The following is a 72089-nucleotide window of genomic DNA, read 5'->3' on the forward strand; positions in this document are numbered from 1 at the left end:
CTGTGGGAGAGAGGGGAAACGATCCTGCGAGTCAAACTTGACCAGAATTTTGAAAATTGTTTTGAAAATACTCACCTCCATTTTTTAAAATAGCGGGAAAATCCATAGGATGGGGTTCGACCTGTCGGTACGAGGTTCGACCGTTCCTGCCGCCTTTAACAGGGGTAATCAAACCAAGGATCAAATGTGTGCTTGACTTAGTTAATTCATCAAAATCATGTTCTATCCTAAATGCACAGAGAATTCAGGCATGTGCTATGAAATTTTATGAAATGAAAGTTGGAAAACATAATGTATGCTTAAAAAAAATGCTTTAGAGTTGGAAAATGTTTCTAAGGCAAAAGATGAAAATCGATTTCTCAAAAAAACTCTAATAAAGGATTTGAAATCTCAAGAAAGTTATAAAGATTTGGGAAAATCATGAATGGAAGAAAATCCTGGGAAAGTAGAAATAATTCTTGAGAAAACACTTGAAGAGGAACTATTTGTCAGGGGAAATTCAAACTTTGAAAACTTTCTTTGGAAAATGATTGGAAATTTATGGAAAAAACTCTTTGGAGAAGGAAAATCAAAACTCAGGAAATTGAAATTCTGAGAATCTTAGCCTTGAAGTATTGAAAAATCGATTTTGATTCTTGAGAATGATGAGAAACTCCTTTTGGAAATGAATCTTAAGAAAAGAACATTTTTCAGGGAAAATCGTGAAAAACTGGACTTGGAAAAATCCAACTTTGAAAATTTTCAGAGTCTCTTGAGTAATCGATTTCCATAGAATCATTTTTTTTTGAGAAAAAGTATAAGGAATGCATGTAATTTCATGATGCAAATGATATGAATGAATGAATGTCTTTTTATGAAAACATCTTTTCAAGAAAATATGCAATTTTAAAATTAAACTAAGGTAAGATTACCATATATTCCGACTATGGCGGTAAATATGCTTGTAACTTACTTAGTTAATTCTAAAATATTTTGTAAAAATCAAATATATGTAATGAATTTTGGAAGATAGCCTAAGATTGTAGGCTCAGTGTGACTAGTAGAAAGATGTTGAATCTGGGTCTCGTCCATATTCCGACTAGGGTCATAAATATGGAATCCACCAAGTTCATCAACTCCCTAAGAGTTGGTGCACATGCCATTCGTGTACATCCATAGTGATTTTGAAAATATAATGCATGAATCACATAATCATGATATTACAGAAATTCAAACTATATGATATGCATCCTAATCTAAGCAGAAAAGTAAAGCTCTTATTTCAAAATTTCATTAAATTATTACATCACTAAATAAAATAAAAGGAAAAGGAAAAATTGCAGATTCCAGCTCCTTCCTTTGAATGTCTCTGCCAAACTTGAAATGGGGTTAGCTCAAATATGTGGGTTTTTCTAAGATTTTCCAATAATATCCTGAGATTATTGGACTTAGTTGGATATAAACCCTATTTTCACATTTCCTTGATATTTGAAATGACGCGAATGCAAGAAAATCTAGTAATAAATAGTTTGAAATTCAGAATTGTGGTCCAAAATTGCCCAAAGTCGATTTTCTCAATGATTTGATTTTCTTGAGAATCCATTTTCCAATGAACTTCCTGACTTTCTCAAGATTCTCAAATCCATTTCCTCAGAAAAGCAATCTAAATCTCATAATCAAATTTCCAAAGTTCAAGTTTTTCTGAGAATTCATTTTCCAATGCAAATTTCTGATTTCTAATGAATTTTAATGATTTTCGCAGGAATTCCAATTTCAAGCACTTTCCCAAGCGTTTTCCAAACACATTTCAATTTTCCAAAGCAAACACCATAATTTTCAAAACTTGCATCTTTTTCAAAATTTCATAGCACAAGCCTGATTCTTTGTGTATTCTAGAAAAATAGAGCATGATTTAGATAATTTAACTTAGTCAAAGCACACATTTGATCCTTGGTTCAATTATCCCAGATAAAGGCGCCAGGAACTGTTGAACCTCGTACCAACAGGCGGATCCCATTCCACGGATTTTTCTCACAAATTTTCAAAACGGAGGCGAGTAATTTTCAAAATCAATTTTCAAAACTTTGGTCGAGTTTGACTCGCAAAATGGTTTCTTCTCACTCTCGCAGAGGGAGCGAGCAAAAATTTTACGATGATAACTAGTTTGGCGACCGTGATGGGACCTGTCTTCGTCTGATCAATTGTGTGCTTGACTTAGTTCAATTTTCTGAATCATGTTCTATGAATTGTCAGCTATTGTTTTTTGATATCATGTGAACCTAGGAGCCTAGACTTGAACCCAGCTGACATGAACTGCATGTAGACTAGGCATGGTTTGGTAGGACCATATTGAGGAGAATTATTCATGCTCACTTAGACTTAGGTCTGAAATACAACACTCCTTAATCTAGGAATTGTATGAAAACAATGCTTGCTTCTTTAAAAATGTTCAAAATCTCTATCTCTTTAGGTTTTAGAGCCCTCCGTTTGCCTGCATGTGCTCATGTTTTCAAAAAGCACCCCACCTATCTCTACCCAGTCTTCACGTTGTTGGGCTCTCTTCCAGAACCATAGTTCGGGATAGAGCCAGTCGACTTAATTTGATCCAGAGTCTTAGAGACTCAAATCAGGCTTTGATACGTGTCCCGAACTCTCGGATTTTTGTCAGACATCAAAAAAATCAGAAAAATCAGATAAAATCATATTAAATACTATGCTCAATCTCGAGTTCAGGGAATTTTTGGATAAAAAATCAGATCTCATATGCAGAAGATCTTGATTTTACAAGTTGAAACCAAATATTCAGAATGTTTCCTGGGTCATAAAAACTGACTTGGCATTTTGAACTTCAAACGCAATAAATGAATTCAAATGATTCCGATTTTTTTGCAGATTATTAGGGACAACTATGGGCGCGTAATATAATTTTTTTGGCATTTTTAGAGAAAAATAAAAACATGAAATAACGAGTGGACTGACTGCTAAAAATAGAGCATTACAGAAACTAAACAGAATTGAAATAAATGCTAAAAAAATCTAACTAATTCCTAAAATATGCTAAATTAACGAAATAAATTACGAATTAAATCTATATAATGCATGAATGCTGGAAAATCATCAAGGAAGCATGATCCTACTTAATATATGTCATTTTATGGAAATGGTCTAATCCATCATTCGGACGAACCCTTTCTTCAAAACAAAAATTCAATATGCAATTCGAGACAAGGGCATTATTTCAATAGAACCACTTAGAATATAAACTCACCTTGTGTTCTTTTGCTGTTTTGAAACTCCAGAGATGGGTGGCTACAGGATGACTCCTTGAGAATAGCCTCCAGATGCAAAAGGCTCAGATGAGCCCAAAAGGGGTGTGGACTTCAAAGAAGGAAAAGGGGACTTGAGATTAAGACTTAGGTTGGAGTTCAGATCCAAAGAGAAGCCTCCTCTGGACTGGGCGTGGGCTAGGGATTTGTAGACTGCTGAAGAAATTTTGAAATTCAAACAGGAGGTCATCTGGACCCTCCATGTGGCGCCATCTCAGGGTATGCCATTTTGGAATTTTGGAATAAAAATGCAAATTTTGTAGATATGACACCTCAGCAGAATTTGAAAATATTCAAAAATAAAGTTTACTTAATTCTCTCTGCAGAAGCTTTCCATATGGCGCCACCTCAAAGGATGCTACCTTGGAGTTTTCCTTTATTTGAAATTCAAAGTCTTGTTTTCCTGGAAGAATGAGAGACTGCCATGTGGCCGCCACCTCAGGGTGGCTCCACACTGACATGTGTCAGAAGGAAAGAACAGAGGAAGCATATGACGCCACCTTAGTCTGGAGTTTGAATATTTGAATTCTTGCTTTTTCTGAAGGGAGCAGAGAGAGACATGTGTCACTTGCTTTTTCTAAGGAAAGCAGAGAGAGACATGTATTACTTGCTTTTTCTGAGGAAAGCAGAGAGAGACATGTGTCATTTGCTTCTTCTGAGGAAAGCAGAGAAAGACATGTGTCACTTGCTTTTTCTAAGGAAAGCAGAGAGAGACATGTGTCACTTGTTTTTTTTGAGGAAAGCAGAGAGATACACGTGTCAGTTGCAGAAGAAAACACCTCAGATGGCGCCACCTCAGGGAAGGCACAATTCTACTTTTTCTGGAGAAAGGAGAGATGGACACGTGGTGACTCAGGGTGACCCCAGAGTGCCATGTGGCAAGGGAGAGAGAAATAAAGGTGGTGGACATGTGACGCTACTTTAGGGAAGTTCCACAGTGACACGTGGCATCAAATAAGAAAAAGTGACTGAAGACATGTGGCGCCACCTTGAAGAGGCCCCACACTGACACATGTCAGAAGATAAAAAGAGGAAGATGTGGGGAGGACAAGTGGTGATTAATGGAGGTGCAGGGAGGGAGACACGTGGTCTCACCTCAGGGTGGGGACACACTGACACATGGCAAAGAAATGAAAGGTGAGAGAAAATGACATGTGGCACCACCTCTGGGTGAATCCCACACTAACACATGGCAGAGGATGGAAGGAGAGAGAAATAAAGTGCCAAATGGCTTCACTTCAGAGACAAGGCTCTTATATTTTTGGGTTTTTCGAAATTCAAGTTTTACAAAAGGAAGGCCTATGTGGCACCACCTTAGAGTGGACCCCACATCGCTTCTTTATTGAAATAAAAGTGAGAAAGTAAAACCTCTTTTTTTGGAATCTTCATAAAAATTTAGACTAACTGGCAAATAAGAAATACTTGGACTAATTGCGGAAATTTTGAAAAGAGGTGGCCCCTGTAGGGCGATTTTGTAAAAGATATGATATTTGAAATTGCTGACAAAAGGGCAAAATCTGAGATAAAATTGTTAAGTACAAAGCTAAAATCCATATTGAAAACTATCAAGATCGTTTTCCTGAGAAAATCTTTTGAAATTCAGAGTTCTGGGGGTAAAATGGGAAGAATTGACAATTTTGAAGACCCAAGGTTTGAAATCAATTTTGAAAAGGTTAAAACTCGAGTCTGGATTAAGAGTTTTGAAATTGAGAGTTCTGGATCTCAAAATGACATGATGTGCAGTGCAGTGATGATATGAAATGCTCATGCGATGATATCCAAAGACATGTCTTATGAAATGCAATCATGAACCAGGATTTGGAGATTCCTGTCTTCTGTCAGGAATAAAACTTTGAACATCTGAGCTAAAATAGAGAAATTTTGAGAGTTGCAGATGAAATTTAGACTTTTGCAAGTTTCAGGCTTAGAAAATGACCATTTTTCCCTCCGACGATCTCAGGGGATGAATTGTGATGTTTGGTGGAAATGTCGGGGAGGTGAGTGAAAAATTGGGGTGTTTACAGATGCCCCTATTTGCTACTAAGTCGGCTTGTGGCCGAGTGTAGGGGCAAAGAAAAATACACCAAATTTAGGCTATATATAAAAAATGCCCCAGTTAGAAGGATCTGACTGAGTATAGAGATATTAGTCTGGTGAAGATGGTAGATATGAAATGGAGAACGAAGATGAATGTATTTGCTCTATGGCGGTGAAGTTCAGGTTTTTCCCTTAACCTGGATGGGACAGAAAATGCTTCGCTTGGAAAAAAGCTCAGGTTTGACCCTTAATTTGATTGGGGAATGAAATACCTCATCAAAGTGAGGCTCAGGTTTATACCCTTAACCTGATCGAACGGAAAATGAAATACCTCATCAGAGTGAGGCTCAGGTTTATACCCTTAACCTGATCGGGCGGAAAATGAAATATCTCATCAGAGTGAGACTCAGGTTTATACCCTTAACCTGATCGGGCGAAAATAAAATACCTCATCAGAGTGAGGCTCAGGTTTATACCCTTAACCTGATTGGGCGGAAAATGAAATACCTCATCAAAGGAGGCTCAGGTTTGTACCCTTAACCTGATTGGGCAGAAAAGAAATACCTCATCAAATGAGGCTCAGGTTTATACCCTTAACCTGATCGGGCGAAAAATGAAATACCTCATCAAAGGAGGCTCAGGTTTGTACCCTTATCCTGATCAGGCAGAAAATGAATGGAATCCTCAAAGGAAGAGACCATGATGGAACCTTCGGAGTTTGCACAATAAATCCGACAGGGTTTTTGCAAAAGGAAGTAAAATGGGGTCCCTAAAGCTTGAAAAGGGATGATCATGGGCGTCTCTTTTCTGAGACTAAAATCAGCTTTTGAATTTGCCTTTTGCGAAAAAATGATTGGTGGTTCGACCTCGAACTGAAATAGGACTGTCTATGGTGGGACAGTGGGGACACAGGAAAGTGTGCGACTCTGAGAGCCCAGGTGCTCAAATTATAAAAAGAAGGGAAGGAATCTTGAAAACTCCTTTAATCAAGTCCTACAGAGGGATTGAAAATTGGTGTCAGAATATATCAAAAACAGACATCAAACTCTCACTCCACGCTCGTATAGCTAAAAAATATTGTCAAAATATTGAGAATTCTGTTGTTGATTCAAAGTATTTGAAAATGATGCACATTGTTGCAAAAATGTTCCTTCTTTTCTACCTGAAGTATTACCGCCCAATGAGATTGACTTCATAGAATCAAGATTTGGAATTCAAATTGTTTGCGATTGACCTTCTTCAAAGAAGCTATCAATTTCCTTGATATGAGTAGGAAAGAGAGAATTTAATATTATGAAAGTGATTGATGAAAGAATATTGATAATAGAATTTCACAAATTTAAAGAAGATTCTTGATAGATTTGGCAGTTTGATATCCTGGGAGCTTATCTCATGATAATTTTTTTGCACTCTTTTGAGCTTTCTTGGGCTTCGGGGGAGTTTATTACATCATCCTTCATTATGTTAGATGTCCTGACTTTTTCTCTATTTTTTTCCCTCTCTTTCTCTTTTTTGGAAAGGTACGTCACAAACTCTTTCAACTTTGAGATGTTTCGATCGTTCTTTGCCTCAGGGGTTATGTGGATGATATTGGCTCATAGGTTGGAGATCTTTGGATGATAGCGGAAATTAAATATCTTTTAGGGATTGTCGGGAGGTTCATCACAACTGCCTTCAACTCGACAGTGCTTTGGACTTTCCCTGGAAGGATCTGTCACAAACTCCGTCATTTTGGAGATGTTTCAAATCTTCTTTGGCCTCGGGGGTCTACTCGCCTAGTTCGTCTTCATCTTGATGACAATTGAGAGATCCCTTTTGCAGATATTTAATTACAGCTTAGGTGATTTTGAGGAGACAAGGGCTTGGGTGAATTCTCTCTTTTTATGGTGCTCAGGATATTTTCACTCCCTCATTTTTACAATAATGGTCTTTAAAGATGTGCCATAACTGTGATCAATATCAATCACTCATGGCTTTACAATAACATTGAATTTTCTTTTGCTGGCAATATCGAGGATTTATCCTTCATCCTTTTGGTTGGCCAATAGAAAGAATTTGAATTTCAGATCCTTTTTTTTCACAAAAGCTTTGCTCTTTTGGAAGTAATGCTGAAGGTATTTTGAGGCAAAGATTAGTGTAATAAAGATTTTGAAATCAACAAGTAATTGATTGACAAATTGGCAAGATGTTCTTGAAATACTTAGTGAAAGAGAGCATTTGAAATCCTGCTTAACGCATCCGTGACGAAAATTATTCTCTCATTTCCCCAAAGGAGGTGACTATCAGTTCACTGGGAACAATATCAGTTCAATTAAGAACGACCATCTTTGGGAATAATATTAGTTCAATTAAGAACGATCATCGGTTCGCTTGGAACTATATCAGTTCAATTAAGAACGATCATCAGCTTGCTAAGAACTATATCAGTTCAATTAAGAACGATCATTGGTTCGCTGGGAACAATATCAGTTCAATGAAGAATGACTATCAGTTCCTGGGGAACACTGTCAGTTTAATGAAGAACGACTATCAGTTTACTTGAAACACTATCAGTTCAATTAAGAACGACTATCAGTTCACTTGGAACACTATCAGTTCAATGAAGAACAACTATCAGTTCACTTGGAACACTATCAGTTCAATAAAGAACGACTATCAGTTCACTTGGAACATTGTCAGTTCAATGAAGAACGACTATCAGTTCACTTGAAACACTGTCAGTTCAATGAAGAACGACTATCAGTTCACTTGGAACACTATCAGTTCAATGAAGAACGACTATCAGTTCACTTGGAACACTATCAGTTCAATGAAGAACGACTATCAGTTCACTTGGAACACTATCAGCTCAATGAAGAACGACTATCAGTTCAATGAAGAACGACTATCAGTTCACTTGGAACACTATCAGTTCAATGAAGAACGACTATCAGTTCACTTGGAACACTATCAGTTCACTTGAAACACTATCAGTTTAATAAAGAACGACTATCAGTTCACTTGGAACACTATCAGTTCAATGAAGAACGACTATCAGTTCACTTGGAACACTATCAGTTCAATGAAGAACGGGGACCATTATAGAGAGTTGGATCGCTTCTATGAATGGTTTCAGGATTATCCCCTTATCCTAAACGAGGAAATGGAAATTGGATGACCTGACGATCGAAATTGAGAATTTGGTAATTTGAAAATTGGAAATTGGGTGACCCGGAGGTCGAAATTAAAGAATTGAATGACCCGAGATACGAAATTGAAGAATTGAATGATCTGAAGATTTAAATTGGAAATTGGTGGACAAAAGGTCAAATTAGAGAAATTGACTGACCCTGAAGATCGAGGTGACTTGGATCAACAAAGGAGAATAAAGAGTTCGAGTCAGAGCTCGAACAAAGTAAAGAGTTCATGAGTCGGAACTCGAAATGACAAAGGAAAATAAGGAGCTCGAGTTAGAGATTGAACAAAGTAAAGAGATCCCGAGTCGAAACTCGGATCAACAAAGAAGAATAAATAGCTCAAGTCAGAGCTCGAATATAGTGAAGAGATCACGAGTCAGAACCCAGATTAACAAAGGAGAATAAAGAGCGTGGGTCAGAGCTCGAATAAAGTAAAGAGATCACGAGTCAGAACCCGGATCAACAAAGGAGAATGTAGAGCTCAGGTCAGAGCTCAAATAAAGTAAAGAGATCTTGAGTCGGAACCCGGATCAACAAAGGAAAGATAATTTGAGAAAAAGACCCGAGTCGGAACTAGGATCTTCAAAGGAAAAATAATTTAAAGAAAAACCCGAGTCGGAACTCGGATCTTCAAAAGAAAAATAATGTAAAGGAAAACCCGAGTCAGAACTCGGATCTTCAAAGCAAAAATAATTTGAAGGAAAGCCCGAGTCGGAACTCGGATCTTCAAAAAAAAAAATAATAATTTGAAGGAAAACCCGAGTCAGAACTCGGATCTTCAAAGGAAAAATAATTTGAAGGAAAACCCGAATCGGAACTCGGATCTTCAAAGGAAAAATAATTTAAAGGAAAACCCGAGTCGGAACTCGGATCTTCAAAGGAAAAATAATTTGAAGGAAAACCCGAGTCAGAACTCGGATCTTTAAAAGAAAAATAATTTAAAGGAAAACCCGAGTCGGAACTCAGATCTTCAAAAAAATAATTTAAAGGAAAACCCGAGTCGGAACTCGGATCTTCAAAGGAAAAATAATTTAAAGGAAAACCCGAGTCGGAACTCGGATCTTCAAAGGAAAAATAATTTAAAGAAAAACCCGAGTCGAAACTCGGATCTTCAAAAAAAATAATTTGAAGGAAAACTCTAGTCGAAACTCGGATCTTCAAAGAAAAAATAATTTGAAGGAAAACCGAGTCAGAACTCGGATCTTCAAAGGAAAAAAAATTTAAAGGAAAACCCGAGTCGGAACTCGGATCTTCAAAAAAATAATTTGAAGGAAAACCTGAGTCGAAACTCGGATCTTCAAAGGAAAAATATAAACCAACTTAAAAGCTGGATTTTGAAAAGAAAGAAATCTGAGTCGGAACTCGAATTTCTAAAAGAAAAATGGACCAACCTGAGAGTTGGGTTTGAAATAAAAAGAAGTCTAAATCAGAATTCAGAGGAGAACTCGATTAGAGGATCAAAACTTGCAAATCGCCAGTGCGGAGACTGGATTTTGGAAAGAGGATTATATCTAAAGAATTTTGAGAAAAAATAGACAGAGATTGCAAACTGAAGTTAGGGATTGATGATTAGGATGAGAAATCATTCATAGTCTCTGGATTTATCCCTTATCCTGAATGGGAAGTGAATAGAAATTGAAGAATTTTGGGGAAATCATGGAAAATGATTCAGGTTTATCCCTTCACCTGAAGGAGAATTTTGATGCAAATTGAATACGAATGAATAAGAATGAGTGCAAATTGATGCAAATGAATGCAAAATTAATGCAAGTGGGTGCATATACATGCAAAATGAGAGATTGGTTTATCCTGTCTGCATACAGGATGTTTTGAGGTAAAGATAAATTTTTAAAAAAATGCCCCAGTGTAACTAGGGAGAAAAATGTTGAATAAAAGAAGGATAATTGATGAATAAAGCGACAAGCTTCTTGACTGATAGACGTCCTCAAGATCATTCCTCACAAGAGAGACATTGTGAAAAGGAAGGAGAAACAAATAAGATGGCGCCAAGCTATTGGAAAATTTGATGATTTTATTGATGCTTTAAAATCAAGGAAAGAGAATGGAATTACATTATTCTTTTGAAAAAGCAAGATGAGAAATGGAAAAGTGTCGACATTGTCATCTTCTGGAATGATTATGGAAAAAGCTTAGTCAGGATGACTAGTCCTCCTTTTCATCTTCAACGAGGAGCTTCTTGTCAATGCAGTCTTGAACAATGTTCTTAAGGACGAAGCAGTTTTCCATATCATGCCCTACTGCTCGATGAAACTTGCAAAACTGTTATTTGAATCTGCCCATAATTGCTGGGGGATCAACGACTTTAGGTAACCGGACAATGTCTTTCGTAAGCATATACTCCAAGATACTCTCGAGTGTCTGATCCAGAGGGGTGAATTCTCGATCAATGCTCTTGTCCTTGTGCTTTGATTTTTCTTGATCTTTCTCCTTATGCTGAGGACTGGATTGGAGAGGTTTATCATTGTTGACATCCTTCTCCTTTTGTCTTTTGAATATCTCTAAACTGTTACCATGATTATTCTTGTTGCCTTTGCTATTATTGAAAGATTTGGCCAAAAAAGTGAAGTGGGCCTTCTTTTTGGCATTTTGACTGTTTCTTGCAATGGTAATGCCTTCATAGACCCCATTCTCTATTCCCATCTTGAGTCATTCGGCTCGTTCAATGAGTTCAATGAAAGACTTTGAGGGTGAGGTAGAGATGAGACTCCTCAAAGGCTGTGAAAAGTTGTTCAAGATAATTTGGAGTGCATGCTTCTCTGAAATTGAGCTCCTCATTTTATTGCAGGTCTCTCTCCATCTGCGAATAAAGTCCCTTGCTTTTTCACTATCTCCCTGCTTCAGATTACAGAGGTGATTTAACGTTGGCAGCGCTTCAGTGTTGAACAGAAATCACTCAATGAATAGGTTGACCACTTTATCGAACTCTCATAGTTTGATTGGATTGATATGCTCGGAGTACCACTTGGTGGCGGGGCCATCCAGGCTACGAGGAAAACAGAGAAATAGGGCCCTATTGTCTTTCTTGAATTTAGAGCACTCGACGAAGAACAAGGCGAGGTGGGCTTTGGGATCACCAGAACCGTCGAATTTGATGAACTTACGGGGAAGATTCTTCAGATTTTCATCCCCTTCTAAACCGTCGTAAAAATCCTCATTGGTAAAGACTTTCTTGCCCTTGCAGCGGCTTGCAGATCTTTTACCACTCTAGCCATTTCCTTGAACTGTGCTTGAAATGGATCTGTCACTGCTTGAACTTTTGGCTTGTGAGTAACTTTCTGGACAACCTCGCAATCTTCATTAGTATCACCTGCTGATTCTTCTGAAGTGTCTTCTGATTGAACATATTTCTTAGAAGACTTGGTGGACTTTTTAGTTGCATGATCTTTGAGTTTCTGGCTAAAGGGATTCTTCTCTGAACTAGTGTTAGCTTGCTTGCTCATCATTTTCTTTATCATCTTCTGGAATATGGTGTACATCTTAGGATCTATGCCATCATCTTCTTGCTGCTGACCTTGACTTTTGATGGATCGGGGTGAATCCATTTCTCCTTTCGAGGCTGAGGAGTAAATAATGCGCTGAGATGATGTTTTTCTTCCGGACCTTGTCTCAACCATCAAATGTTGTGGATGCTCTCTTTTCTCTTTCTTTCTCTGCAGGACTCTGCAGAGCAAATACAACATCATATTTTGAGGATTTTTATTTTTTATTTTTGGAAGGAAATATTAAGGAAGATATGGTAGACCATTGGAAGATTATCCCATTACTAGGGATTGAGTCGCCGTAAAAAATCCCGACAATTGTGTTGTCATTCTTTGTAAGAGAGATAAACAACGAAAAATGTGCCTTGTTACCTAGCGAGGTCGTCAACCATGAGGAAAATACCATTTTTTGAAGGAAAGAGATATCTCTTTGGAAAAATAATCCACAAACAAATTTAGACTAAGGAGACGACAAGAGGGAAGGTGGATAAACAATTTCCCTTGTAATAATCAAGGTATGTGCGAGGAAAATAAGGTGAAGTAACAAATGGACAAAAGGATTGAGAATCCAAGAAAACAATGAGAGAAAAACATATGAATTTAGAAAATTGCAGGCAGGATAAAAATGAAGCTGGAAATTTGAGGTCCAGTAGAATGGAGAAATGGAAAATCACCTGGAGTTTTGAGAAAATGGGATAATTTAGAAAATCGTTCAGGGTTTGGATAAAACAAGAGAAATATTTTGTGAAAATGGAAAAATGAGGATATTGGAAAAATGGTCTAATAGTTTAGAAAAAAATGGGAAATATGAGGAATTGAGGAAATAAGGTGCATACAATCACATCCTGCACAAACACTTATGCACATACAACACTCCCTAAAAGGCTGACCCTAGATGCATCATTTTGAAAAGCAGCTGTAGGACCCTAATCCTAACTCTAGGTTCAGATCATCTTTGTCCAATCCAGTTATGCAGATATACTCGAGTTGAGACCCGAAGTACGTGACATAAAATTTTAACTCCGGTTCTAAGGTAAGTTTTTTCAACATCCTTGACCGCCTACCGATATACTTCAGACTGTGGCCCTTAGTACGTGGTAGGGGGGTGTCAACTTAGATAAGTGGCCCAGTTGTGAGGCTCTGTTCCGAACTAGGGTTCTGGAAGAGAACCCATCAACATGGAGACCGGGTAAAGATAGGTAGGGTGGTTTGGAAAAAATGATCACATGCAAGAAATAAAAGGCTCTAAGTCCTAGAGAGATAGATTTTTGAAAACTTTTGAAGAAGCATACATTGTTTGCATTCAGATCCTAAATTGAGGAGAGTTGTGTTTAGACCTAAGTCTATGTGAGCATGAAAATATCTCCTCAATATGGTCCTACCAAACCATGCCTAAGCTATATGCAATCAATGTCAGCTAGGTCAGAATCTAGGCTCCTAGGTTCGCATGATATCAGAAAGCAAAAGAGCTGATGTTTTGAGTACACAGTTTCAATAATTGAACTAAGTTAAGCACACTTTTGATCAGAAAAGGACAGGTCCCATCACGGTCACCAAACCTATTATCGTCGCAAAATTTTTCCCTTCCCTGCGGGAGAGAGGGGAAACGATCCTGCGAGTCAAACTTGACCAGAATTTTGAAAATTGTTTTGAAAATACTCACCTCCATTTTTTAAAATAGCGGGAAAATCCATAGGATGGGGTTCGACCTGTCGGTACGAGGTTCGACCGTTCCTGCCGCCTTTAACAGGGGTAATCAAACCAAGGATCAAATGTGTGCTTGACTTAGTTAATTCATCAAAATCATGTTCTATCCTAAATGCACAGAGAATTCAGGCATGTGCTATGAAATTTTATGAAATGAAAGTTGGAAAACATAATGTATGCTTAAAAAAAATGCTTTAGAGTTGGAAAATGTTTCTAAGGCAAAAGATGAAAATCGATTTCTCAAAAAAACTCTAATAAAGGATTTGAAATCTCAAGAAAGTTATAAAGATTTGGGAAAATCATGAATGGAAGAAAATCCTGGGAAAGTAGAAATAATTCTTGAGAAAACACTTGAAGAGGAACTATTTGTCAGGGGAAATTCAAACTTTGAAAACTTTCTTTGGAAAATGATTGGAAATTTATGGAAAAAACTCTTTGGAGAAGGAAAATCAAAACTCAAGAAATTAAAATTCTGAGAATCTTAGCCTTGAAGTATTGGAAAATCGATTTTGATTCTTGAGAATGATGAGAAACTCCTTTTGGAAATGAATCTTAAGAAAAGAACATTTTTCAGGGAAAATCGTGAAAAACTGGACTTGGAAAAATCCAACTTTGAAAATTTTCAGAGTCTCTTGAGTAATCGATTTCCTTAGAATCATTTTTTTTTGAGAAAAAGTATAAGGAATGCATGTAATTTCATGATGCAAATGATATGAATGAATGAATGTCTTTTTATGAAAACATCTTTTCAAGAAAATATGCAATTTTAAAATTAAACTAAGGTAAGATTACCATATATTCCGACTATGGCGGTAAATATGCTTGTAACTTACTTAGTTAATTCTAAAATATTTTGTAAAAATCAAATATATGTAGTGAATTTTGGAAGATAGCCTAAGATTGTAGGTTCAGTGTGACTAGTAGAAAGATGTTGAATCTGGGTCTCGTCCATATTCCGACTAGGGTCGTAAATATGGAATCCACCAAGTTCATCAACTCCCTAAGAGTTGGTGCACATGCCATTCGTGTACATCCATAGTGATTTTGAAAATATAATGCATGAATCACATAATCATGATATTACAGAAATTCAAACTATATGATATGCATCCTAATCTAAGCAGAAAAGTAAAGCTCTTATTCCAAAATTTCATTAAATTATTACATCACTAAATAAAATAAAAGGAAAAGGAAAAATTGCAGATTCCAGCTCCTTCCTTTGAATGTCTCTGCCAAACTTGAAATGGGGTTAGCTCAAATATGTGGGTTTTTTCAAGATTTTCCAATAATATCCTGAGATTATTGGACTTAGTTGGATATAAACCCTATTTTCACATTTCCTTGATATTTAAAATGATGCGAATGCAAGAAAATCTAGTAATAAATAGTTTGAAATTTAGAATTGTCAAAATGACCACAATACCCCTAATATTAATGTTATACCTTTAAAATCAGGATTTTTTGAAGGAATTTAAGTAAAATTTGAGATTTTGAAATTTGAATTGAACCAAATGATGATAAAATGCATGATGAGACATGATGATTTGCTGCTAAACATATTAGCACTGTAAAATCAGAATTGGTGTTTGAAACTTGGCCAAAATAATGAATTTTGCTTGTTTTTCGCCAGAATCAGGGTCCAGCGGGGACCTCGATTTGATGATACAGCTAAACCAATCATAAAACGCTTTTAAAATCATTCCAAATTTGATAGAGAGCACCCCTCTACTCTTAGAAACAGTATAGAATGATAAAATTTATGAAATGACATGGCCTAGATGCAAAATTTCAAAGAAAACCCTAAAATAAGCATTTAACGTAATAATGCAAAATTCCACCATAGAAATATCTGATATTTTGCAGGATGCTAAAGGACATAAAAATGAACATCTTTGGCTTTTACAGCTTTGGGATTTGACCTACAGTGAGTTCGGTAGCAGAGATTTGGTTCTGACGGGACTAAAATCAACATGATCTGATATGAAAATAAATAGAAAATAATAACTGACCATCAAAATTTCCGAACATTAAATTGGAAACTACTGACATGTATATGAACAACTTTCATTTGTATGGATTTGGTATTTGATTAACTTGCTGATAGATAAAAATATGACATTATACGCATAAACAAGAAAAACAGATGTAAGTACCAAAACAGGAGACTAAAATAAAAAATACTAAACTGGCATGAATACTATCCTAAAAATTGCCCAATTTCAGAATCAAATAGAGAACACTTATAACATAAAGTTCACTTTTTACAGATCTGAATTTAGAGCTATATTTAGAGAGAACCAGTCCACTTAATTTGATCCAGAGACTCAAATCAGGCTCTAACACTTGTCCCGAACTCTCGGATTTTTGTCAGATATCAAAAAAATCATAAAAAATGGATAAAATCATATTAAATACTAGCGCAATCTCGAGTTCAGGGTATTTTTCTGATCGAAAATCAGATCTTATCTGAGGGAGATCTAGATTTTACAAGTTGAAACCAAATATTCAGAATGTTTCCCGGGTCATAAAAACCGACTTGGCATTTTGAACTTCGAATGCAGTAAATGAATTCAAATGATTCTGATTTTTTTGCAGATTATCAGGGACAACTTTGGGCACGTAATATAATTTTTTGGCATTTTTAGAGAAAAATAAAAACATGAAATAATGAGTGGACTGACTGCTAAAAACAGAGCATTACAGAAACTAAACAGAATTGAAATAAATGCTAAAAAAAATCTAACTAATTCCTAAAATATGCTAAATTAACAAAATAAAATAAGAATTAAATCTAATTAATGCATGAATGCTGAAAAATCATCAAGGAATCATGATCCTACGTAATATATGTCATTTTATGGGAATGGTCAAATCCATCATTCGGACGAACCCTTTCTTCAAAACGAAAATTCAATATGCAATTTGAGACAAGGGCATTATTTCAATAGAACCACTTAGAATATAAACTCACTTTGTGTTCTTTTGCTGTTTTGAAACTCCAGAGACAGGCGGCTACGGAATGACTCCTTGAGAATAGCCTCCAGATGCAAAAGGCTCAGATAAGCCCAAAGGGGGCGTGGACTTCAGGGAAGGAAAAGGGGCCTTGAGATTAAGACTTAGGTTGGAGTTTAGATCCAAAGAGAAGCCTCCTTTAGACTGGGCGTGGGCTAGGGATTTGTAGACTGCTGAAGGAATTTTGAAATTCAAACAAGAGGTCATCTGGACCCTCCATGTGGCACCATTTCAGGGTATGCCATTTTGGATTTTTGGAATAAAAATGCAAATTTTGTAGATATGACACCTCAGCAGAATTTGAAAATATTCAAAAATAAAGTTTGCTTAATTCTCTCTGCAGGAGCTTCCTATATGGCGCCACCTCAGAGGATGCTACCTTGGAGTTTTCATTTATTTGAAATTCAAAGTCTTGTTTTCCTGGAAGAATGAGAGACTGCCATGTGGCGCCACCTCAGGGTGGCTCCACACTGACATGTGTCAGAAGGAAAGAACTTAGGAAACATATGGCGCCACCTCAGTCTGGAGTTTGAATATTTGAATTCTTGATTTTTCTGAAGGGAGCAGAGAGAGACATGTGTCAGTTGCTTTTTCTGAGGAAAGTAGAGAGAAACATGTGTCACTTGCTTTTTCTGAGGAAAGCAGAGAGAGACATATGTCATTCGCTTTTTCTGAGGAAAGCAGAGAGCGACATGTGTCACTTGATTTTTCTAAGGAAAGCAGAGAGATACACGTGTCAGCTGCAAGAGAAAACACCTTAGATGGCGCCACCTCAGGGGGGGGGGACAATTCTACTTTTTCTGGAGAAAGGAGAGATGAACATGTGGCGACTCAGGGTGACCCCAGAGTGCCATGTGGCAAGGGAGAGAGAAATAAAGGTGGTGGACATGTGGTGCTACTTTAGGGAAGCTCCACATTGACATGTGGCATGAAATAAGGAAAGGTGACTGAAGACATGTGGCGCCACCTTGAAGATGCCCCACACTGACACATGTCAGAAGATAAAAAGAGGAAGATGTGGAGAGGACAAGTGGCGATTAATGGAGGTGCAGGGAGGGAGACACGTGGTGTCACCTCAGGGTGGGGACACACTGACACATGGCAAAGAAATAGAAGGTGAGAGAAAATGACATGTGGTGCCACCTCTGGGTGAATCCCACACTGACACATGGCAGAGGATGGAAGGAGAGAGAAATAAAATGCCAAATGGCTTCACTTCAGAGACAAGGCTCTTATATTTTTGGGTTTTTCGAAATTCAAGTTTTACAAAAGGAAGGCCTATGTGGCGCCACCTCAGAGTGGACCCCACATCGCTTCTTTATTGAAATAAAAGTGAGAAAGTAAAACCTCTTTTTTTGGAATTTTCATAAAAACTTAGACTAACTGGCAAATAAGAAATACTTGGCCTAATTGCGGAAATTTTGAAAAGAGGTGGCCCCTGTAGGGCGATTTTGTAAAAGATATGATATTTGAAATTGCTGACAAAAGGGCAAAATCTGAGATAAAATTGTTAAGTTCAAAGCTAAAATCCATATTGAAAACTATCCAGATCGTTTTCCTGAGAAAATCTTTTGAAATTCAGAGTCCTCGGGGTAAAATGGGAAGAATTGACAATTTTGAAGACCCAGGGTTTGAAATCAATTTTGAAAAGGTTAAAACTCGAGTCTGGATTGAGAGTTTTGAAATTGAGAGTTCTAGATCTCGAAATGACATGCTGTGCAGTGTAGTGATGATATGAAATGCTCATGCGATGATATGCAAAGTCATGTCTTATGAAATGCAATCCTGAACCAGGATTTGGAGATTTCTGTCTCCTGTCAGGAATAAAACTTTGAACATCTGAGCTAAAATAGAGAAATTTTGAGAGTTGCAGATGAAATTTGGACTTTTGCAAGTTCTAGGCTTAGAAAATGACCATTTTGCCCTCCAACGATCTCAGAGAATGAATTGTGATGTTTGGTGGAAATGTCGGAGAGGTGAGTGAAAATTTGGGGTGTTTACATGATCTTAGCAAGCCAGAGACAATACCAATCACATTGGTAGGAATCCATTATGCAACAAACACACCAGAAGAGCCAAAGTGAACTGTACGTGTAATTCAAATCTTTCAGTTTAGTTCTGTTAATTTGCTTAAATAATTGGATCTATTGCTATAACACTAAAAAAAAATTCATGTTGTGCATGGTAGCTCGCTGTTGGCTGCATTTACCTTCTGCGGATCTGCCTCAGAAAACCTCTGTGGCAGTAACTTTTATGTAGTTTCATGTTGGCTAATCCATGAAAATACAATTGATCTTGGTTGCTTTTTTTTTTTTAAATCTGGGCTCATTCCAGAACAATCGAACTTTTTGAGTTGAACCAGGCCATTTTCTTTGTTCATACAGGTACTTCTTGACGTGAACAACTGAAATACGTGGGAGACAATGCCTACTAGCAAAAGTCTCAAAATTTGATCTCACAAGGGATATTTTGTGAAATTGTCATCTCATTAAGGATAGTTCTCATTCATCTTGCCAAATTAAAATTTTTACAATTTAGACAAGTGTTAGCACAACTTGGGATTTGGAATATCCACCTGCTGCAAATGGTACTATTCATAATTATCATAGCATTAGCCTATCCCCTGCAGCACTTTCAACAATGACAGCTCAATGTTTGTATACTCAGCTGAATTTAAGAGGATCACATCTCCTCTCGAATATCAAGTTAGATGTATTGCTGTATTTCTTAACAAATAGGGAGTCTTGATTGGTTCGACTGAAGGAAGGGCTCGACATTCACCACCTGTTACAGCAGGTCCACCATCACTTCCTCATTGGCGCGTGCCCAAGTACTTGTATCAGCCACAACAGCTGCTCTAGCAGCTATATCAACATGATATAAGGTACAAAAGGTTCTGGAAGGTAAGCCTTAATCCTACTTACCTTTGGGTTGTGTGGACTCAAGCAACTGAAAGTCATAAAGAATGACAGTAGATCAAAACCCTGCTGCTATGCAATTAGCAGAATTCAGATGTAACCATTAATCAAGGCATGGTCATTGTTGGTTTATCACAGCATGGGACAAAACATTCAATTAAATTTGAATCTTTAGCAAAAGAGATGGGTTTATCCGATCTGAGAGAGGTTAACCGAGAATGGATACTTCTATATAATACTAGAGGTTTAATTTTTCAAGAGCTGATGCAAAAGTCTGGAGCTTGACTTCGACCTCCCTCTTTCTCTTAATGCATCCTATACTCATGGTTATCATTTTCCACTAGTTTATATATATATACATTACAAAACCATCCATATAGATGTTTTTTTTTTATTCTCTCACAGCATGTTCACTTCAAACCATCATACAACACACTGCTATAGTATGTGCAATACTTTTCACTGTTTGCACCCACTCACTATGTGCCTTATTCATTATATGGTACTTCTCCACACAACATTCTTCATTCGATGTTCCCATCTGCTAGCATATGCACTTCATTAGTGCACAATATTCTTCTTTGCTGAAACACCTCCAACACCATTGTCATCTATACCTTCACAGTGCCTCCTGCACTTGTTACAACAGCCACATTCTGCACCCTTCACAACAACAACCACATTTCTACTCAATGCACATGCTCTCCTCGGTACAGCATGTTGGTGCCCATTCCATTTTAGTCACCGTCTCAGCATTCGTACACCCATTTGCACAGTCACCTGCAAATTGTACTATTCATTCCCCATCTTCATTTTCCTATCCAACACCTCCAATATCCCCCTGCTATTCCACCCTACTTATCACCATACCGTACATGTTAGCACCCTCAAACTTCCATTATTCAGTCCCCTCTGCTGTATCACCTGTTACTCATAATCGGGCACTTCATTACTGCATCCACAGTAGTAGCACCCGGTCTAGTCCCATCTTCAAATTCCTCTCTGCTGCAACGCATATGCCCCTGCTACAATCCACACGTCAGCACCAACCTTCACCCTGCTATGAGCTCTCCACAGTAGCTCATAGCTGTCGTAGCTCACGGCACCCTCTGCTATTTAGGCTCAATACGCACCTGTCCTTTCCCCACTGTAACTTACAATACCTACTCCACTTTCACACTAGTATACCACTACTGCTGCACATCTTCCCTGCTATCTTACCAGGTCAGCACCCACTCCCTACACTTGTGTAGCCACTGTATTTTCCTGCATTCCAGCCACCCTCACTAGGTAGTATCTAGCGTTCTCATAACACAGCATCCACCTTGCACACCCTGTACACTGTCACCAATCATGGTTAGCTGTTATCCTTCTTGTTGAATATCATTTACAATCCACCTCTTTGTTCCTTAGGCCACCATATCTGTGCACTTAGAATAGACATTTTAGGTAGATATAGCACCCATTTCATCATTAATATAAGCATGATGCTTAGGCAATATATAAATGATCTTATATCAAGCATATATTTATGCTTAGACAAACGTCTATGGACTTTTCATTTTAGACTAAGGCATTATATATACCTTCTCTCATATTGATCATCATTAGCTTAGGATGTCATATATATAGTCATGTATATAAATTATCTCATTAGCATATACATGTATACCTCATCATTGATATAAGCACAACAATTTGCACAGATATTCCTCATTAGAATGGACATGATCTCGTTTTCAAGGTGGCATTTTATCTTCATTTGTATATTGCCTTTTGCTAACTCTTTTTTGCAGAAAAGATGCAGAAATGTTAAAATTCCTTTTCTAGATTAAGAATCTTATGAGTTTAACTTCAGTTCAGTTGTAATAGCTAGATACTAATGAGAATCTTTATATTTCTAGCTTTTAGATAGAATGAATGAGCATTGTAAATATCATGAATTGCTCATTTTCATATCATTTTACCTTTTATTTCAAAAATTCACAGATGAAAACACGAATGGCACGTGCACCATTCTAATAAGAGGTGATTAAATCCTAAGTTGACGATTTGCATCAATGGCCATAGTCAGGATGTGAACAAAACTTATGATTTTCATTTTTTATGGGATAACATTGGATCCACACTGGATCTCTTCTTAAAAATCATCATATTTTCTAAATATTTTCTTCCTTTATCAGAGTTTAACTCAAAATATATATCAATGGCCATAGTCAGGATATATTGAGAGTTAATTTCATTTGAAACTCTATAAAGGCACCAAAAATGTGTTTTATTCTTTACTGGAATTTAAATATGATTACTATATAATACATTCAATGACCATAGTCAGGGATGTATTATATCTTCAATCTTATTTCAATTGATTTAAAGAATGAAATATGCTTTTCCAAAATCTAATTTCAAAATTTTCAATTCATTTCATCATTTAGGATAGAATTACATCAGATTTTCAAAATTTCTTTTTCAAAATCCAAGTGATCTTGAATATCTTCTTCATTTTTCAAACCAATCTTCAAATTTCTATTCATCTTTCCATCTCACTTCAAAATTAAAAAATTCAATTTCAAAGTCCCATTTGACTTTGAAAAATCAAATTCACTCCTATATTCCAAATTCAAAGTTTAATTCAATTTTGAAAATTCAAATGCATTCCCATTCTCAAGATTTGATTTTGAATTCAACTCAATATCCCATATCAAATTTCAAAAGTTCAATTAAAATTTGAAATTCTCGATTCATCTTCTGATTCAAACTCAAGCTTTAAATCAAAGTTTATCCTTTATTTTTCAAAATCTTCAAAGTTCTACCCCAAGATTGAGCCTTGATTCTCAATTTAAAATCAAGGTTTTGAGATTGATTCTGAGTCTCAAAACCCGATTTTTCCTAAGTTTAAAATCCCACTTTTAAATTCAAATCTGGATTTCCAAAATCCAGATCCATCTTTAAAGTCCCATTTGGATTTTTCAAAATTCAATCTCATTTTGGATTCCAGACTTCGGATCCAATTCCATTTAAGATTCCAGATTCTGGATTCAATTCCATCTTGGATCCCAGACTTCGGATCCAATTCCATTTAGGATTTTGGATTCAACTCTATCTTAGATTTCAGACTTCAGATCTAGTTCCATCTAGGATTCCAGATTTCAGATCAAATTCCATCTAGCATTCCAGAATTCAAATCCAGTTCATTTTCAAATCCTACTCTCAAAAGATCATTTTTTTTATCTATTTCTCAAGTCTAAAATTCAAATTCAATTCCTGTTTTAGGTCTTGAATTCAAAATTTCCTTCTCAAAATCGATTCTTAAAAATCAATCCAAATTCAAAGTCCATTATGACTTTGAAAAATTCATTTCTATTTCAAAATTTCAATTCTAAAATCCCTTTCTCTTCATTTGAAGACTTATCTTTCCAAATTTTGATCATTCCGAGATTTAGAATTTCAAGTCGCTTCTTCTAGATCTATTTCAAATTCTGAGTTAGATTCAAAATCTAACTTTTTTCAATCAATTTCAACCCTTTGAATCATTTCTTCACTTCACTATCACATTTATTTCATAATCACTTGGAAAATCTCAAAATTTTCTCAAAAGCATATATTTCTGTATTTGCATTGCACAAGCATAATTTTTGTGCATTTTAGATTTAGAATAAATACTTAGATTATATTAAGGCAAAGAAAAAAGGCATAAATTCGATTCTTGGTTTGATTACCTCTGGTAAAGGGGCTAGGAACGGTTGAACCTCGTACCGACGAGCGAATCCCGTCTCTCCTTTTCCCACAAATATTTCAAAAACAGAGGCGAGTAATCTTTTAAATCTTTTCAAAATTAAGGTCAAGTGAGACCTTTGCAAAAGAGTTCCTCTCACTCTTCTTTCTTTTCTCTCCTCTCTTCTTTTTCTGCCTTTTATTTCCCCTTCACAAAGAAAAATGGAAGGAAGAGAGAGAAACTAAGAGGAAAATTTTTGCGATGATCACAAAAGTTGGCGACCATGATGGGACATTGTCTCCGTCAGATCGAATTTGTGCCTTTCGCTTTGCTTTGATAATTTTTAAGTCTTTATTCTTCAAATGTCAGCTTCATTTCTATGCAAACCTTAGGAGCCTAGACTCTGTCCTAGCTGACATAATGCATATAGGATCTAAGTATGGTTTGGTAGGACCATATTGAGGAGATTTTTCCATGTTCACTTAGACTTAGGTCTGAAATACAACTCTCCTCAATTCTAGGGATTGAATGCAAACAATATATGCGAGTGTATGCTTCTCTTCATTTAAAATCCTATCTCTTTAGGACTTGCATTTGAGCTTTCTGGTTTTTATTGCATGTTGAGCATGTTTTTCGAAAACATCCCTACATATATTGTCTCGGTCTTCATGTTGCTGGGCTATCTCACTGAACCATAGTTCGGGAGAGAGCCTCACAACTGGACCACTTATTTGGGTTAGCGCCCCCCTACCATGTACCTAAGGGCCATAGTCCGAGGTATATCGGTAGGTGCTCAAGGATGTTGGGAAGCCATTACCTTAGAACCAGAGAAATATTTCTATGCCACGTACTTCGAGCTTCGGCTTGAGTATATCAGCGTACCTTGACTGGAATCAGATGATCTGAACCATAGAGTTAGGATTAAGGTCCTTCAAGCCATTTCAAATATTGTATTTTGAGTCAGCTTTAGGGAATGCTATTTGTGCATCCTTGTTTGTACAACTGTGATTTTATGATATTTATTTATTATATTTCCTTATATTTTCCAAAGACCCTGGGTATATTATTCAAAATTTCCTCTTTATTTTCAAAACCCAGGTGTATTTCTCTTTTTTCTTCTGATTTCTTTAATTCTTTTGATCCTTCCTGCAATTTTTCAAATTTTAATCTTTACCATCTATGTTCAAATTCGTTTTCCTCCTATCTTTCCAATGTATTTTTTGATTCTATCCCAGAAATTCTTTTACCTTTCTACAATAAAGTCTCTTTTTGTCAAGGGATATCCTTTTCAAAGTAGCATTCGTTGTTCATATTTTTTATTCCTCCCCGCAGAGTAACAACACAATTGTCACGAATTCTGTGATGACTCAATCCCTAGTAATGGGATATCATTTTTTCAAATCTTTTAACATGATTTCTTCCCTTGTTAATTTTTTTTTTCCCAAAAATCCGTCAGTCTGAACCACCCCTTTTATTCCACAGAAAAGTGTTGATATTTCATCATGGTTCAAACAAGGACTAGAAAGGAGACAGTTCCACAACAAAGAGACAGTGAAGCAGAGGAAATGAACTCCTCCAAATCATCCAGACAGCAGGGCAAAGAAGTAGAAAGCGATATTAATCCGGCTACATACAAGCGGTTTCAGAAGGTGATGGCCAAGGTGATGTCTAAACAGGCTGAGGAAAACCCGAAGAAAATATCTTTCAAAAGCAAAACCAGGGGAAAAGTCAGCAAAAAGCAAGTTCAGTATGACAACACTTCAGAGTCAGCAGAGGAAGACTCACAGGAAGAGCAACCGACATATTTTCACAACCCCTTGTATCGGCCTAAGAAAATCGGTGAGGGACACGAGTCAGCAAGCAAAACCAAGTTGCAGATCCCAGCAAAAGATCTGATGTACGAACAACTAAGAGAAGTAGCCTGTGCAGTCAAAGACTTACAAGCCCAGGACAAAGGCAAAAAGACCTACACCGGTGCAGACTTTTATGATGGCTTAGAAGGGGATGACAACTGGGAGGATCTTCCTCGCAAATTCATAAAATTGGATGAGACCGGCAACCCCAAGGCTCATCTGGCCACATTTTTCGCAGAATGCAACCGATTCATAAGAAACAACAGAGCTCTATTCCTATGTTTTCCATGCAGTCTGGAAGGAATTGCAGCAAGATGGTATGCCGACCATATCAACCTGATTGAACTGTGAGACTTTGACAAAGTTATCAATCTATTCATCGAAAGGTTTCTCTTCAATACCGAGGCTTCGCCTACCCTCAACCATCTTTTCAACCTGAGGCAGAATGACAATAAGAAGGCAAAAGATTTCATTAATAGGTGGAGATCCACCTGCAACAGGATGAAGGACCCAATATCAAAAGGGCATGCACTGTCAATAATCTTAAATAATTTCTCCCAACCTCTGAAGGGTCCAATCTCTACTTCTCCATCTAAATCCTTCATCAAGTTAATAGAGTGAATTGAATGGCTCGAAATGGAATTAGAGAACGGAACCTATGATGACATCACCTTGGCAGGAGGCAGTCAAGATGTGAAAAAGAAAACCAACTTCACCTTTTCTACCAGTTCCAATAACAACAATGGCAAAAACAAAAGGGGTGGCAGAAAGAACCACACCAGCGGATCAGGCAGAGATGATTGCTCCAATCAAAAGAATGGGATCAACAAGCAGAATGACAACCCTTCTTTGAGCATCCAATTAGAATCAAAGCCCCAAGGGAGATCAAAACACGATGGTTGGGGATACGATCGTGAATTTACCTCCTTAGAGCAACCACTTGAGCAGGTTCTTGAGTACATGATAACCAAGGAGATGGTTAAACTCCCCAAGGTAGCAGATCCTCTTGTGACTATGGGAAGGTTTAAAGATCAGTTATGTAAATTACATCGGGCAATGGGTCATGACACCGAGCACTGCTTTGTCTTCAAAAACATCGTTCAAGATTGCATTGACAAGAAGCTTCTGGTGGAAGACGAAGATTAGCCAACCGTTCTGACCAAGCCTTCCCTGAACCATGCCAAAGTTTTTCTACTTTCTTTCTTTTTTAGTCGCCTTATAGGGGCAAGCCAGCCTCAGTCTTTTGTGACCTCTTGATCAAAGTACTTGTAAATATTTCAGTATTTGTTATCAATTTAGCTTATCAATACAATGTCAATTTTCTTCATATCTTTGATATCAAATACTTCTTTCCTTTGCCACACTGGGGCATTTATTTTTTGAAAAATGGTATTTTCATTTCATCTTCTTCATCAACTTCTATTAAGCCGTATTAAATTCCTATTCTTTTCAAGATGAGGGACAATCCTGACATCATTCATGAGAGAAATGAAATTACCTATGAGGGTTTTTCAAAATCGTGAAATTTTGAAAATTTCTGCAAAATCTTCGTCATGAATACCAAAAGTTCAATATTTTGGTTCAATCCTTTTTCGAAATCAACTGTCGCGTTGATTATCCTTTTCCAAAATTGGTTTTCAAACCATTTCCTTCAAAAATCAACCCTCATGTTGATCTCTCTTCAAAATCAACCCTCGTGTTGATTCTTCTTTAAAGATCAGCTCTCGTGTTGATCATTCTTCAAAATCAACCTCACGGTTGATCCTCTTCCCAAAAATGATTTTCTCATCTATTTTTTGAATAAACATTCTCCTCTCACTTTAAAGATTCCACATGCAGGCAGGATCAAATAAACTCTTTTCTTTTCTCAATTTTTATCAATTTTCATTTAATCTTTTGGCAATCTTATCAATTTTTATCCTTCTTTATTAATTTTATCAATTTTATCGTTTTTTCAATTCTTTCAAATTTTGGTCAATTATATTCTTTCTTTTACCCTTTCAGGTTAAGGGATAAACCTGATGCCTCTTTTCAACGCGGTACTTCTTTATTCTTATTCCCGCTCAGGTTAAGGGATAAACCTGACCCTCGTTCTTCGAGGTGTTCTCATTCAGGATAAGGGATAATCCTGAGACCCCTCATAGGAGCAATAATGCTACCTATGAGAATTCTTTTGCAACACAAGTTTCATCAATCTTTAATGATTTTGTAAATTTATATCAATTTCTCCTAATTAATTCTCCTCAAATTTTATTCTATCCCCCCTTCAGGTTAAGGGTTAAACCTGAACCTCGACCTTCAAGGTAATATTTTCCCTTTCAAGTTAAGGGATAAACCTGAACCTCGACCTTCAAGGTATTCTTTTCCCCCTTCAAGTTAAGGGTTAAACCTAAACCTCGGCCTTCGAGGTATTTCTTTCTTGCCCTTCAGGATAAGGGATAATCCTGAAATCTTTTACCATCTTTCAATTTTCCACCAATTTTTTTTTTACCAATTTTTCATCAGACTTTCGTCAGTCTTTATTAATTTTTATTCTTTGTCAATTTTTATCAATTTTATTGTTTCTTTATCAATTTTATTGATGCTTCGTCAATCTTTATCAATCTTTTCTTTATTATTTTTTATCAATTTTGTTCTTCATCAACTTGTATCAAATTTTGTCAATTTATTTCCTTCTTCCCCTTCAGGATAAGGGATAATCCTGAAACCCCGACAATCATTCCCGCTTCGATTTCCAAATATCTTGAGAGTGTCAGTGTCTTTTTCAAAACCCAGTGCTTGTACTGGTATATTTTCAAAATCCAGTGCTCGTACTGGTACATTTTAAAAAATCCAGTACTCGTACTGGTACATTTTCAAAATCCAGTGCTCGTACTGGTGCAATTTTAAAACCCGGTGCTCATACTAGGGCATTTTCAAAATCCAATGGTCGTACTAGTGTACCTAGTGCTTGTGCTAGTGTCTGACTGATTGATCAATTGCCCCCCCTGGTTCAGTCTTTACATTAACCATTCATCAAAATTCAAAAGTTTTAATTTTAATTTCAATTTCGATCTTTGGGTCATCTAATTTTTATTCTTTAGCCTTCGGGTTACAATTTCATCAAAGTATATCATTTTCAAGCCTTCGAGTTACAATTTCATCAATGTATATCATTTTCAAGCCTTCGGGTTACAAATTCATCAAAGTCTATCATTTTCAAGCCTTCGGGTTACAAATTCATCAAAGTCTATCATTTTCAAGCCTTCAGGTTACAACTTCATCAATGTCTGTCATTTCCAAGCCTTCGGGTCACAATTCTATCAATGTCAATCATTTTAACCATTTCAACCAAAAAATCCTGCTTTCGAGCTGGTCGAACAAAAAATCCTGCTTTTAAGCTGGCCGAACAATCAAAATCCTGCTTTCGAGCAGGTCGAACAATCAAAATCCTGCTTTCAAGATGGTCGAACAAAATTTTTTGCTTTCGAGATGATATTTCCATCAAATCCTATACTCGAGTTGGTCGGTCAATCAAATCTTGCTTTCGAGTTGGTCGGTCAAACAAATCCTGCTTTTGAGCTGGTTGAATAATCAAAATCCTTCTTTCGAGCTGGTCGAACAATCAAAATCCTGCTTTCGAGCTGGTCGAAAAAAAAATCCTGCTTTCCAGCTAGTCAAACAGAAAAATCCTGCTTTCGAGATAGTCGAACAAAAAATTCTGCTTTCGAACTGGTCAAACAAAAAATCCTGCTTTCGAACTAGTCAAACAAAAAATCTTGCTTTTGAGCTGGTCGAATAATCAAAATCCTGCTTTTGAGCTGGTCGAACAAAAAAATCCTACTTTCGAGTTGGTCGAACAATAAAATCCTGCTTTCGAGCTAGTATTTCCATCAAATTCTGTTTTCAAGCTGGTCCTTCAATAAAATCTTGCTTTCGAGCTGGTATTCCAAAAACAAAATCCAGTTTTGCTGGTAAAAAAAATAAAAAAATTTGCCAAATCTCATTTTCATTTTATTTCTTCAAAATTTCAGCTCGTCCTATCAAAATCTATATTGAATGATTATTTCATAAAGGATTCTCGAAAACTTTGCCGATTTGCCAAAAATATTTGTTGATGCCAATACTCTACCGCACAAAAGAATCACCTCAGATTACCTTTAGTATTCCTTCCAAAAAGGTGAAACTTTTTATAAAAAGGGATAAAATTCAAATCTTTTCCCAGTTGATCAACCAAAAGGATGTAAGAAATATCCTCGGTGTGATTAGCGAAAGAATTATTTAATGATGTTGAAAAGCCTGAAGCGAATAGATATTGATCATGGCTATGGCACATGTTTAAAGATGACTTTCTGGTAATCAGGCAATGAAAATATCCTGAGCTATAAAAAGAATCCACTCAATCCATATCTTCTCAGTCATCTAAGCTGCAGTCAAATATCTGCAAAAGGGATCTCTCAATTATGGTCAAGATGAAGACAAATATGCGAGCTAGACCCCCAGGGCCAAAGAAGATTTGGATCATCTCCAAGATGAAGGAGTTTGTGACGGATCCTTCCAGGGAAAGTTCAGATCACCGTCGAGATGAAGGCGAATGTGATGAACATCCCAACAAACCCTAAAAGATATTTGATTTCTGCTATCATCTAAAAGATTTTTGACCAACAAGCCAATATCATCAACTTAATTCTTGAGCAAAAGAAGGATTAGAACATTTCCAAGATGAAGGAGTTTGTGATGTACCCTTCTCAGAAAAAAAAAAGTCAGGACATCTCCAAAATGAAGGATGATATAAAAACCCGATAAAGCTCAATGACTCAAAAGAAGTGCAAGAAGACTATCATGGGAAAAACACCCAGATATCAAAACTGCCAAAATTGTTAGAAGTCATCTTTTTTTCTGCAAAATTCTTTTATCAATATCTTGTCACTACTTTCTTTTATGAAATTAAGAAAATTTCTTCTCTTCTCATATCAGAGAAATGGACAGCTTCCTTGAAGAAAGTCATCAGCGCTAAAAATTTGAATTTCACTCTTAAGACCGAGGAGTTAACCTCGTTGGAGGAAATGCTCTAGGTAAAAAAGGGAATGTCTTTTGCACATACATGCACATTTTCAAGAGTTTGAGTCCACTACAATTTTATCTTATTGGCAAAAATTTCTAGCTATTCAAAAATAAAATAACTATTCAATATCTATTTTGATGCGACCTAGCATTGTTTTAAAAAAGAGTTGCCTCATTCAGGAGAGGTATCTCTTCATGTCTCATCACGGTTTCTTCATTCGAGAATTCCATATGGTCGAGCCCGCTCAGGTTAAGGGTCAAACCTGAATTTTCTGTAAAAGGTCACCAATTTTAAAAAGCTGATTTAGTCTCAGCAATGAGGCGCCCAAGATCATCTCTTTTCCCAAGTTTTAGGGAACCCCATTTTTTGTCATTTCGCAAACCCCTTTCGAATTTGTTCATCCAAAAGGTCCCATCATGGTTTCTTCGTTCAAGGATTTTGTATGGTCATCCCTTTCACGTTAAGGGTTAAGCCTGGACCTCGCTCCACGAGGTATCTTCCGTTCAGGTTAGGGTTAAACCTGAATCTCATTTCAGCTAGGTATCCTTCCTCGTCCCACCATGATTTCTTCATTCAAGAATTTCGTACGATCTCACCTGCTCAGGTTAAGGGTTAAGCCTGAACCTCGCTCCACGAGGTATCTTTCGTTCAGGTTTGGGTTAAACCTGAGCCTCATTTCGACGAGGTTCCTCATTTCAACGAGGTAGTTCTCTCAGTCCCATCATGGTTCTTCCCATCATAGAATCCATGTTGTTCATATCCATCCAAGAAAGGATCATACTTGAGTTTCATCTCATGAGGCATTTTTCTTTAAAATGTCTCATCAAGGTCCTCATGTATTCCTTTCCCCATTCAATTCATCTTGATATATCTTCGTCCCATCCAGGTTAAGGGCCAAACCTGAGTCATTCCAAAAGCTGATATTGTCTCACCCATGAGACTTGACCAAAATTCTTATTTTCCACCATTTCAGGATCTTCTCCCAAAGTCTCGTCATGATTTCCTCACTTCTGTTGTTTAGTCATATCATTTTCAAGGATTTTGTCTCCTCAAAGCCATTCAGGAGAAGGTGTTAATCCTGAGAAACCATGTTTTCAAAATAATTCTTCCACATCAAGTTCAGATCTGCTAACTGGGACATTTTTTTCAAAATTTAGAGTGTTTTCTTTGCCACTAAGCTTGGCTTTCAACTGGCTTAGTAGCAAAGAGGGGCATATGTGAACACCCCAAATTTTTCAAAATTCTGTAAATATCCCCTTTTGCCCCTGGCTTCCATTTTCTGATAAATTGAGTCAATTTCAATCAGAATTTCAGTTTATTTCTCGAATATACTGGAATCAGATCCATTCTCTATATCTGACTCAATTTCGGATCCGGGTCAAACATCAAAATCCAAATCTGAGCATCATTATCCAAATTTCAAATTTAAATTACAAAAATATCAAAAATATCTTCTTAATGGCTCAGACCGTTCATCCGGTATCCATTTTGGATCCACCGTCCTATATTTCTCTATTCGAAGTCCAAAACTTGAATATCTCTTCAAACTTCGGATCCAAACCCGTTTTTTGAGGAAATTTCAAAAGTTAAAACCCGAATCCTCAGAAAATTCCTTTTTTGTAAATATTTCTCAAAAATATAAAAATATTTTTAAACCCCTTATTTTTGCCTAGATTTTAGAGTTTTATTTCAAAAATACAAAAAAATGCAGAAAATATGAAGAAAAAGAACAAAAAAATCGAATTGAAAATAAAAAATGCAAAAAAAATGGTTTTAAAACCCTTTTCAAGAAAATCTTTTTTTTAGAACCCTATTTTTGAAGAATTGGAAAATCGGCAACAGTCGCTCGCCTCCTTCACTAGCTCGTTCGTCTCTCTCTCTCTCTCTCTTGCCCTCCCTCTGGAATCCTCCATCGCCAACCGTCTGGATTCCTCTCTACCTCTCCCGTCGATCTACAACGAACCCCCCCTCTTCTAGATCCTTCCTCTCCTTTCTATAAAAGGGGCGCAGGGGAAGAAGCTTGGGGCACCGCATTTCACCGTTCTGTAAACACCCCGAATTTTCACTCACCTCCCTGACATCGCCCTCAATCATCACATTTCAGTCCTCCGGAAGCAATAAAGGGCAAAATGGTCATTTTCTGAGATTGAACCTTGCAGAAAGTCTAAAATTTCATTCTTGAGCCTCAAAATTTCTATATTTAGGTTCAGAGACATCTTCAAACTGCAAATTTTCAAAATCCTATTACTGACAAGAAATTAGAATTGCCAAATCTAGATTCAGAATGACATTTTATAGAACATGTCTTTGCATAGCAGTGTATGAACATTTCATATTATTTCACTGCACAACATGTCATTTCGAGGTCCAAAAACTCTTGATTTTCAAAATTGTCAATCAAGATTTGATTTTTAATCTTTTTAAAATTGATTTTTAAAACCCTGGGATTTCAAAATTGCCAATCTTTCCTATTTTACCCCCAGGACTTTGAATTACAAAAGTTTTTCTCAAGGAAAACAATCTGGATATTTGGATATTGATTTTAAAGATTTTATCTCAAAACTTTTTGCAAAAAGATTTTAAATCTCTTTACAAAATTGTTTACATTTACTTTATCCATATTTTTGCCCCGAAAAACCAATTTTTCCAAATTCTTGAAAATAAACAAAGTTTTATCTCGTGTTATAAAAATTCCAAAAAAAAAGAAGTTTATTTCTTCTGTCTTTATTTTCAAATAAATGGAGCGGGATCCGCCTTTGTACTAGCATCATACTCAGATTCCCAGGTAAGTTTCCTATTTTCAAGCGGGACCCACCCGGCGATCGAACCAATTTGCAAATTCTTCTTAATGTTATTTGTTTATTTATTTTTTTAGTTAGTGGGCCCACACACCTGTGGCACCCCAATTGAAAATAAAAGATTTGCCAAAACAAAATAAAGCTTTATTTTCCAAAAGGATTTTAAAAGTAGGTTGAGGTGGCATTTCCATAAAAGCCTCTCATTTATTTCAATACTCATTTTTTATTTTATTCCTTTTTATTGATTTGTTTACATAATTTTTTTTAAGAAGGATGGAGCCTTAAATGGCACAACCAAACTTTCAAAAAATAAAATAAATAAAATAAATTTCATTTTACCTAAAACTTAGGTAAATGAAATGAATTTTTTTTGAAAAATACAAGATGCGCCCTTTTGAAAACGGCAGCATTGAAGTTTCAATTTGAAAAAAATTTCAAAAATCGTAACGGAAGCTCAAGGCTGCGTTTTCTTCAAGGGGCTGAAGGTTTTTAAAAAGGGGAAAAAGCTGGTCGAGGAGGGGTTTTTTTTTTAGGTGCTTATCGCAAGGGATTCACCAAAGAGAGAAAAAGATTTTTCCTACAGCCAAAGAGGGGAGGAAGTAGAGGAAGCCGATTGATTTTTTTCCTGTTTTGCAAGATTCTTCTTCTCAAATCGTGAGGCTGCCCATCCAACAACTGCTACCATCCTTCTTCAACCTACCAGCAGGCTGTCGTCCCCTTTCATTCAGCCCAGCCGCAAGAAACTCCAACCAGCCGTCTTATCCCCTTCTTCTGCAGCTTACCAGTCGTGTGATACAAGAGATCAAGCCATCACATTGCCTTCAGACAGCGTTTGCTACATCTACTTCAGCCCAACCCAGGAGAAGAGGATCAACCTCATGATCGGTGGCTACAAGTCGTTGGGGTGCAGGGGATATTAAAATTTTATTTGGTGCAGGGGATATACAAGTTTTATTTGTTGCAGGATGATCTACAAGCCCAACCGCAGCAGAGATCCAGCAACTGCTTCCCTTTTCCTTCAGCCCACACACCAAAACCTGTAATCGTCGAAAATTTTTCCCCGTCTTCCCTTCCTTGCGGAAGAGAAAGGAAAATGCTTTCGCGGGTCAAACTTGACCCGCTTTTGGAAATTGTTTTGAAATACAGATGGGGCTCGACCAGTCAGTACGAGGTTCGACTGTTCCTGCCGCCTTTAACATTGGTAATCGAACCAAGGACCAAAATTGTGCTTGACTTAGTGAAATTATTGAAATTGTGTTCTATCCTAAATGCACAGAGAATTCAGACATGTGCTATGAGATTTGGTAAAATATAAGTTGGAAAACTATGATGTATGCTTAGAAAACATTTGAAGTTGAAAAACATTTCTCAGGAAAAAGATGGAAATCAATTTCTCAGGAAACTCAGACAAAGAAGATTTGAAATCTCGAGAAAGTTTATAAAGATTTGAAAAATCTTAAAGAAATGAGAATCTCGAGAAAAAGGTAAGATTTTTTTAGAAAAGATGAACACTTGAAGAGGAAAACATTTGTCAAGAAAACTTGGACTTTAAGAATTTTCTCAAGAAAATGATAGAAATTTTATAGGAAAGCTCATTGGAGAAGGAAATTCAAAACTTAGAAAATTGAAATTCTGAGAATCTTGCCCTTGAAATATCTGAAAATCGATTTTGATTCTTGAGAAAGATGAGAAATTCCATTTGAAAAGAATCTTAAGAAAATAATATTTTCAGGGAAAATCACGGGAAAACTTGACTTGGGAAATCCAACTTCGAAAATCTTCATAGTTTCTTGAGGAATCGATTTCCATGAAGTGAAAATTTCTTGAGAAAATCATGAGAAAAACAGATGATGCAGATGATTTGAATGAATGAATGCACTTTGAAAAGATTCTCTGAGAAATTTGTTGGAAAATGTGTATTAAGTCAAAATAAATCCTTCACATATTCTGATTGTGGCCATGAATATGTTCAGAGTTTATTTGAGTTAATTCACAATATTTTGAAAAATTGAAAATATGATGTGCATTTCGAAGATAGCCTAAGAGTGTAGGCTCAGTGTGACTAGTAGAAAGATGATGGATCTGGGTCTTGTCCATATTCCGACTAGGGCCGTAAATATGGACTCCATCGAGTCCATCAACTCTCTAAGAGTTGGTGCATGTTCCATTCATGTTCATCCATAGTGAATTTTTGAAAATTGAGATATATGAATCATAGAATCAGGATATTGCAGGAATCAAACTACATGAGATGCATCCTAATCTAAACAGTAAAGTAAATATTATTCCAAGTTTGATTATTACATCTCTGACGTGAGTCAAAATAAATGAAATAAACAAAATACATAGTGTAAAAGAATCACCATCCTCCAGCTTTTCCTGCAAAATGAGAATTAGTACAAGATAACCAAAGAAATGGATATATATATATATATGCTTATATGTATAGAGATATCTTCAAGTGCACTTGTTATCACATATATCTTTCTTTTTCTTTTTCTTTTTGTAAATACATCTTCATTATCACATGTCATTTAGCACAAATTCAAGCATTTATATATACACGTGCATATCTTCATTGTATATATTATATATATACCCATTTCTTTGGTTATCTTGTACTAATTCTCATTTTGCAGGAAAAGCTGGAGGATGCTGATTCTTTTACACTATGTATTTTGTTTATTTCATTTATTTTGACTCACGTCAGAGATGTAATAATTAAACTTGGAATAATATTTACTTTACTGCTTAGATTAGGATGCATCTCATGTAGTTTGATTCCTGCAATATCCTGATTCTATGATTCATATATCTCAATTTTCAAAAATTCACTGTGGATGAACACGAATGGCACATGCACCAACTCTTAGAGAGTTGATGGACTCGGTGGAGTCCATATTTACAGCCCTAGTTGGAATATGGACAAGACCCAGATCCATCATCTTTCTACTAGTCACACTGAGCCTACACTCTTAGGCTATCTTCGAAATGCACATCATATTTTCAATTTTTTCAAAATATTGTGAATTAACTCAAATAAACTCTGAACATATTCATGGCCACAGTCAGAATATGTGAAGGATTTATTTTGAATTAATACACATTTTCCAACAAATTTCTCAGAGAATCTTTTCAAAGTGCATTCATTCAGTCAAATCATCTGCATCATCTGTTTTTCTCATGATTTTCTCAAGAAATTTTTACTTCACGGAAATCGATTCCTCAAGAAACTATGAAGATTTTCGAAGTTGGATTTCCCAAGTCAAGTTTTCCCGTGATTTTCCCTAAAAATATTATTTTCTTAAGATTCTTTTCAAATCAAATTTCTCATCTTTCTCAAGAATCAAAATCGATTTTCAGATATTTCTAGGGCAAGGTTCTCAGAATTTCAATTTCTTAAGTTTTGAATTTCCTTCTCCAATGAGCTTTCTTATAAAATTTCCATCATTTTCCTAAGAAAATTCTCAAAGTTTGAGTTTTCCTGACAAATGTTTTCCTCTTCAAGTGTTCATCTTTTCTAAAAAATTCTTACCATTTTCTCGAGATTCTCATTTCTTCAAGATTTTCCAAATCTTTATAAACTTTCTCGAGATTTCTAATCTTCTTCGTCTGAGTTTCCTGAGAGATTGATTTCCATCTTTTTCCTGAGAAATGCTTTTCAACTCCAAATGTTTTCTAAGCATATATCATAGTTTTCCAACTTATATTTTACCAAATCTCATAGCACATGCCTGAATTCTCTGTGCATTTAGGATAGAACACAATTTCGATAATTTTACTAAGTCAAGCCCAATTTTGGTTGTTGGTTCAATTACCCCTGTTAAAGGCGGCAGGAACGGTCGAACCTCGTACCGACAGGTCGAGCCCCATCCCATGGATTTTCCCGCAAATTTTCAAAACGGAGGCGAGTATTTCAAAACAATTTCCAAAATCCAGTCAAGTTTGACTCGCGAAAGCATTTTCCTTTCTCTTTTGCAAGGAAGGGAAGACGAGAAAAAATTTGTGACGATTACAGGTTTGGCGACCGTGATGGGACCTGTCCTTGTCTTACCAAGATTTTCCTTGATTTAGTTCAATTATCGAAACTGTGTTCACAAAATGTCATCTCTTTTACTTTTTATATCATGCGAACCTAGGAGCCTAGATTCTGACCTAGCTGACATTGACTGCATATAGCTTAGGCATGGTTTGGTAGGACTATATTGAGGAGATATTTTCATGCTCACATAGACTTAGGTCTAAATACAACTCTCCTTAATTTAGGATCTGAATGCAAACAATGTATGCTTCTTCAAGGATTTTCAAAATCTATCTCTTTAGGTTTAGCACCCTCTATTTCTTGCATGTGATCATTTTTCAAAATCTCCATTACCTGGTCTTCACGTTGCCGGGCTCTCTTCCAGAACCCTAGTTCGGGACAGAGCCGCACAACTGGGCCAATTATTTGGGTTAACACCCCCCTACCATGTACCGCGGGCCACAGTCCAAAGTATATCGGTAGGCACTCAAGGATGTTGGAAAACCTTACCTTAGAACCGGAGTTAAAATTAAATGCCACGTACCTCGGATTTCAATTTGGGTATATCGGTATAACTGGATTGGACAAAGATGATCTGAACCTAGAGTTAGGATTAGGGTCCTACAACTGTGTTCAAAATGATGCATCTAGAGTCAGCCTTTTAGAGAGTGCTGTATGTACACGAATGTTTATGCAGGATATGATTGTTTGTATGTTACCTCTATTTTCTTACATTTTCCCCAAACTATTTTCAAATACCCATATTCTCATCTTTTTCCTTTATTTTATCAAACCCTGGATGATTTTCTCAAATATCCCATTTCTTTCAAAACTCCAGGTGGTTTTCCATTCTCCCGTTCTACTGGATCTCGAATTTTCAGCTGCATTTTATATCCTGCACGCAAAAATTTTCAAAATTTCCCACATTTTCCTAAGTCTCATTCTGAGTCTTTCTCTGTTTTCAGTTCGATGGCATCCAGTCAAGTCGATCCTATCTTTCCTGAAGGTCACATCTCCTACGAGGTGCGACAAGGTCGTCCTGAACATTGAGCCCTTAGCACCAGAACTTTCATTCTCCGGTGGTACTATTCTTGGCTCAAAAGCTTTTCTTGAATGTTCCCGGACCATTTAAGCGAGTGCGGATTAGAATTGGCATCAGCAGTCGGAAAGCAGACCATCAATGACAACCTGATCCATGCAATGGCAGAGCGATGGAATCCACAGACATGTACATTCTGGTTCCTGTGGGGAGAGATGACCATTTTAATGGATGAATTTTCAGAAATCATGGGATTACCAGAACCCGCCGATCAATCAGGAGATCCGTTAGAGCATCAATTCTTGATCAATGTCAAGGGTTTAGACCCCCGAGACTCCTTAGCTCGTATGACAGGTCGCTGATCCTAGCCCCTGATCCAGTTGGATGGAAATGAATATGTCGACCTGCTCGAGTTGTACCGCCAATACGGGACCTTCGTTGAAGTCAGCTCACTATCAAGGACAGCTAAAGAAATGATTCAGAATGCAATGGTTCTATGCACTGTAGGATTATCTCTCTTCCCAGAGGGACAAAACTACATGGATATCAGAATAATCTAGCTCATGAGAAGATGGGGAAGTCGACAGACCAACTGACTATCCATAGCCATGGCAGCGCTTGCTTTCCTGTATCGGGGTCTGACTCGTTTCTCACTCGGAGAATCAATTTTAGTTGAAGGTTGCATCTACGTGCTTCAGTCCTGGTTCTTCCAGCATGTTCCAGCCCGAGCGAGCTCTTTCAGGTATAACGGTCAAGAACTTCTTCCAGTGGCGCAGTACCGGTCCATGATCGATAGCATTCAAGAAGATGACGTAGTCTGGGATTACTTTGATCGACAATTATCTCCTCCCAGATACACATACGCTTATGGGAAGCGGTTCAAGTTGCTATGACCTTTCTTCTGCACTTACTACCAACCAGAGTGATGTGTTCGACAGTTTTCCCAGAGGCAGCAGTACGTCGAAGCCCGACTGCTATCAGGAGCTATGGCAGAGTTTGATCTCACTTCCACACAATGGTCCGGGGCATATCATTCTGCCCGCTACGGCTGGGATTCCTTTGTCTCTCTTAAAATCTTTCTTGGTCTTAGAGTGTCTGCCGACTATCGTGAATGGTGGCAAATTGTTTGTCCTCCACCTCTTTGTCAAGATCAATAAAATCATATTTTTTCTCATTTCAATAAAATTTTCTATCTCTCTATTATGGTTTGACGACCTCGCCTAGGTAACAAGGCACATTTTTGTTGTTTATTTCTCTTTCAAAGAATGACAACACAATTGTCTAATTCCTGCGACTACTCAGTCCCTAGTAATGGGATAACCTTTTCAAATTGTCTATCATATTTACAGCAAATATTTCTTCCAAAAGCCAATTCCTTCATAATCTAATCAGGTCTTTGTTGCCTATAGAGAGCATCTGCAGCATTTGATGGTTCGAACAAGGTCAGGAAGAAGAACCACATCACCTCAGCACTCCTCAGCCTCAGAAGGAGAAATGGATACTCCCGTGAATCAAGATCAGCAACAAGAGGATGATGGCATAGACCCGCAAATGTATGCCATGTTCCGAAAGATGATGAACAAAATGATGAGTGAACAGGCTAGGACCAGTGTAGAGAAGAATTCATTCAGAGAGAAGTTCCACGGGCACAAGAATAAGAAGACTTTTTCAACCATAAGAAATTTCAGATGAATCAGAATCAACGGAAGATACTGAGGGAGAATATGAGGTGCCTCCGGCATTTCAGAAACGGGGCCGAGAATAAAGAAAGAGTCACAAATCAAAAATTCAGGTCACAGAAGAGCCCCTGCAAGCACGGTTCAGGGAAATGGTCCGAGTTGTTAAAGATCTGCAATCCCGTGACAAGGGTAAGAAAGTCTTCACGAGCGAGGACTTCTATGACGGCCTCGAAGGAGATGATGATCTCGAAAACCTTCCCCAAAAATTCATCAAGTTCGACAGTTCTGGCGACCAGAAAGCTCATCTCGCCACATTCTTTGCTGAGTGCTCGAGATTCAAGAGAGATAACAGAGCACTATTCCTATGTTTCCCTCACAGCTTGGAAGAAGTTGCAGCTAAATGGTATGCTGAGCATATCAATCCTATCGAGCTCAAGGAGTTCAATAAAGTGGTGAACTTGTTTATTGAACGCTTCTTGTTCAACACAAAGGCGCTTCCTACACTAAGTCATCTCTGCAATTTGAGGCAGAATGAGAATGAGAAAGGACGAGATTTCATTCACAGATGGAGGCCAACCTGCAATAAAATGACAGATCCTATTTCAGAAAGGCACGCTCTGTCCCTAATCCTCAACAACTTTTCTCAACCATTAAGAGGATTAATCTCTATTGCACCATCTCAGACCTTCATTGAATTAACTGAGCGAGCAGAATGGCTCGAGCTGAGCGTAGAGAACATAGTCTATGAAGGCTTCACATTTTCCAAGAACAACCCTCAAGGTGAGCAGAAGAAGAAAGCTCACTTCACCTTCTCTGCCAACAATAATAGCCGAAATTAGTACAAAGGGCAGAAAAAAGATTACTGCTACGGCGCAGGCAATTCCAACAATAAAGGAGATCAGAAAACAAAGCCTGCTCCTCAATACAGTAAGCCTTCTCAGCAAGACCAAGGGCTGAAACTGCGTGAAAAAGTTAAACATGAAGGATGGAGTTACGACCGAAAATTTACTCCTCTCGACCAATCACTCGAAGACATGCTTGAGTACATGTTGTCGAAAGAGATGGTCAAGTTGCCTAGATTGGATGATCCCCCTGTGCCTATAGGGAAATGGAAAGATCAATTCTGCAAGTTCCACAGAACAATGGGACACAGCACTGAGAACTGTTTCGTTCTCAAGAACATTGTGCAGGACCTTATTGACAAGAATCTTTTGGTAGAAGGTGAAGAAGAATAAGAAATGGATATTCTCAAACAGCCCTTTTCTTCGCACACTACAACAGTAGTATCTGAACAACCCTTCCTACATCATGAGCACATCAGGCCTGTTCTGTTCAAGATCTCCAAATCCAACATCAGGTGACAGTGCTACTACGACAAGTAGCTTCAGCCTCATTCATTTCATAATAATGCTTTGTACATCGTTATGCGAGTAAGAGGGATGACAGTACCCCATGTGCTAGTTGATGGAGGCAGTAGCCTCAATATGTGTCCCGAGATGACAACAAAAGCATTAGGAATCAAGGATGAAGAATATATTCCAGATCCTATCACCATATACGAATTTGATAATCATGGTCAGACGGTCAAAGGCAAGATATTCTTGGAAGTGTTCATCAATTATTCAGTACATTCAGTGCTCTTTCATGTGGTCAATGTGCCACCCACCTACAATCTGCTGCTCGGAAGAACGTGGATCCACAATACAAATGCAGTACCTTTCACTCTGTATCAATGCGTAAAATGGTCAAAAGGTGGAATGATTACAACTGTATTAGGAGAGGACTCAAAAGAAATGCTCCCACAGCCCATGATCCCTCGACCATCATTCATTGCAGATATTCCTAGCATCAGAGAGAGTGAAGAGGTCAATCTCGGAGAAAGTCGGGAAATACTCCAGACATACTCAGAATTAGCTCTGCACACTGTAGCCATGACCCGATGGAGAGGTCCCAAATTCTTCAAGATTGAAGGTTGTGTCAACTATGACACTATCAAAGATCATCCATTGTTCCCAAAATTCATGAAAGCAAGAAAGGGATTTGATTTACTTCTGAAGCATGGTTATCAACCCTTCAAAGGACTGGGCAAAAATGAAGATGGCTGCATCAAGCCAATGATCCAGAAGCATCGTCCCCACAGAGCAGGATTAGGGTTTTCCGGCGGGAGCTCACCAAAGAAGATTGTTTTTGTTAAAGGGACACATTAAGAAATCAGTTGTTGCTTTTCCTTTCTATTCCTTTCAAAATAAATGTCTCAATGTCTTTTATCAAGTCAAATCAATAAAATGTCAAGTTTCTTTGTCTATCTGGATGCCATCTGTCTCCTTTATCTCTATATCCTCATTTTATAATTCAATGTCATTTTATGCATGATTCTTTTCAAATGATTGTTTGTCATATGATGGACGATTTTTCTTGAATCCAATTTCTTATCCAAAATTTCAGAAATGTCTTCTCGAGCAATCAAGAAACTCGTTCTCAATCCAAAGGCTTTCCAGAAGTCGACATCGATTCACCGAGTCAAAGCAAGCACAGAAGATAGCAAGGTTGCAAAGCAGTCAGATGATTATGCAGAATTTGATCAGTCTCTTCAGGAATTACCAGAATTTGCTTCAGTTCAGAAACAGGATGAACCATCTGCTCTAGTACAAGACCCAACTGAAGATGTCAATATCGGTTCAGAGGACAATCCCAAGGTTCTCAAGATCGGTACCAGTCTAAGTCTGGAAGAGAAAGAAAGACTTACAAATTTTCTCAAACAACATAAAGAAGTGTTCGCATGGACATATGAGGATATGCCGGGCTTAGATCCCAAATTGGTCGAAAACTGACTCGTTTTGAAGCCAGATGTTAAGCCAGTTAAGCAGAAGCTGAGAAAAATGGATCCCAAAATAGAACAACAAGTCAAGGAAGGACTCGAAGATCTGCTCAAAGCAGGATTTATATGAACTTTTGACTATCCAGATTGGTTAGTCAATATTGTCATTGTTCCAAAGAAAAGCGGCAAAGTGAGGATTTGCATAGACTTCAGAGACCTCAATAAAGCGACTCCAAAGGATGACTATCTACTTCCAAGCATTGATCTTCTAATCGACAGCACGGCAGGACATGCCATGTTCTTGTTTACGGATGGATATTCCGGCTACAATCAGATTAAGTTAGCCGCCCGCGACCAATCAAAAACTTTCTTTACTACGCCTTAGAGCACTTTCTGCTATACAGTTATGCCTTTTGGGCTCAAGAATGTTGGAGCAACATATCAACGAGCAATGATTGTCATCTTTCACGATGAGATGCGCAAAATCATGGATGTGTATGTTGATGATATCCTCGTGAAATCTAAAGAGGAAGAAGATCACCTCGAAGCCCTTGATCAAGTCTTTAAGTGACTCATTCTTTGTAAGTTAAGGCTTAACCCGCAAAAGTGTGTCTTTGGAGTCGAATCAGGCAAATTGTTGGGTTTTTTGGTCAGTAAAAAGGGATTTGAAGTTGACCCAGCCAAAGCGAAGGCTATCATTGATATGCCACCCCCGAAGAATCTCAAAGAATTGCGTAGCCGTCAGGGACGTATGCAATCAATTCGGTGATTTATTTCCAACCTGGCAATGAGATGTGAGCCCTTTAACCACTTACTCAGAAAAGGAGTGAAATTCGAATGGGGACCAGAGTGTCAGCAATCGTTCGAACGAATCAAGAAATATCTCCTTAATCCTCCCATCTTGAAGCACTCAGAATTGGAAAAACCTCTTCTGCTATACATCTCAGTCAATCAAGTCGCATGTGGTGGATTCTTGGCACAGTATAAAGAAGGCAACTTGATAGAGCACGCTATTTATTATGTGAGTAAGACTTTCATAGACTATGAAAAGAAATACTCTTAAATAGAGAAGACTTGCCTAGCTCTGGTATGGATGTGTCAGAAGTTGAGACACTACCTACTGGCATCTGAGGTCAAAATCTTGTCCAAACTCAATCATCTCAAATACATCTTGGAGCAACTTTTTCTCAGTGGACGAGTCGCCAAATGGCAAGTCTTACTAATGCAGTATGACTTAAAATATGTCTCGCAGCAATCAATAAAAGGAGAAGCAATTGCTGATCAATTGGCATATTTTTCTCTGGCAGAAGAGGTGAAAGCCAAAGATGATTTCCCGGATGAGCAAATTTGCAATATCCAGCAATCTCCAGTATGAAATTTATTTTTCGACGGTTCAAAAAATATGGCCGGAATAGGCATTGGAATCTTGTTAATCACTTCTGAGAAAGAGATGATTCCATTTTCCCTCAAGTTAGATTTTTAATGCACCCATAACATGGCTGAGTATGAAGCCATGATTGAAGGTCTAAAAATTCTACTGGACTTCAATGTCAAGAGAGTGCATGCTTACAGTGACTCATTACTCGTTGTCAATCAAGTCCGAGCCGAATGGCAAGTGAAAGATCAGAAGTTGTTTCCTTATCAGAAAATTGTTTCGGCTCTTGTCAGCAAGTTTGAAGAATTTCAGCTCTTCCATATCAAGAGAGATTTTAATCAAGTGGCCGATAGCCTAGCCAGTTTAGGCTCCATTATGGCATTCAAAAATGGAGAATATTGTCGCTCCTTTGAAATTGACAGACTTGACCAACCTGCTTTCATTCCAGTGGAACAAGTACACCAAGCTGAGCAAAAGAAGAAGCCTTGGTATTACAATATCAAAACTTTCATAGAAACCGGTGAATTTCCTCCAGAACTCTCAAAGAAAGAGCAACGAACAATCCAACGTATGTCTACTCGATATTTCATTTTGGCCAATGTCCTTTATCATCGAGGATTCAGTTCAGAGTATTCCAGATGCCTAGACGAATACGAAGCCAAAGAAGTTGTGCGAGAAGCACACGAAGGCATTTGTGGTGGCCACGTCGGTTACCAAACCCTTGTCAAGCAGATTGTCAGAGCAGGTTATTATTGGAAGACTATGCAGCAAGACTGTTACTATTTTGTGAAGAAGTGTATTTAGTGCCAAATACACGCACCTTCTATTCATGCTCCGGTAACTTATTTGCAATTTGTTGTCTCTCCATGGCCATTTTCTATGTGGGCCTTCAATGTCGTAGGCCCCATCACTCCCTCTGCTTCAAATGGCCACAAATACTTCCTTGCCGCAACAGAATATTTCACCAAGTGGGTAGAAGCTATTACTCTTCGCATAGTAGAAGGCCGACACGTGGTCTCATTTATCAACAAGAGCATCCTTTGCCGTTTCGGCATCCCGCATGACATCGTGTCAGATAATGACAGTCATTTCAAAAATGAAAGAATGAAGACATTCTGCTCAAAGTTCAAGATCTATCATCATTTTTCCGCTCCCTACTACCCTCAAGGGAATGGTCAGGCAGAGACCACCAACAAGATTTTAATTCGTATCTTGGAGCGAACTGTAGAAACAGACCGCGACTGGCACAAGAAGATCCATGATGCACTATGAGCCTATCAGACCACTATTCGCACTCCAACGAATGTTACTCCATCAGAATTAGTCTATGGAACAGAAGTAGTATTATCGCTACATGTTGAGAAGCCCGCTTTGAAATTTGCATCACTCCTACAATTACCTCTTAATCAATATCAGCAGCAGCGATTGGTACAGCTAGACTTGCTCGACGAAAGAAGGCCAAAAGCAGCAGAGCATGCCCAATCCTATCGCCAGAGAGTAGCCAGGCAGTACGTGAAGTCTGTTATCGAAAGGAGATTCAAAGTCAATGATTTAGTGCTTCGATCCACAGCTTATCTCAAGTATCATCCTGGCGGGAAATGATCGCCAAATTGAGAAGGCCCATATGTCGTCAAAGAAGCATTACCCCGCAATTCATATTGGCTCATCAAAGCCAATGGGGTAGAATTGTCAGATCCCATTAATGCTCGACACTTGAAAAAGTTCTATACTTGAAGCCTCTATTCTTCCTTTGTAATCTTCCTATTTTCTTCAAATAATGATAAAACTTTCTTTACCAGTTACACTAGGGCATTTTTAAATTTTTGTTCTGTATGCAAGCGAGATAAGCAAATCTCTCATTTTACACACTTGTGCATACATGTACATCAATTCACATTCATTTGCATTCAACTGCATTAACAACAATCTGGTCAGTATTGGGATTTCAACAAACAGTCCCATCACGGTCGCCAAACCTATAATCATCGCAAAATTTTTTCCGTCTTCCCTTCCTTGTGGAAGAGAAAGGAAAATGCTTTCGCGAGTCAAACTTGATCGGATTTTGGAAATTGTTTTGAAATACTGGCCTCCGTTTTGAAAATTTGCGGGAAAATCCATGGGATGGGGCTCGACCTATCGGTACGAGGTTCGACCGTTCCTGCCGCCTTTAACAGGGGTAATCGAACCAAGGACCAAAATTGTGCTTGACTTAGTGAAATTATCGAAATTGTGTTCTATTCTAAATGCACAGAGAATTCAGGCATGTGCTATGAGATTTGGTAAAATATAAGTTGGAAAACTATGATGTATGCTTAGAAAACATTTGGAGTTGAAAAGCAATTCTCAGGAACAAGATGAAAATCAATCTCTCAGGAAACTCAGACGAAGAAGATTTGAAATCTCGAGAAAGTTTATAAAGATTTGGAAAATCTTAAAGAAATGAGAATCTCGAAAAAATGGTAAGAATTTTTGAGAAAAGATGAACACTTGAAGAGGAAAACATTTGTCAGGAAAACTCGGACTTTGAGCATTTTCTTAGGAAAATGATGGAAATTTTATAGGAAAGCTCATTGGAGAAGGAAATTCAAAACTTAGGAAATTGAAATTCTGAGAATCTTGTCCTTGAACTATCTGAAAATTGATTTTGATTCTTGAGAAAGATGAGAAATTTCATTTGAAAAGAATCTTAAGAAAATAATATTTTTAGGGAAAATCACGGGAAAACTTGACTTGGGAAATCCAACTTCGAAAATCTTCATAGTTTCTTGAGGAATCGATTTCCATGAAGTGAAATTTTTTTGAGAAAATCATGAGAAAAAAATAGATGATGCAGATGATTTGAATGAATGAATGCACTTTGAAAAGATTCTCTGAGAATTTATTGGAAAATGTGTATTAAGTCAAAACAAATCCTTCACATATTCTGACTGTGGCCATGAATATGTTCAGAGTTTATTTAAGTTAATACATAATATTTTGAAAATATGAAAATATGATGTGCATTTCGAAGATAGCCTAAGAGTGTAGGCTCAGTGTGACTAGTAGAAAGATGATGGATGCGGGTCTTGTCCATATTCCAACTAGGGCCGTAAATATGGACTCCACCGAGTCCATCAACTCTCTAAGAGTTGGTGCATTTGCCATTTGTGTTCATCCATAGTGAATTTTTGAAAATTGAGATATATGAAGCATAGAATCAGGATATTGCAGGAATCAAACTACATGAGATACATCCTAATCTAAGCAGTAAAGTAAATATTATTCCAAGTTTGATTATTACATCTCTGACGTGAGTCAAAATAAATGAAATAAACAAAATACATAGTGTAAAAGAATCAGCATCCTCCAGATTTTCCTGCAAAATGAGAATTAGTACAAGATAACCAAAGAAATGGATATATATATATGCTTATATGTATAGAGATATCTTCAAGTGCACTTGTTATCACATATATCTTTCTTTTTCTTTTTCTTTTTATAAATACATCTTCATTATCACATGTCATTTAGCACAAATTCAAGCATTTATATATACACATGTATATCTTCGTTGTATATATTATATATATACCCATTTCTTTGGTTATCTTGTACTAATTCTCATTTTGCAGGAAAAGCTAGAGGATGCTGATTCTTTTACACTATGTATTTTGTTTATTTCATTTATTTTGACTCACGTCAGTGATATAATAATCAAACTTGGAATAATATTTACTTTACTGCTTAGATTAGGATGCATCTCATGTAGTTTGATTCCTGCAATATCCTGATTCTATGATTCATATATCTCAATTTTAAAAAATTCACTGTGGATGAACACGAATGGCACATTAACCAACTCTTAGAGAGTTGATGGACTCGGTGGAGTCCATATTTACGGCCCTAGTCGGAATATGGACAAGACCCAGATCCATCATTTTTCTACTAGTCACACACTGAGCCTACACTCTTAGGCTATCTTCGAAATGCACATCATATTTTCATATTTTCAAAATATTGTGAATTAACTCAAATAAACTCTGAACATATTCATGGCCACAGTCAGAATATGTGAAGGAATTGTTTTGACTTAATACACATTTTCCAATAAATTTCTCAGAGAATCTTTTCAAAGTGCATTCATTCATTCAAATCATCTGCATCATCTATTTTTTTCTCATGATTTTCTCAAGAAATTTTCACTTCATGGAAATCGATTCCTCAAGAAACTATGAAGATTTTCGAAGTTGGATTTCCCAAGTCAAGTTTTCCCGTGATTTTCCCTGAAAATATTATTTTCTTAAGATTCTTTTCAAATGAAATTTCTCATCTTTCTCAAGAATCAAAATCAATTTTCAGATATTTCAAGGGCAAGATTCTCAGAATTTCAATTTCCTAAGTTTTGAATTTCCTTCTCCAATGAGCTTTCCTATAAAATTTCCATCATTTTCCTAAGAAAATTCTCAAAGTCCGAGTTTTCCTGACAAATGTTTTCCTCTTCAAGTGTTCATCTTTTCTCAAAAATTCTTACCATTTTCTCGAGATTCTCATTTCTTCAAGATTTTCCAATTCTTTATAAACTTTCTCAAGATTTCAAATCTTCTTCGTCTGAGTTTCCTGAGAGATTGATTTCCATCTTTTTCCTGAGAAATGTTTTTCAACTTCAAATGTTTTCTAAGCATACATCATACTTTTCCAACTTATATTTTACCAAATCTCATAGCACATGTCTGAATTCTCTGTGCATTTAGGATAGAACACAATTTTGATAATTTCACTAAGTCAAGCACAATTTTGGTCCTTGGTTCGATTACCCCTGTTAAAGGAGGCAGGAACGGTCGAACCTCGTACCGACAAGTCGAGCCCTATCCCATGGATTTTCCCACAGATTTTCAAAACAGAGGCGAGTAATTCAAAACAATTTCCAAAATCCGGTCAAGAATGACTCACGAAAGCATTTTCCTTTCTCTTCCGCGAGGAAGGGAAGACGGGAAAAATTTTGCGACGATTACAGGTCCCTCCATACGCATTGCTTCTATCTTTCGATCCATCTTCGACCCTTGATCCATCGCCTCCTCACCCCAGCACCCCTCTTCCTCTCTAGGATCCGTCTACACCTTGCCATTTCATGCATCTAGTCTTCATATGTTCTCGCCTCACCCCTTCTCACAAATTGATCTAGCTTCTTCCTCTCCATGTCCTCCTTCACGATTTGTTCTCCACCTGCCCATCCCTTTCACGCTTCTCCTTTTTCCCCTCTGCATTTTTTTTTCTTCTTCCGGTCCTGCCCCAGTGGCCTGAAGAAGATCAATCCCGCAGCAACCAGAGGTAAGTGGTTCATCTTTCTCCTTTTTTTTTCTTTCTTTCTTCCTTTCATTTCTTTTTTCTTTTTCTTAATTTTCAATTTTGGCCCCGTTGACGCACCTTTGCTGGTGTTGAGTTGCTTGTGCAACACCAACCCATCCCTGTGCAAGATTGGTAGGAATCCTCAGATTCCGACACTTTCATTCCTTTGTTGCAAGTTTTTCTTTTGATTTCTTATTTTCATTGTACACCATTATTTCAATTTTGTTCTCCTTTCTGCTTCTTTCTTGTTGTATTTCTTTTCCTTCTTTACTGATTGCATTTCCATTTTGCTTCTACCAAACACGATCGGCTTCCCTTAGCCATTAGCGTAATCGTGGTTTTCATCTGGGCCTAAGCTGTCGAGAAATCCATCTGCATTCCTTTTACATTTAGAATGATCTCTGCGATGATATCTGATATGATCCCGTATCAGATCGGATTCATTTGGCAGAAGTTTTTTTTATCAGTTATATTGAATTTCTTTCTTTCCTAAGATTATAAATCACTTTGTTGGTTCATTTTATGATTCAAGTCCTTTCAATATGAAAATACACTGCATCTTGATCGTTACTTCCCTGTAGCCAATTCACGTTTTCTTTTATTCCTCTTTGATTTTCAGTTTGTGTTTTCCCTCTGTTGTTTTTTATTTCCTAATTTTGTTATGATTTCTTTCTTTAATTGTTACGACATAACAGATTCTCAATTCCCTTTTGCTAATCTATCCATGCTTTGATCATTTTTCCCTTTTTTTTTATATATTTTTGCATATCGTAATTCGTGTCTATATTCGCATTTCCTGTATAACACATTTTCTTCTCTGGTTCTCATTTCAGTAGTTCAATGTTTGAATCTAGTGCGGCGTGTGAGCTCTGATCAATATTTTGGATTCAATTCGCATTATGGGTTTTAGTTTTCACCGACTTGCATTTTATTTCATAGTTTTTTTTTTATATATACACATTGCACTCTTGAACCTATATATCTCAGATGGATTCAATGATTTCCCAAGATCTACATCCTTCATTGTAATCTCGGTATCGTCTATGTTCAGCAGCATATTCCCCTACATAAGTTTTTTTTATTGAACTTTGCATTTCATGTACATCGTGTTTTCTGCATTTGTACATCCCTGTTATCCTCCCATATCCCCATAGGCAGCCTCGTCAGGAGCGAGCTTGTCTCCTCCTGCAACGGCTCGTGCCTCTCCCAATGGATCTCCAGTGCGTTAAATAAATATAAGCTACTTCCAGCCAACATAATCCTGGGACTGGTGTCGAGAAGGCTGGAACAAGTTATTACCAGAGTAAGGCAGGCTTCATTTTAGATGCCTTCCCCTCGAACTCGGATTCAAGCTGAGATTCTTGATCACATAGTGAGCATTAATTTGGTTGTGAATTTCAAATGCCTGGAGGATTGTGTAGCTAAAAAAAAAAGAGGAAAAACTTCCTCTGCGTTTGTTATCCTTCACGCTATTTTGGATCTTCTCTTTCTCTGTATCTTGATCCCCATTTCCCTGTGTTGGTTTCCTGTCATTTTTAACCTTTGTCCATGTTTTGATATCATAGCAATCAAGCTGCTGGAATTAATTGTTCCAATTGATCTATGAAGATAAAACTCACTGGTGTAAAGTTTCTTTAACTCTCATCTCAGAGTGATGACAAAGCTATTATGACAATTATTGTGAGAGCCTTTCAGATCACATTCAATGATACGATTTTGGCAAGCAGCCTAACACCTGGGACTCCTATCAGAATTATAGAGATAGTAAATGGTGACCTTAGCAAGCAAGAGACAATACCAACCACATTGATAGGAATCCATTGTGCAACAGACAGACCAGAAGAGCCAAAGTGAACTGTACGTGTAATTCAAATCTTTCAGTTTAGTTTTGTTAATTTGCTTAAATAATTGGATCGATTGCTATAACACTAAAAAAAAAATCATGTTGTGCATGGTGGCTCACTGTTGGCTGCATTTACCTCCTGCAGATCTGCCTCAGAAAACCTCTGTAGCAGTAACTTTTCTGCAGTTTCATGTTGGCTAATCCATGAAAATACAATTGATCTTGTTTGTTTTTTTTTTTTTTTAAATCTGGGCTCATTCCAGAACAGTCAAACTTTTTGAGTTGAACCAGGCCATTTTCTTTGTTCATACAGGTACTTCTTGACGTGAACAACTGGAATATGTGGGAGCCAATGCCTACTAGCAAAAGCCTCAAAATTTGATATCTCACAAGGGATATTTTGTGAAATTGTCATCTGATTAGGGATAGTTCTCATTCAACTTGCCAAATTAAAATTTTTACAATTTAGACAAGTGTTAGCACAACTTGGGATTTGGAATATCCACCTGCTGCAAATGGTACTATTCATAATTATCATAGCATTAGCCTATCCCGTGCATCACTTTCAGCAATGACAGCTCAATGTATGTATACTCATCTGAATTTAAGAGGATCACATCTCCTCCCGAATATCAAGTTAGATGTATTGTTGTAATTCCTGACAAACAGGGAGTCTTGATTGGTTCGATTGAAGGAAGGGCTCGACATTCACCACCTGTTACAGCAAGTCCACCGTCACTTCCTCATTAGTGTGTGCCCAAGTACTTGTATCAACCATAACAGCTGCTGCCAAAGCTGCTCCAGCAACTATATCAACATGATATAAGGTACAAAAGGTTCTGGAAGGTAAGCCTTAATCCTACTTATTTTTGGGTTGTGTGGACTCAAGCAACTGAAAGTCATAAAGAATGATAGTAGATCAAAACCCTGCTGCTATGCAATTAGCAGAATTCAGATGTAACCATCAATCATGGCATGGGCATTGTTGGTTTATCACAGCATGGGACAAAACATTCAGTTAAATCTGAATCTTCAGCAAAAGAGATGGGTTTATCCCATCTGAGAGCAGGTTAACCGAGAATGGATACTTCTACATAATACTGGAGCTTTAATTTTTCAAGAGCTGATGCAAAAGCCTGGAGCATGACTTCGACCTCCCTCTTTCTCTTAATGCATCATGTACTCATGGTTATCATTTTCCACTAGTTTATATATATATATATATTTACATTACAAAACCATCCATATAGATGTTGCTTTTTTTTTTCTTCTCTCACAGCATGTTCACTTCAAACCATCATACAACACACTGCTATAGTATGTGCAATACTTTTCACTATTTGCACCCACTCACTATGTGCCTTATTCATTATATGGTACTTCTCCACACAACATTCTTCATTCGATGTTCCCATCTGTTGGCATATTGTTATCATCGCAAAAAAAAAAATCCTCCCTTGCGAGAGAGAAACGAATTTTGCGAGTCAAACTCGACCAAAGTTTTGAAAATTGATTTGAAAATTAACTCGCCTCCGTTTTGAAAATTTACAGGAAAATTCTGTGGAATGGGATCCGTCTGTCGGTATGAGGTTCAACCATTTCTGGCACCTTTACCAGGGGTAATTGAACCAAGGATCAATTATGTGCTTAAACTTGACTCAAGTATCTAAATTATGCTCTATTTTTCCTAGAATGCACAAAGAATCAGGCCTGTGCTATGAAATTTTGAAAATAATGCAAGTTTGAGAAAATATGATGTTTGCTTTGGAAAATTGAAATATGCTTGAAAAATGATTGGAAACGTGCTTGAAATTGAAATTTCTGGGGAAATCATTGAATTTCATTGGAAATCAGAAATTTGCATTGGAAAGTGGTTTCTCAAGAAAACTTGAACTTTGGAAAGTCGATTTTGAGATTTGGAATTTGTTTTTCTATGAAAATGGATTTGAAAATCTTGAGAAAATCTAAGAAATTCATTAGAAAATTATTTTTGAAATAGAAAATGGATTCTCAGAAACTGGATTCTCAAGAAAATGGGAAATCTGAGAAAATCGATTTCTGAAAACTTGAGATTTTGAAATTTGAGAATTTTAAAACATTGGAAAATCTTGATTTGGACTTGGGAAATGCTTTGAAATGTCATTTGAAAACTCAGGATTTTGAGAAAATCAGATCCTGAGAAAGACTTGGAAATTCTTGAGAAAACTGAATTTTCTGAAATTGAAATTGGAAAATGAGTTTGAAAATAATGCCATTTGAATGATATGAACGAATGAATATAAATTTGAAAATGAAATTTCATTTGATGAATTGAGAAATCCTTTAGAAGTTTTGAGAAATGCAGTGCATTTTTGAAGTTAGCCTAAATGTGTAGGCTGAATGTGGCTAATACGAAGATCATAAATTTTGGTTTTCTTCGTATTCTCACTATGGCCATAAATGCGAATCCCACCGAGTTTATAAACTCCATAAAATCTTGTGCACGTGTCATTCGTGTCGACCATAGTGAATTTGAAATAAATATGCATGAATCATAAATCAAATATTGAAATTTGCAGAAATTAAATATATGCAATGTAACCCTATTCTAAGCAGAAAGGTAACTCTTATTCCAAATATTACATTGCATTTTACATTGAATTGAATAAAATAAAGAAATAAAATAACTAATCCTTCTTCTTGAATGTTCCAACAAAACTAGAAAACAAGGTTAGCACAAAAAATTATCCGAAAATATTGGAAATTATCGGATACTATTCAGATATAAACCCAAATTCATACCCCCTTTGATATAAACATGATAAATAATGAATAAATTTTGAAAATAAACTTGAAAATTCGAAATTGGGGTCAAAATGACCAAAATACCCCTGATGACCTTGAAATCAGGGTTTTCTGAAAGAAATTTTGTAAATTTTGGAATTTTGAAAATCAAATGAAATAAATCAAATACAGTATGATGAAATATGATGATATGCATGAAAATTTGGAAAATTAAAGTTTAGAATTTCGAAATTTAGGTAAAAATGACCAAAATACCCCCGACAACAAGACTATGGCCCTAAAACCAGGGTTTTCTGAAATAAATTTTGCAAAAATGGAAAATATGAAATGCAAATGACATTGAAATTAACCCTAATATGATTCTACATGATCATATATATGATAAAAACCCAAAAATGGCAAAAATATCATAAAATATCAAATTTAACCTAATTTTTGCCTGATTTTCGCATCTGAATTTAATGATAAACTAACACATGGAGCAAATAAACTTGGAATTATACGAAATTTGGCATGTACACCTAAAATAACCTAAAAATAGAATGAAGCTTGAAAATCTATTTTTTTTGTATTTTCTTAATATGGAAAATAGTTAAAATCCTAAGAAAATCAAAATTTTGCCTAAAATGCTGATTCTAAAGGGGATTTAGGATATCAAACTTCCATAAACTTTGCCCAAATTTTATGGGGTGACAAATAACAGTAAGGCAAAGATTTTTTTATTTTGCACTTTCTGGTTTTGACCTATGGTCGGAGCTGTACCACTCTGGCAAGTCGGATCGGAATCCGGCGACTCTAGGATTTGAGGGAAACAGACAGGTTTCGGTAGAAAATGTAAGACAAATAGTAAACAGATGGGTAAAAGGCTGAAATTGAGGGAAAATGTCACTGACAAACATAGAAAAATTTGATCTTTTTGCATCATTTTGATTAGGCATACGGTTTGGAAAAGGGACACTGTTATCAGAGACCCAAATCTCTGAAATTTTGGGATATTGAAATCTGTCAGACAAAAGACATTTTTGGGGCAAATACTGAAACAGTTCAAAAAATCTCCAAATTTTGGTAAATGACTGGAAAACACGTTAGGAACAACTTTCGTGTTGAAAGTTTTTGTAGACGAGCTACGGATCGAACGGACTCGGTGCATTAGGGTCTGTTTATACTCTGACGAAGGAAAATCAAGATTTTCCCAAGGGACTGGGAAATCCAATTTTTGACAGAGGACAAATCTGCTTGGAAAAACCTCAAAATTTCCAGATCATTAGTAGATTCAATTATGAATCCACTGTGATTTTTGTAGGACAATTCGAATCTCCCACGAGGGTGGTGTCGGAGATTCTTGTCTGCTAAAATGAATTCTGGAAATTCCAGAAGGGGAAAATCCAGTTTTGGAGTTTGATATTCAAAATGGGATTACAACTATCAAATCAATCTGGATTTTACACATGAAATATTAAACATATAAGTACATCTATCACGAAAAACTCAGAAATTTTAAACAAGAATTTGAGCATGAAATCATAATTGGACTGGACATAAACATGGATTCTATAGATTCTAAATCAATTTTTAATAAAACTATAGAACATGAACAATATGCATCATGAGATTAAACTAAATGCAAGATTTAAACATGTAATCTATGTAAAATACAAAAATAAATAGTAAAACAATCGAGGGAATAGGATTCATTCTTGATTTGACTCTTGAAACGAAGGATTCAATCCATGAGATGGATGAATCCTATCGTTTATAGAGTTTTCAGTATAGTGGATAAGGGCCTTACGATGTTTATTAATTTAAAACCATGAAGGGGATCTTCACATGACCCTTGATCCAGCCTTTGATTCGGTTCCACAACATCCTCATAAAAACCGAAGCCTAAAGGCCTCAAATCGATGGACGACAAAGGTGAACACCGTAGGACTATAACAAGAACTAATGAAATACATGGAATAAGAAGGTAATGGCTTACCTTGGGGAGTTGTGATAGTTGGTGCTACAAAGCGGAAGAGGCTGCAACTGGAAGAGCCCTTGGAAGAGGTGACTGGAAGCAAACACCGGCTGGAACTCCTCTTGTGGTGGCTGCAATGTTCAAAAGACGCTGAGCCAAGGTGTTGCTGCAATGATTGAAGATGTTGGAAGTCCTTTCGTAATGGCTGCAATGGTGGCAGCTTGAAGCTGTGCTTGAAGGAGCTGGTACGGCTGGAGGAAGGAGTTCCTTGATAGAGGAAAGAAGATGAAGAGGTGGTAGCTGCCAGCAGGTAATGGTGGCTGTGTAAGGAGGTGAACCGATTGATAGGTTGCTGGAAGAGGTGAACCGGCTGGTGCTCCCCTTTGTGGTGGCTGCAAGCTGGTAGGTGGCAGCTACTATTGGTGGTGATGAAGGCTGCAAGGGCTGGGCTTAGAGAGATGGCTGCTGTTTAATGGGGATGAAGAGCTTAAGGTAGAGAGGGAGGGAGAGAGAAATAGAGAGAGAGGCGTGAATGAGAGTTGGGAGGCAGCAGTAGGTCTCCTCTTTTTTTTATCTTTTGGACTTAGGGCTTAATTCATTCAATACTTAGGTCTTTTTAGGTTTAATGAAAAGAAAGCCAAAAGAAGTTTTACGTGAATGGCTGGGTAAGAGGGAAAGGAAGAAAAGGGAAGAAGGAAAGAAAGAGAAGAAAAGAAAGGAAAGAAAGAAGAAAAAGGAAAGGAAAGAAAGGAAGAAAAAAAAAGGGAAAGAGAAAGGGAAAAAGAAAAAGGAAAGGAAGGAAAGGAGAGGGGGGTGGAGGTTTGGGTGACCATCTTGTGGGTCCCACCTCCTCTCAAAGAAAACAAAATAATATAAAAAAATACCAAACAAATAAAAAAAAATAAAACAAAAGAAAAGGAAAAGATAAAACTTTTTTTTAATAGAAATAAAGGAGCCATCTCAGAGCGGGCTCTCTTTCCAAATTTGAAATTCATTTTGATAATCATAGGGGTAAAATGGTCTTTTTAGAAAATTTCTTGATGAAACGAGCTATTTTTGGCAGTTTTTGAAACGAGCTCGAATTTTGAAGTTCAATACCTCGTTGCAAAGCAAATCCAATGTAGAATTTAAAAATTTAAATTTGGAAAAAATCCAGATTGCTTTTCTCGAGAAAATACTTTCAAATTTATTTTCAGACGAAACGAGCTATGTTTGGCAGTTTTTGAAACGACCTCGGATTTTGAAGTTCAATACCCCGTTGCGAAGCAAATCTAGTATAGAATTCAAAATTTTGAGTTTGAAATAAATCCAGATTATTTTTCTTGAGAAAATATTTCCAAATTTAGACTCCCAGGGGTAAAAATGTCAATTTTGGAAACCCGGGGTTTGAAATTGATTTTTGAAAGCTTTTAAAACTCAATCTGGATTGAAATTTATAAAACTGGAGTTCTGGACTTCAAAAATGAAATGAAATGTGATGAAATGTTATGAAATGCTGAGAAATGATATGAAATATTGAGAAATGACATGAAATGCTATGCGAAATGCTAACCCTGAATGAAGAATTTTGGATTTTAAACCCTGATTGGCAGTTGTACCAGTTCAAAAAGCATAAAAACTGATAAAAATTGCAAAATGGTTGAAGAAATGATTTTCGGACTCTACTGGGTTAGAATGACTCTAAAAATTAGGGTTTGAGCTGGGTTCTAGAGTTTCAGAACTCAAATAAACTGACCAGGCACTGACTCAACTGACCTTTTCGACTGAATTTTCAGAGAAATGGTATGGAATGATCACTGGAATGAAGTGAATTACGAACCTGAACTAGGCTTGAGTTGAAACAAAGGTCAGTAATACTGAGATGAACTAAAACCGAGGCTCAAACACTAGCTCAACTGACTGAACTCAGCTCAATTTCAGCTGAAAGAGCTGAAATGGACTAAAATGGGCTCTTGGACACTTAGAAATGGTTTTGAACTAAAACTGGAGCACTCGAACTCCTGATGAGCTCAAGTTAGACTCTGGGGAGTATGACTGACTATGAATGACTGACTCAGAGAGAATTGGCTTGGATTTGAGTGAGAAATTAGCTCATTTCAGAAAAAATGATCCCATTTTGGCAGGAATGGTAAGAAATGGAAATGGTCTGTTCCTTGTGAGCTCAGATGAGCTTGAAATGATTGATATTCTAAATGTTCTGAACTGACCAATGAGCTTGGTTGACTCCGACTGACTGGGGTCCGGGATGACCTAGGGGTAAAACGGCAATTTTCCTAATGAAAGTTGGTAAACTGGTGATTTTCTGAAACTGACCCAGGGTTTGACTCCTACACTGACCTAACAGGGTTGGCACTGCACGAGGAGGGTTGTTTGAGAATGGATGAGGAAAATTTGGGGTGTTTACAAATGCCCCTCTTTGCTACTAAGCCGACTTGAAGATGAGCTTAGTGGCAAAGAAAAACACACCAAATTTGGGCTATAAAAATGCCCCAGTTAGAAGGATCTGACTGGATATGAAAATATTAGCCCTTATGAAAATGGTAGATTTGAAATGACGAATGAAGAAGAAAGAATTTACTTCAAAAGAAGTGAGATTCAGGTTTCGCCCTTAACCTGGATGGAACGGGAAATACCTCGTGTAGAAACGAAGCTCAGGTTTGACCCTTAACCTGACCGGGAAATGAAATACCTCATCAAAATGAGGCTCAGGTTTAACCCTTAACCTGATCGGGAAATAAAATACCTCCTCAAAGGAAGCTCAGGTTTGTACTCTTATCCTGATTGGGCGGAAAATGAAATACCTCATCAAAGGAGGCTCAGGTTTGTACCCTTATCATGATTGGGCGAAAAATGAAATACCTCATCAAAGAAGGCTCAGGTTTGTACCCTTATCCTGATTGGGCAAATAATGATGGGATTCTAAAAAAAAGACCATGATGGAACCTTCGGACTTCCGCAAAATGAATCCAATAGGGGTTTTGCAAAAGGATAAAATTGGGGTCCCTAAAGCTTGAAAAGAGGTTTGATTTTGGGTGCCTCATTGCTGAGACTAAATAACTTTTGAAATTGATGACCTTTTGTGAGAAAATGATTTGTGGCTTAACCTCAAGCCGAAATTAGACTGTCTATGGTGGGACAATGGGGACACAGGGAAGTGTGCAAATCTGAGAACCCAGATGCTCAGATTATACCAACAGAAGGGAAGGAATCTTGAAAACTCCCGTTATCAAGTCCTAAAAGGGATAACAACTGATGTCAGGATGCGCCAAAGATGAACCTCAAGCTCTCGCTTCACGTCAAGATGGCTAGAAAATATTGTCAAAATGTTGAAAAATTGTTGTTGATTCAAAATAATTGGAAATGATGCACATTGGTTTGAAAGTATTCCCTCTTTTCTACCTGAAGTATTACCTCCAACTGGACTTAACTCCGTAGAATCAAGATTCGAATTCAAATTGCTTGCAATTGACTTTCTTTCAAGGAAGCTATCAATTTCCTTGATATGAACAAAAAAGAGAGTATTCTTGATATTGTGAAAGCAATTGGTGAAATAATATTGATAATAGAATTTCACAAAATTTAAAGAGGATTCTTTGGCAGATTCGGCAGTCTGATATCCTGGGATTCTTTTCTCATGATGATCTTTCTGCCCATTTTTTTTTTGACAGAATTGGAGCTCTCTTGAGTTTTTTGGGGATTACATCATCCTTCATTTTGGAGATGTCCTGACTTTTCTCTCTCTTTTTTTTTTGAAGGGTACGTCACAAACTCCTTCATCTCAGAGATGTTTCGATCCCTTTTTTTTTCCAGAGATTATATTGACGGTTATTGGCTTTTTGGTTGAAACTCTCTTGATGATAGCAGAAATTAAATATCCTTTAGGGTTTGTCGGGAGGCTCATCGTAGTCGCCTTCATCTTGAGGGTGTTCTGAACTTTCCCTGGAAGGATCTGTTACAAACTCTTTCATCTTGGAGATGATCTAAATCTTCTTTGGCCCCGAGGGTCTAACTCGCATAATTCGTCTTCATCTTGACGACAATTAAGAGATCTTTTTTGCAGATATTTAATTGTGGCTTAGGTGATTGAGGAGATATGGAAATTGAATGGATTTTCTGTATCACCTAGGATATTTTGACTTCTTTATTTTCCAAGAATGATCTTTAAAAATGTGCCATTGACTGCGATCAATACCGATCACTTATGGCTTTACAACAACATTAAATTTCCTTTGCTGGCCATATCGAGGATTTATTCTTCATCCTTTTGGTTGGCCAATTGAAAGATCTTGAATTTTGAATCCTCCTTCGCGAAAGCTTTGTCCTTTTGAAAGTAATACCGAAGGTATTCTGAGGTAATGTTTTTATGCAATAAAAGATTTTGAAATCAACAAATATTTAATGACAAATTGGCAAAATTTTCTTGAAATCCTTTGTAAAAGCGAGCATTTGAAGCACAACGCAACACATCCATGACAAAAATTCTCTTCTCCTTTCCCCAAAGAAAAAGATTCAAAAATTGAAAATAGAAATTACTCCTCTCTTCCCTGAAGAGGAGGTGTTTGCAAAACAAACTTTCGAAGAGAAATTAAGCTTTTGTCAAAACTTCCTAACATTAGGCTTCTCTTATGGAAAGGGGGCCGGTAATGGTGAGGTCAATGAAGTGGTCATGAAGGAGCGAGTTCATCACACTCTCCCTGAAAAGAGGGTCCTTCATGATGAAATGGCCTAGTATGAAATTATGGTCACAAGGAAAGCAAACTTTCGTCGAAGCTCTCCCTGAACTAAGGGTTCCTTGTATGAAATTGGAAATTTGTTTTGCAAACAGTTCACAAAGACACGAGTCCCTTCAAACTCTCCCTGAAAAGGGGCTAGGTGAACAAAGGATAACATGCAAAAAGAATGAGCTCCCTTGAACTCTCCCTGTAAAAAGGGTCTCTCGCAAGAGAAAATGACTGAAATTGGTATTGGGTGACCTAAAGGGTCGAAATAGGAAATTGAAAATTTGAAATTTGAAATTTGAAATTTGATATTTGAAATTGGAAATTTGGAATTTTGGAATTTGGAAATTAAAAATTGATTGACCCGAAGGTCGAAATTGGAATTGATTGACTCAAAGGTCGAATTTGAAAATTTGACAATTGGTTGACCCGGAGGTCAAAATTGGAAATTTAGAAATTGATTGACTCGAAGGTCGAAATTAAAAATTTGGAAATTGGTTGACCCGGAGGTCTGAAATTTGTAATTGGGTGGCTCAAGGGCCGAAATTGGAATTGAAAATTGGAATTTTGAATTTAGAAATTGGAAATTGGAAAATTTGAAATTGATTGACCCGAAGGCCCAAATTGGAAATTAGTTTACTGGGAACAACATGGGTTCAATAGGAATTCATCCTAAGAACGATACTGGTTCAATTGAGAACTATATTGGTTCACTAGGAACGACATGGGTTCAATAGGAATTCAGCCTAAGAACGTGGATCAAGAGGACTTTAACCTACAAATCACATTTCTGAAAAATACCAATCCAAAAGGAGTTCGACCTAAGGACTGTAAAGAATATTGGATCAGGAGGACTTCAACCTACAGATCAATTTTTTGGCAGTGGGATTAGTTCTGAAGGGGTTCAACCTAAGAACCAGAGATCAGTAGGAATTCAACCTAAAGATCGCGGATCAGTAGGGGTTCAACCCAAAGACCGTCTGAAGGAAAGGGTCCTAAAGGGGTCCAACCTAAGGACTACGGATCCGTAGCAGTTCAACCTAAAGATCGCGGATCAGTAGGGGTTCAACCTAAAAATCTGGTTCAGCAGGGGTTCAACCTACAAACTATTGGTTCCATAGAGATTTAACCTAATGATCACATCAGTTCCGCAGGGGTTCGACCTACGAACTATCAATTCCATAGGGATTTAACCTAAGGATCACATTGGTTCCGCAGGAGTTTGACCTACGAACTATCAATTCCATAGGGATTTAACCTAAGGACCACATCGGTTCTGCAGGGGTTCAACCTACGAACTATCAATTCCATAGGGATTTAACCTAAGGATCATATCGATTCCGCAGAAGTTTAACCTACGAACTATCAATTCAATAGGGATTTAACCTAAGGATCGCATCAGTTCCGCAAAGGTTCGATCTACGAACTATCAATTCCATAGGGATTTAACCTACGAACCACATCGGTTCCGCAGGAGTTTGACCTACGAACTATCAATTCCATAGGGATTTAACCTAAGGATCACATTGGTTCCGCAGGAGTTCAACCTACGAACTATCAATTCCATAGGGATTTAACATAAGGACCACATCGGTTCTGCAAGGGTTCGACCTACGAACTATCAATTCCATAGGGATTTAACCTAAGGACCACATTGGTTCCGTAGGAGTTCGACCTACGAACTATCAATTCCGTAGGGATTTAACCTAGTTATTACATCGGTTCTGCAGGGGTTCGACCTATGAACTATCAATTCCATAGGGATTTAACCTAAGGATCACATCGGTTCCGCAGGAGTTCGACCTACGAACTATCAATTCCATAGGGATTTAACCTAAGGATCACAGTTTAAGAAGGAAGGATTCAACTTGTGAGCTTTGAATGTAGCAGGTGCTAAACTGGGTTTTGAGGGAAGATTCGAATCAGAATTCAAATTTTTAAGAAAAAACTAAATGAATTGGGTTTTGAAAGAAAATTCGAGTCGAAACTTGGATCTTCTAGACCAATTACTAAATTGCAGAAAAGTTTGAGTAGGAGTTCAAACCTTTAAAGGAAAGCTAAGTGAATCGGATTTGGGAGAAAATTCAAGTCGGAACTCTAATTTTCTTGACCGATTCTAGACATTTGAATTGGATTTGGAAGAAAATTCGAGTCAGAACTCTAATTTTCTAGACCGATTCAGAAAGAAAAGAAAACTTGTGTCAGAACTCGAATCTTCGAAAGAAAACTAGATACATTGCGAAAGGAAAAGAAATTCGAGTCGGAACTCGAATCCTGAAGGAAAGGTAGATCAATTTGGAAGGAAAAGAAATTCGTGTCGGAACTCGAATCCTGAAGGAAAAATAGATCAATTTGGAAGAAGAAGAAATTCGAGTCGGAACTCGAATCCTAAAGGAAAAATAGATCAATTAGAAGGAAAGAAAATTCGAGTCGGAACTCGAATCCCGAAGAAAAATTAGACCGGTTAGAAGAAAAGAGTCAGAACTCGAATCCTGAAGGAAAACTAGATCGGTTAGAAGGAAAGGAAATTCAAGTCGGAACTCGAATCCCGAAGGAAAACTAGACCGGTTAGAAGGAAAGGAAATTCGAGTCGTAACTCAAATCCTGATGGAAAACTAGATCGGTTAGAAGGAAAGAAAATTCGAGTCGGAACTCGAATCCCGAAGGAAAACTAGATCGGTTAGAAGGAAAGGAAATTTGAGTCGGAACTCGAATCCCGAAGGAAAACTAGATCAGTTAGAAGGAAAGGAAATTCGAGTCGGAACTCGAATCCTGAAGGAAAACTAGACTAATTAGAAGGAAAGAAAATTCGAGTCGGAACTCGAATCCCGAAGGAAAACTAGACCGGTTAGAAGGAAAGGAAATTCGAGTCGGAACTCGAATCCTGAAGGAAAACCAGATCAATGTGGATACTGAATTTTAAAGTGTACCAGTGTAAACACCGGATTTTGAAAATGTACCAGTGCACGCATTATGTTTTGAAAAACTAGCAGTACGAATACTGGGTTTTAGAAAATTACCAGCACGAACACTGGGTTTTTGAAAAATTACCAGCACGAACACTGGGTTTTTGAAATTTACTAGCACAAACACTGGGTTTTTGAAAAATTACCAGCACAAACACTGGGTTTTGGAAATTTACCAACACGAACACTGTATTTTTAAAAAATTATCAGCACGAACACTAGTTTTTTGAAAAATTACTAATTGATTTTGATAGAAGATTTTCAGTCTTCATCCTCATGATGACCTAGACAACTGTCGGGGTCTTAGGATTTATCCCTTACCCTGAATGGGTAGTTTAGGTTTATCCCTTAACCTAAAGGGGAAGTGAATTTGATGCAAATGAATGTAAATGAATGCATGTAAATGCAAATGAATGCAAATGTATACAAAATGATGTAAATGAATGCAAATGAATGCAAATGCATGCAAAATGAGAGATTTGTTTGATCCTGCCTACATACAGGACGTTTTAAAGATAATTTTCAAAATAATGCCCCAGTGTAATAGGGGAAGAAGAATTTGACCATTATTGATGAAAATATATTGAGGAATTAAAAAGAATGGAATAGAGGATTTAAGTATAGAATTTTTTCAAATGTTGAGCATTGATGGGGTCTGATGATTCCACACCATCAGCATTTATGAGCAGATATGAATTGCGGGGTAATGCTTCCTTGACAACATAGGGCCCTTCCCAATTTGGCGACCATTTGCCACCTGGGCGATGCTTGAGATAAGCCATGGATCTGAGCACTAGATCATTGACTCGGAATTTCCTTTCAATGACAAATTTTGCATATTGTCTGGCTACCCTCTGCCGATATGATTGAGCGTGCTCTGCTACTCTGAGCCTCCTTTCATCGAGCAAATCAAGTTATACCAGTCGTTGTTGCTGATACTGATCAAGTGGCAGCTCCAGAAGTGATACAAGTTTCAGAGCAGGTTTCTGAACATGTAAAGGTAGTACTACTTCAATTCTGTAGACAAGTTCTGATGGAGTAGCATTAGTTGGAGTTCGAATGACGGTTTTGTATGCTCACAATGTATCATGGATCTTCTCATGCCAATCACGGCCTGTTTTCAAAGTTCGCTCCAGAATTCTAATCAGAATTTTATTGGTGGCCTCTACCTGACCATTCCCTTGAGGATAATAGGGAGTGGAGAAATGATGCTGAATTTTGAACTTTGAGCCAAATGTCCTCATTCTCTTATTCTTGAAATGACTGTCATTGTCTGACATGATATCGTGCGGTATGCCGAAATGACAAAGGATATTCTTGTGGATGAATGAGACCATGTGTTGACCTTCTACTATACACAAAGTGATAGCTTTGACCCATTTAGTAAAATATTTTGTTGCGGCAAGAAAATATTTGTAGTTGTTTGAAGCAGAAGGAGTGATGAGGCCCACAACATCAAAGGCCCCACATAGAAAAATAGCCATGGAGAGATGGTGATTTGCAAATATGTTGCTGGCGCATGAATAGAAGGTGCATGTATCTTGCATAAAGCACACTTCTTCACAAAATGGTAGCAATCTTGCTGCATAGTTTTTCGATAATATCTTGCTAGGATGATTTGCTTGATAAGAGTTTGGTAGCCTACGTGATCATCGCAAATGCCTTCGTGTACCTCCCGCATGACTTCTTTGGCTTCATCTTCGTCTAGGCATCTGGAATATTTTACGATGATAGAGGACATCGACAAAATTGCTCGTTACTCTTGCCAGTGATATTCTGAGAGAAGGAGACAAATGTCTTCTACTTGATGGGCGCCTTTATGAGACTGTCTTCAGCTTGTTCAGACATCATCTTAATCATCATTTTCTTGAACATCTGATATGCAACAGGATCAATGTCATTCCTATCACTCGGAATCTATCTTCTGGCAGATCTTGGAGAATTCATTTCTTCTTGCCTGCTTCTAAAATCACTGATGCACTAACACAGTGGTGTCTTATTGCTTGATCTGATCTAAACCACTTGAGAATATTGATGCTCTCTACAAAATGAGATGGATGATTAAATTTTGATGACGAAGATTCAGTATAGAAATGAATATAGGAAAAATATTTGATGAGGATTTGGTAGATAATTGAAAGAACATCCCATTACTAGGGATTGGGTCGTCGCTGGAGTCACGACAATTGCATTGTCATTCCTTTGCAAAGAAAATAAACAACTGAAATTTATGCCTTGTTACCTAGGCGAGGTCGTCAAACCAAGAATTGAAGAATTTGCAAGATTTTTATTTATTGAAAGGAAAACATGATTGTATCAATAATAAACTTGGGAAAGAGGGGGCGGACAGACAATTTGCTACCACTCTTTATAACTAGCAGAGACACGAGGGCCGGGAAAAAGTAGAAGAGTAACAAAAGAGTCCCAGCCATATCTGGCAGAATGGTATGTTCCGGACCACTGTGCTGATGCAAGGTCGAACTCTGGCACGACTCCTGATAGCAGCCGCATCTCTATGTGCTTATGTCTCTGAGAAAACTGTCGAACACACCGCTCTGGATGATAGTAGACGCAGAAGAATGGACCAAGCAACTTGAATCTCTTGCCATATGCATAGGTGTATCTGGGAGGCGATAATTCTTGATCAAAATAGTCTCATACCACTTCCTCTTCCTGCAAATAATCGATCAGGAACCGGTACCGCGTAACTGGAAGGAGCTTCTTGCCGTTGTATCTGAACAAACTAGCTCTGGTCGGCACATGCTGAAGGAACCAAGACTGAAGAGCATAGGTACATCCCTCGACTAAAATGGACTATCTCAGCGTTAAGCGAGTCAGTCCTCTATATAGAAAATCAAGCACGGCCATGGCTATCGAAAGACGGCTGGTCTGTCGACTTCCCCATCTTCTCAGAAGCTGCACTATTCTGACATCCACATAATTCTGTTCATCTGGAAAGAAAGCAAGTCCCACAGTGCACAAAACCATCGCATGCTGGATTCTTTCTCGAGCTGTCATGGACAACGAGCTGACTTCTGCGAATTCTCCATACTATCGGTAGATCTTGATCAGGCTCACGTGTTCATTCCCGTTTTCTTCAATCAGTGGCCAAGACTTACGCCCTATCATGTGAGTCATGGCATCTTTAGGGTCCAAACCCTTGACATTGTTCAGAAACTGCTGCTCTAACGGATTTTCAGGCTGACCGACTGGCTCAGGCAGTCCCATAATCTCTGAAAACTCATCCATCGGTAGTGTCATCTCGCCCCACGGGAACCAAAATATGCAGGTGCGCGGATTCCACCGCTCTGCCAGTGCATGGATCAGATTGCCATTAACTGTCAACTTCCCCACTGCAGATGTTAGTTCCAACCCGCAATCGCTCAAGTGGTCCGAAAACATACGAGAGAAGTTTTTGAACCAAACATAATACCATCGGGGGAAGAAGGGTCCGGTGCTAAGAGCTCGATGCTCAGGAAGACTTTTTCGCACCTCATAGAGATATGACCCTCAGGAAAAACAGAATTGCGCTGACTGGATGCCATTGGACTGAAAGATAGGAAGATCAGAATTAGACTTTAGAAAAATACAAGAATTTTGAAAATTGCAGGTAGGATAAAATAAAAAGCTGGAAATTCGAAGTCCAGAGGAACGAAAGAATGAAAAATCTCCTGAAGTTTTGAAGAAAAGGTGGATAATTTGAAAAAAATCATCCAGGATTTTTGAGGAAAATGAGATATTTCACAAAAGATAGAAAATGAGGTATTTTGGAAAATTGTCTAGTATTTTGGAAAAATTGGGAAAAATATGGGAAAATAAGACGAAAATGAATATCATACATTCAAACACAAACAATTATGCACATACAGCAATCCCTAAGAAGCTGACTCTAAATGCATTGATTTTGAAAGAGCTTTAGACCCTAATCCTGACTCTAGGCTCAGATCAGCTGTGTCCAATCATGCTATGTCGATATACTTGAGCCGAGGCTTGATGTACGTGGCATAAAACTCATCTCCGGGTCTAGGCTTGTGTTTTTCCAACATCCTTGAGCGCCTGCCGATATACGTTGGACTATGGCCCTTGACATGTGGCAGGGGGGTGTTAGCCCAAATAAGTGCCCAGTTGTGAGGCCTTGTCCCGAACTATGGTTCTGGAAGAGAGCCCAGCAACGTGAAGACCGGGTAGACATAGGTGGGGTGGTTTTTGAAATATGAGCACATGCAGGCAAACAAAGGGCTCTAAAACCTAAAGAGATAGAGATTTTGAAATCTTTTGAAGAAGCAAACATTGTTTTCATACAAATCCTAGATTGAGGAGTGTTGTATTTCAGACCTAAGTCTAAGTAAGCATGAATAATTTTCCTCAATATGGTCCTACCAAACCATGCCTAGTCTACATGCAATCCATGTCAGCTGGGTTTAAGCCTAGGCTCCTAGGTTCACATGATATCAGAAATTAAAAGTTGACATTCCATAGAACACGATTTTGATAATTGAGCTAAGTTAAAGCACATAATTGATCAGACGAAGACAAGTCCCATCACGGTCGCCAAACCTGTTATCATCGCAATTTTTTTTCCCTCCCTTGCGAGAGAGAAATGAATTTCGTGAGTCAAGCTCGACCAAAGTTTTGAAAATTGATTTGAAAATTAACTCGCCTCCGTTTTGAAAATTTGCGGGAAAATTTTGTTGAAAGGGATCCGTCTGTCGGTACGAGGTTCAACCGTTCCTGGCGCCTTTACCAGGGGTAATTGAACCAAGGATCAATTATGTGCTTTAACTTGACTCAAATATCTAAATTATGCTCTATTTTTCCTAGAATGCATAAAGAATCAGGATTGTGCTATGAAAATTTAAAAATAATGCAAGTTTGAGAAAATATGATGTTTGCTTTGGAAAATTGAAATATGCTTGAAAATGATTGAAAAAGTGATTGAAATTGAAATTCTTGGGAAAATCAATGAATTTCATTGGAAATCAGAAATTTGCATTGGAAAGTGGTTTCTCAGGAAAACTTGAACTTTGGAAAATCGATTTTGAGATTTGGAATTTGTTTTTCTATGAAAATGGATTTGAAAAACTTTATAAAATCTAAGAAATTCATTGAAAAATGATTTTTGAAATGGAAAATGGATTCTAAGAAACTAGATTCTCAAAAAAATGGGAAATCTGAGAAAATCAATTTTTGAAAACTTGAGATTTTGAAATTTGAGAATTTTAAAACATTGGAAAATCTTGATTTGGACTTGAGAAATGCTTTGAAATGTCATTTGAAAACTCAAGATTTTGAGAAAATCAAATCCTGAGAAAGACTTGGAAATTCTTGAGAAAACTGAATTTTCTGAAATTGAAATTGGAAAATGAGTTTGTAAATAATGCAATTTGAATGATATGAACGAATGAATATAAATTTGAAAATGGAATTTCATTTGAGGAATTGAGAAATCCTTTAGAAGTTTTGAGAAATGCAGTGCATTTTTGAAGTTAGCCTAAATGTGTAGGCTGAATGTGGCTAATACAAAGATCATAAATTTTGGTTTTCTTCGTATTCTGACTATGGCCATAAATACAAATCCCACCGATTTTATAAACTCCATAAAAGCTTGTGCACGTGCCATTCGTGTCGACCATAGTGAATTTGAAATAAATATGCATGAATCATACATCAAATATTGAAATTTGCAGAAATTAAACTATATGCAATGCAACCCTATTCTAAGCAGAAAGGTAACTCTTATTCCAAATATTACATTGAATTTTACATTGAATTTAATAAGATAAAGAAATAAAATAACTAAGCCTTCTTCTTGAATGTTCTTGCAAAACTGGAAAACAAGGTTAGCACAAAAATGTAGGTTTTTCTGAATTTATCCGAAAATATTAGAAATTATCGGATATTATTCAGATATAAACCAAAATTCATACTGCCTTTGATATAAACATGATAAATAATGAATAAATTTTGAAAATAAACTTGAAAATTCGAAATTGGGGTCAAAATGACCAAAATACCCCTGATGATCTTGAAATCAGGGTTTTCTTAAAGAAATTTTATAAATTTTGGATTTTTGAAAATAAAATGAAATAAATCAAATACAATATGATGAAATATGATGAAATATGATGATATGAATGAAAATTTGGAAAATTAAAGTTTAGAATTTTGAAATTTAGGTCAAATGACCAAAATACCCCCGATAACAAGACTATGGCCTTGAAACCAGGGTTTTCTGAAATAAATTTTGCAAAAATGGAAAATGTGAAATGCAAATGACATTGAAATTAACCCTAATATGATTCTACATGCTCATGTACATGATAAAAACCATAAATGGCGAAAATATAATAAAATATCAAATTTAACCTGATTTTCGCCTGATTTTTGCTTCTGAATTTAAAGATAAACTAACACATGGAGCAAATAAACTTGGAATTAATCTAAATTTGGCATGGACACCTAAAATAACCCTAAAAAACAGAATAGAGCTCAAAAATCTATTTTTTTTGTATTTTCTTAATATGGAAAATAGTTAAAATCCTAAGAAAATCAAAATTTTGCTTAAAATGCTGATTCTAAAGGGGATTTAGGATATCAAACTTCCATAAAAATTTTCCAAATTTTATGGGGTGACAGAGGACAGTAAGGAAAAGATTTTTGTTTTTTTCACTTTCTGGTTTTGACCTATGGTCGGAGCTGTAACACTCCGACAAGTCGTATCGGAATCCAGCGACTCTAGGATTTGGAAGAAACAGATAGGTTTCGATAGAAAATGTGATAAAAACAGTAAATAGATGGTAAAAAGTTGAAATTATGGGAAATTGTCCTTGACAAACAAAGGAAAATTTGATATTTTTGCATCATTGGGATTCGGGTTACGGTTTGGAAAAGGGCACACTCTTATCAGAGACCCAAATCTCTGAAATTTCGGGATATTGAAATCTGTCAGACAAAAGACATTTTTGGGACAAATAATGAAACAATTCTAAAAGTCCCCAAATTTTGGTAAATGATAGGAAAAAACGTTAGGAACAACTTTTGTGTTGAAAGTTTTTGCAGATGGGCTACGGATCGAACGGATTCAGTGCATTAGGGTCTGTCTATACCCTGACGAAGGAAAATCGAGATTTTCCCAGAGGGCTGGGAAATCCGATTTTTGACAGAGGACAAAACTGCTTGGACAAACCTCAAAATTTTCAGATCATTAGTAGATTCAATTATGAATCCACTGCGATTTTTGTAGGACAATTCGAATCTTCCATGAGGGTGGTGCCGGAGGTTCTTGTCTGCTAAAAGGAATTATGGAATTTCCAGAAGGGGAAAATCCAGTTTTGGAGTTTGATCTTCAAAGTGGGATTACAGCTATCAAATCAATCTGGATTTTTCACATGAAATCTCAAACATATAAGTACATCTATCACGAAAAACTCAGAAATTTTAAACAACAATTTGAGTATGAAATCATAATTGTACTGGACATAAACATGGATTCTATAGATTCTAAATCAATTGCTAATAAAACTATAGAACATGAACAATATGCATCATGAGATTAAACTAAATGCAAGATTTAAACATGTAATCTATGTAAAATACAAAAATAAATAGTAAAACAATCGAGGGAATATGATCCATTCTTGATTTGACTCTTGAAACGAAGGATTCAATCCATGAGATGGATGAATCCTATCGTTTATAGAGTTTTCAGTATAGTGGATAAGGGCTTTACGATGTTTATTAATTTAAAACCATGAAGGGGATCTTCACATGACCCTTGATTCAGCCTTTGATTCGGTTCCACAACATATTCATAAAAACCGAAGCCTAAAGGCCTCAAATCGATGGACGACAAAGGTGAACACCGTAGGACTGTAACAAGAACTAATGAAATACATGGAATAAGAAGGTAATGGCTTACCTTGGGGAGTTGTGATGGTTGGTGCTGTAAAGTGGAAGAGGCTGCAATTGGAAGAGCCCTTGGAAGAGGTGGATGGAAGCAAACACCGGTTGGAACTCCTCTCATGGTGGCTGCAATGTTCAAAAGATGCTGAGCCAAGGTGGTGCTGCAATGATTGAAGATGTTGGAAGTCCTTTCGTAATGGCTGCAATGGTGGCAGCTTGAAGCTGTGCTTGAAGGAGCTGGTACGGCTGGAGGAAGGATTTCCTTGATGGAGGAAAGAAGATGAAGAGGTGGTAGCTGCCAACAGGTAATGGTGGCTGTGTAAGGAGGTAAACCGACTGATAGGTTGCTGGAAGAGGTGAACCGGCTGGTGCTCCCCTTTGTGGTGGCTGCAAGCTGGTAGGTGGCAGCTACTATTGGTGGTGATGAAGGTTGCAAGGGCTGGGCTGAGAGAGATGGATGCTGTGTAATGGGGATGAAGAGCTTAAGGTAAAGAGGGAGAGAGAGAGAAAGAGAGAGAGAGAGAGAGAGAGAGGCGTGAATGAGAGTTGGGAGGCAGCCGTAGGTCTCCTCTTTTTTTTTATCTTTTGGACTTAGTG

The sequence above is a fragment of the Nuphar pumila genome, chromosome 14, assembly GCF_984573655.1.
Source record: "Nuphar pumila chromosome 14, dmNupPumi1.hap1.1, whole genome shotgun sequence".
In the NCBI taxonomy this organism is placed as follows: Eukaryota; Viridiplantae; Streptophyta; class Magnoliopsida; order Nymphaeales; family Nymphaeaceae; genus Nuphar; species Nuphar pumila.